General features: G+C 37.9%; 1 protein-coding gene and 1 long non-coding RNA gene across 2 annotated transcripts; one reads left to right on the forward strand and one right to left on the reverse strand.

The window, feature by feature from the left end:
- Positions 1-16,696: 16,696 nt before the first annotated feature.
- Positions 16,697-30,342, reverse strand: LOC141372469 (uncharacterized). Its single transcript, XR_012377730.1, has 3 exons — positions 30,191-30,342; positions 20,903-20,970; positions 16,697-16,796 (listed from the first exon to the last, which is right to left on the reverse strand). It is a non-coding gene; the product is annotated as an uncharacterized lncRNA (long non-coding RNA).
- Positions 30,343-32,820: 2,478 nt separating this feature from the next.
- On the forward strand, positions 32,821-34,963 carry CABS1 (calcium binding protein, spermatid associated 1). Its single transcript, XM_025887422.2, has 2 exons — positions 32,821-34,177; positions 34,816-34,963. Exon 1 carries the CDS (start codon positions 32,855-32,857, stop codon positions 34,055-34,057), a length of 1,203 nt encoding a protein of 400 aa, XP_025743207.1. The 5' UTR covers positions 32,821-32,854; the 3' UTR covers positions 34,058-34,177; positions 34,816-34,963.
- Positions 34,964-72,089: the final 37,126 nt, after the last annotated feature.

The following is a 72,089-nucleotide window of genomic DNA, read 5'->3' on the forward strand; positions in this document are numbered from 1 at the left end:
CCACAACTGCAACACCCCCCACAACCCTAGGGATCGGTGCTACTAGCACTGGTGCCACCTCATCATCAGCCGGTGCTACCACAACTCTTGCTTCTGCTACCACAGAAATACTCAGAACTTCTACCACTGCTTCTAGTTCTGTCACAACGACAGCTACAACTGGTGCCACAACCACAGGTGCACCAAGTTCTACAAACACCAGTGCACCTGATACTGCCACCATAGCTGCCTCAAGTTCTGCCATCCCACCAGTGGCTGGGACTACCACTGAACCAGCTGATGACACAACCACTGAAGCTACTTCCCCAGTGAGCAAGGAAGAAGCCACTGAAACAGCCGATGACACAACCACTGCAGCTGCCACCACAACTTCACCTAATGGGTTAACAACTGGGGCAACGGATTCCACAACCTCAGAAACAGACTTCTCACTCACTGCTATTACAACTGCTGGATCCTCAAACCCAACATCTGTGGGAACAATCACCACCACAACTGCAGGAGCCTCTTCAACCCCAGGGCTGGATGCGACCACCAATGGTCCAGTCATAACCTCAGCCACCAGTGTTACAACTGCTGTTGCCGGCACAACTGTAGCAGGTGCTACCACTTCAACCCCTGTGACTTCAGCCTCCACTGCTGAACCAGCTGTGTTGACCAGTGTGGGTGAAACCACCACTTGGGCTTCTGGAGCTACAAATCCAGAGGAAGAGGCTACCACTGAACCAATAGATGACACAACCACTGAAGCTGACACAACTGCATCTGCTGATGCCACAACCCCCACAGCTAACCCTACATCCCCAGCAGTAGAGTCCACATCTCCAGCTGTGAGTACAACTGATTCAGCTACAACCACAATATCTGGAGGAGCTACCAGCACAACCACAGCAGCCTCCACAGTTTCGGGGGTCGATGCCACCAGAAGTGTCACCACCTCACCTTCAGTCACTGGTACCACATCTCCTTCTGATGCCACCACAACTGTACCAGGTGCTGCCTCTACTACTGAATCTGGTGCACTGACCAACAGTGAAACCACCCCCCAGGCCCCTGATGCTACAACTCCAGGGAAAGAAGCTACCACTGAACCAACAGATGACACAACCACTGCAGCTGCCACCACTCCAGCTGAAGGTGCCACAACCCGTTCAGCTGACTCCACAACCTTAGAAGCAGGCACTACATCTGCTGCTACAACTGCAACAGTTGCATCATCTGCAACCACAATTCCTATAGCAGCTACCACTGCAACAACTGCAGCCTCCACGAGGACCTCAGCCCCAGATGCCACAACTACTGCCAGTAGCAGTGTAGCAGCAACCACCACCCCTGCTGAACCTGCTTCTTTAACCACTGAAGCTGCAACTCCAGGGAAGGAGGACACTACTGAATCTTTAGGGACAGTTGCGACTACAACTCCATCGGGTTCCACCTCCACCACTGTATCTGAAGATTTAGCCACTGAAGACTCTACCAACCCAGAACCTGAAACAACTGCCCCACTGAGGAGGTCACTGCTGCCACAGCAGATGATACCACTCTCTCTGCAGCAAGTACTGATGCTGCCATGACTCCTGCAGAATCCACAGAACCCCCTGAGGCTTCCACACTTGCAGCCTCAGCTGGAACCACCTCTGCTGTTGACAGCAGCACACAACCACCAACTGCTACTATGACCACAGCCAATATAACTACAACAGGGCTTACTACACCTTCCCCATAGTAAAAGCAATGCCGTGGTGCATCTCAAGCATCTTGATAACAGGTAAATCACTGCATGCAAAGATTTAGATGAGGAAATTCAATAGTGCTCTATTTATCTCCAAACACCTTACTTAATGACTAGTACTCTTGATATGCATAAGTTTTGATTTTTTGCAATTCTGTGAAAGAGAGCAGATAGTGTCTCATTTTGCATATAAGAGACAGAGGTATGGAACTGGCTCAAATTCAGAACACACTGTGGCAAAACCAGGACTAGAATCCAAATATCTTAATACTTAAATTAACAGTCAGAAGCTTAGAACTCTAGAATTAATCCCAACAGACCGTTTAGTAGACAGTTGAATCACACTCACTTTGTTTCTTTTTCAAAATAAAGATTACTCAGCTCTAACACTCTAGAAACTATACATTTTTAAATAAAATTCTTGGGGAATGAGAAGGAGTCTGATGAGGTTATAGTGTAAAAACACCCAGATAGTATTTCAGAAAGGGAAACTGACAAGTATACAAGCTCAAACACAAGAATGAGTATCACAATCAATTTATTGTAAATAGTTAACTGGATTATAGCAAAAGTGCCACCTCAGTTAAGTTCAGATGGAAATGAGAGAATATTGCTACTATTAATAAGGAAAATCCATGGAGAAGAAAAAAATTAGAAAAATTTACAAAATAAACTTCTATCAAAATATAACACAATGAAACAACTAGTCTAGATTAGAACCATGATCTAAAACTCTAAAATACAAGGAGCAGATCTAAGACTATTTCAGAGAAAGGATTGCTGGAACACATAGTACAAATTTTTGTATAAAGGGTTTTTTTGTTTGTTTTTTGGGTTTTTTAATTTCTTTAAAGGTGGATGAAAGCATTCTTGGTTGTTATAATGAAGAAGTAGGCCTTAAACATAGCAACTAGCTATGCTTTAAACACAGAATATCTGACTAGATATGTTTTACTTTACAACAGAATCATGAGCTGTCATGAAAATAAGAGAGTGGTGCTGGGGCAGGGAAGGGTATACAGATTAGAATTTATTTCATGTAATTAATGGAAAATAGCAATTTTAAACCAACTAGATAATACAGGACTGTAAAATTAATTTTATATTTCTCAACATTTTTTCTAGGTCTTAATATTTAGGGAAATATTAAACTTCTCACCTTAATTTTTGCCAATATTGCCTCAAGAATTGACTGCAATCACACTTCAGAAATGAAACCATTCTAGAAATTCTGCTCTCACTCTCTCACTTCTTATGTGTGTTCATTTTTACTTCTTCAGCTTTTGTTCAATAAATCATTTTGAAAATCATTTGGTCCATGCACATATTTGTATCACTCTCACATGTTTGGAAATGAATGAAAAGATTAATATGATTGTCCTTCTAAAAAATATTCCAATAATAAGCAATACTTAAATATAAGATTGACCAAGACCTTAATGTTCCCCTCAGCTTGACTAAATTTTAGGCAGGTTTCTTCTAGGCCCCTGGAGTCTTAGAACATTTCTTTAGAAAACCTGCAATTGTAAATTCTTTCTCTGACTCTTTGAGATGTAAATGTTTTTAAAAGCCTCTTTCCAACTTTACAAACCAGAAATATCTTTCTTTTTTTTTAATTTTTTATTGTTATGTTAATCACCATATATTACATAATTTGTTTTGGTGTAGTGTTCCATGATTCATTGTTTGTTCATAACACCCAGTGCTCCATGCAGAATGTGCCCTCTTTAATACCCATCACCAGGCTAACCCATCCCCCTACCCTCCTCCCCTCTAGAAACCTCAGTTTGTTTTTCAGAGTCCATCATCTCTCCTGGTTCGTCTCCCCCTCTGACTTACTCCCCTTCATTCTTCCTCTCCTTTCTTAAGGACTTGGGAGCCAAGGAAGATAGTGCCCCTAGCTCCCAGTCTCTGTGGGAGAGTAGTAGCCTATTTAGATAAGCACCACTAGCAATTACATAGTGTCTAAATCAGAGTAAAACATTTGCAAACTCGAGAATTACATAATTTGCTCTACACATGCCATTTATCAACATCCTCATAACATCCAGTAGCTCATCCCAGCACCAAAAATCCTCTCACCTTTTTTTTTTGTAGAGTTGACTATTTAGATAGTATTGAATGAAGTCTTCCTTTGCCTGTTCGACTTTGTCCTGCAATTTTTGCTTTGACAAGGTAAATGTGTAGAATGCAGAAACTATAAACAAAGTTTGGGTTAAAACTTCCATCAGTCAAGCTCCACAAGACATAAAAGGAATGAAAAACAGGGTCAGGCCCACTAACATAATCTGAAATGTCTTTCACATTATGCCTACTTTTAAGAACATGAAAAAATATATATTTTGGAGAATGAGAAATTCTGAATTTATAAGTATGATAAATGTACTTTTAAATGTATAGCTGACTTTGAAAGCAAGTAATAACAAGGGAAATCCCTAAAATACAAAAATAAAATGAAAATAAAATCCAGGGAGGAGATGTGCTCATGCACATCTGCCCTCAAGGATGTGGCTGGTCTTAGTAATCCAAGGGCTTGAATTTTAAAACTTAGATGAAGACAAAAGAATGGGCATTGAGCCCACTCCAGACGAACAGTTGGAACTAAGTCTCTCCACATAAATCTGGGACTCTCAGAAAGCCACATCCTTTAAATGGATTCAAAACATTTTGATAACTGGTAGAGGGAATCGAGAAACAATGCATTATATCCACTTGAATCTGAAAGATTAAAGAGAATTTAAGAGACATTGGACATAGATTGAAATTGCCTATTTCCCTTCCAATGACATAATAAAGACAAAGGAACAGAGGCAATATTCAAAGATACAAGGGCTGAGAACCAGTCATATCATTCACAGTTTAATTAAAATAACAAACATGTAGACATTTTTATAAAACAAAGAACATGCATAGATCTTGAGCTAATCTTCCCCTTGAGCACCATCTTAGTACAGCTCCTCCTTGACTTATGACAGGGTTATATCCTGATAAAACCATCACAAGATGAAAATATCATAAGTTGAAAAATCACTGAACCTGCCAAACATTGGTGCTTAGCCTAGATGACCTTAAACGTTCGCGGTACACTTACATTAGCCTACAGTTGGGCAAAATCATCTAAACAAAGCCTATCTTATAATAAAGTATTGAATAGCTCATGTAATTTATTGAATAGGAACGTGAAAAACAGATCAGTTGTAAGTGTCGGTTGTTTACCCTTATGATTGCATGGCTGACTTGCATGGCCCACTGCTACTGCCCAGCATCAAGAGAGAGCATTGTGCTGCATATTGCTAGTCCAGGGAAAGATCAAAATTCAAAATTCAAGTACAGATTCTACTGAATATGTATCAGTTTTGCACCACCATGAAATTGAAAAATCATAAGTCAAGCCATCACAAGTTAAAGACCATCTATGTTAATCGCTCTAGTGAATCCATTAGATCAGGCCTGACCCAGGGACACCCTCTTCACAAATAAATCACCATCACAGGAATGGCCATTCTGGAGGCATTAGTATTGCCCAGCTTGTCTGTGTATCTACAGTACTTTTGAGGTTACCATTTACATTTCAAAACAGTAACAACAATAGCTGACAATTACTGAGCACAAATAGGTCCTAAGCGTTTTACATGTTCATCAAATGAGCACTGGGTGTTGTAAGTGATGAACCACTAAATTCTGCACCTGATAATATTACACTATATGTAACTGGAATTTAAATAAAAACTTGAAAAATTAAAAAAAAAATACTTTCAGCAAATCTTAGTAACAATTCTGTGAGGTTGGTTCGTTAGGCCTTTTTTTATATATAGGAAAATTGAGGCTTGGAGAGTTTAAGTGTTTTGCTCAAGGTCAAACAGCTAAGAAGTGTTGGATCTAGCATTTATAAAATTACATCTAGATTTAACATAAAATAAATGAAGATTGGGGTGCCGGGGGGGCTCAGTTGGTTAAGCAGCTGACTCTCGGTTTCAGCTCAGGTCATGATCTCAAGGTCCTGGAATCGAGCCCCGCATCAGGCTTCCTGCTCAGCCAGGAAGTCTGCTTATGGATTCTTTCTCTCTGCCTCTCCCTCTGCCCCTCACCCTGCTCGTGCATGCACCCTCTCTCTCTCTCTCTGTCAAGTAAATAAATAAATCTTAAATAAAATAAATGAAGATTAACACATAACTAATTTAATTGCAGGTAACATCTTTGGCCTAGAAAAGCTGGCTCAAAGCATGTAAAGTTGGATCCCCCCCCCCAAAAGAAATAAGCATATAAACTAAGGTTATTTCTAATACATGATCCATGGCAAGATGGCTCAGAGGATTATACTGGATACTCAATATTTTCATTCCACCAAAGGACCAAAAAAGACAGCTGAATGCAAAAGTACTTCAGAAAAAGAAATGGCATTAGGAAAATACTACTTAGAATTTCCATTTCCTGAAAATCTGACAAACTTAGATGATTATCTTCGGAATATCAATACCCAGGGCACTGAGAGGAACTCATGTGACCCCAGAACCTGTTCAGTAGAACAGAAAGAACTGTTTGTATTAAATTTCATTTAATACACTGAACCCACCAAACATCAGACCTTAGCTGAGATGACCTTAAACATGAGGAGAACACTTAAATTAACTTGAAGGGCACCTGGTTGACTTAGTCAGTTAAGCGTCAGACTCTTGATTTCGGCTCAGGTCATGATCTCAGGGTCACGAGATCGAGCCCCACATCAGGCTCCACACTGGGCATGGAGCCTGCTTAAAATTCCTCTCTCCCTCTGCCCCTCGCCCCTTTAAAAAGACAAATAATAAAAATAAATTTAAAAATAAATAAAATAAAATACACTTGAAAAGAAGTATGTTGCAGCATCCACTTCTAAATCACAGAAATTCGCATCTAGCCTTGTTGGCATGGACACTTAAACAGGGAGGAAGCACAATCACAAGTCACAGTCTAGCTAATATTTCAAAGGGAGCACACCATGTAACCAGCCACTACTCACATAAAGAAACAGAACATGACAGGTACACCAGAACACTCTCACATGCCTCCTTCCAGTCATTGCTCTTGACAAAAAGCAACTGCCCTTCTGACATTCATCATTTCATTCTTTTTTTTTATTTTAAGTATAATAAACATACAATGTTACATTAGGTTCAGGTATACATATAATGATTCAACAGTTCTGTACATTTCTCAGTGCTCATCAAGATAAGTATACTCTTAATCCCCTTTACCATTTCAATCTTGACCTCCAAATCCCCACTTCTGAACTGAAAGTATTTGTCCAGATACCATGGAAGCATCTCAAATACTACATATTGGAAAGGAATGTGTTATCTTTGCCTCCCATAGCCTTCTGTCTTATGGTCTCCGTCTCTACAATGATCTATCATCCACCCAGTTGCCCAAGCTACAAGTCTCAATATTATCCTCAACTCCTCTTAATCCTCACTGTATTCTATTGATTCTCTCCCAATTATTTTGTTGTTTTTTGGTAAGTGATATTTTCTTTTATTGCCCTTCACAGAGACTTATGACCTCGATTCTAGACTGGGATTAATAGTTTGCAAATTAGTCTTCCTGCTTCTAATTACTCTCATTCTTCTTCCTCATTATTAAGGCTAGAATGACTGAAATATTCTAGGTAACACACCAAGGTATCATGGCTGGACAGAGTGAGGTATAGGGAAAGCAGAAAATGAGTTCTGAGAGGTAATGGGGGATAATATTCTGTAGGGCCTTTAAGAGTTTAGCTTTATTTTTAGTAAGATGAATAGTCACCGGAGGCTTTGAACAGAAGAGGAGCATAATCTGACTAAAATTTAAAAGAAACACTATAGCTATTTATAATGATAATAGAAAGTGGAAGCAGAAAACTAGTTAAAATACAAAAGCAGTAATCAAAGTGAGAATTGATTGAAACTTGGACCAGGGTGGCAGTGGTGTTCCTAGTGAAAAGTCATCAGGTTCTAGATATATTCTGAAGGCAGAGCCATCAATATTTGCATAAGAATTGGATGCTGGGTATAAAATAGAATGAATAGTCAAGGAAGACTCTGACATGAACATTGGAATTAATGAATTGCTGTATTAGTTTGCACAGGCTGCCATAACAAAATACTAGAGAGTGGGTAGCTTAAACAATAGAAATTTATGTTCTCACAGTTCTAGAGGCTAGATACCTAAGATCAAGGAGCCAGACAACTCAATTCCTGGTGAGAACTCTGTCTTATAGATGGCCTTCTCATTATGTCCTTATATGGCCTTACTTCTGACCATGCACATGGAGAAAAAAAGATGTTTTTTCCTTCTTATAAGGCCACCAGAAGTATCAGATTAGGGCCTCCCCCTTATGTCCTCACTTAACCTTAGTTATCTCTTAAAGACCCTATCCACAAATATAGTCACATGGGGAATTAGGGTTTTGACATACAAATTTTAGGGACAAAAATTCATTCTCTAACAGTTGTCGACAAAAAAGATGAGGAAAACTATAGGAGTTTTTTTATTAGGTGGCATTTGGAGTATACCAGAAGTTTTGTTTGGACATGGCATCTAATTGGCTCTGTTAAATAAGAAGTTGGATATAATAGCCTAGAATTTAGGCTAGATGTCTGACCTGGAGATATTAATTTGATAATTATTATTTTGATGGTATTTAGAGACATATTAGTCACAAGAGTGAGTATCCATAGAAAAAGGAAGAGATTCAAAAACTGATCCATGGAGTACTCCAAATGGTCAGGAGATAAGGAAGAACCAACAGAAAAAAGCAAGGAGAGACCAGTAAATTAAAAGAAAGCAAGGGCATGTGGTACCATGGAAACCAAGTGAAGAAATGTTTCATGAAGAAAAGCATAATCAACCTTTCAAATGCACTGATAAATCAAGTAAAATGAGGTCCTAAAACAAACAACTTGATTCAACAACATGAAGGCATATGAGAAATTTGAAAGAATGAACTACGAGAGCAATTTATTTAGGTAAAGTAGTGAAGGTAAAAACCTTTGAAGTAGACTGAAAGAATGGGACAAAAGAACTGAAGGCAAGCTTTTAGTGGTTTTGTTATATGAAGAGCAGAGAAATGGGGCAGTACTTGAAGGAGGAAATTAAGCCAAGGGGAAAAAAAAGGTCTGTTCTTATTTTTTGTTTTATGGTGGAAGAAAGCACATCATGTCTGTATGTTGATGATGAGCTAACAAAGAGGGGGGAAATGATAATACAGGAGGGAATGGGTTACTGGAATGAAATCTTTGAATGGGCAGGAGGGGTGAGAAATGGCCTAAAATGGAGGAGGATGCATCTATACCAAAGGACAGAAGAGAGAATGCATGAATTCAAATTATAGAGAACACAGAAATATGGTGGTTGAACTTGGAAATGTTCTCGTTTGATTTCACCTATTTTCTTCATGAAATAAGAAGCAAGGTCATGAACTGAGAGTGAGAATGAACAGGAGGTGTTGGAAATCTGAAGAGGAAGGAGAAGCTATAAGAAGAAGATTGAGAAGGTGAATGAATTCGAATTGATCATTCTGATTACCAATCAGCATTAACAAGCACTTAAACATTGTGATCAAGTATGCTTTTCTCTGGGCATAAGAACAAAGTGGATGGAGAGTTACATTTACTCTGAATTGATGTTTTCCAAACAAGTAAAATAAAGCAAGAACAGGACAAAGGAGTTAATGGTATGTGAAAGGGAAAGATTACAGTAATTGTTTATAAAATGTGAACTGGATAAGGAGAAACAGTGAGGACTCAGGGAGTAAGGAAGGGTTAAAAGTTGTTATGATTCGGGGTGCCTAGGTGGTTCAGACGGTTAAGCGTCTCCCTTCAGCTCAGGTCATGATCCTGGGGTCCTGGGATTGAGCCCCACATCGGGCTCCCTGCTGAACAGGGAGCCTGCTTCTCCCTCTCCCTCTGCCTGCTGCTCCCCTTGCTTGTACTCTCTCTCTCTCTGTCAAATAAAAAATAAAAAATATTTTTAAAAAATGTTGGTATGATTCATGGACTGAAGGAATTCAAGAGATTAAAGAATTGATAGAATCACAGTAGTGGAGAGAGGTAAGAAAGTAAGTGGTTTTTAACAGGGATTATTAGTAATGGTATGGTTTAGTTATAGCCATGAGAATAAGTGGTTAAGACAAAGTAACAATAAGCATATAGGAAAAAAGAGTCAAGGAACTGAGAGGACAAAACATTGAAAGGACCTTCTATGTAGACAATGAAATCACCAAGAATTGAGAAAGCAGTGATATAAAAAAAAGTTACAATGAGCCAAGAGATAGTTAATTTTTTGTGTTAACTTGACTGGGCTAAGGGTGACCAGATTAAATATTATTTCTGATTGTGTCTGTGAGGTTGTTTCTGAATGAGAGTAGCATTTAAATCAGTAACTCAGTAAGGTAGATCACCCTTCCCAATATGAGTATCCATCATCCTATCCTTTGAAGGCCTGAATAGAAGAAAAAGGTGGAAGAGAAGGAATTTTCCCCTTTATGCTTCCTACTGCTGGCTAGAGTTGCCCCTGGACCAGGATATGTACCATTAACTACCCTTGTTTTCGGGCCTTCAGACTTGGACCGGAATTACACCTCCGGCTTTCCTGAATCACTAGCGTGAGATGGCATATCATGAGATTCTCAGCCTACATAATCATTTGAACCAATTCCTCATAATAAATCTCTTCCTGTATATATACAACCTATTGGTTTTCTTTCTCTGGAGAACCATGATGAGTACAAAATCTTACAGGAAGAGGGAGAGTGAGTTCAGCGTCACTAAATGACTAATTGGGTATGTAGTGGGAGGTATATAATGATGCAAGAATCTAAGCTGGTGAAAGTTTGAAAAGAGACACAAAATGGTCTGAAGCACCAATAAGGAGCAAGGGAGATTCCTAATTCACTTCTGAGTTCAAAGGTACAAGGGATATGAAAAAGCAAAGAGGCAAGACTTAAAATAGTGATAGGTAAAACCATGTTTTCAGGTTGGGGAAGCTAGGTTGGATATCACAAAGGATAAAGGGCACAATAAGATTACTCTTCATGATCTCAAGGCAGATGTGTTGAGTTTGGGACTAGAAAGGGGCTGAAGACTTGGAGCCTTGAATTCATTCCTATATATTCAGACTTTAAGGCCCAAAAAGGGCCAGTCTTATGAGACTTTATCTTGAGCCCAATGAGTGTAGTGACATAAGAAAGGGAAGATTTCTTTACTTCAGAGTTCCTAGGCTTCCTCTAAATATCTGCTGATCTTACTCTTTTCCCAGGCCACAGATGCCAAAGAGAAGTATGGAAATCAGACATTCTCTCTTCTTAACCCCAATCACCCCTGAGAATTCTCATTTCTGTGTCATTGTTTATACTTTTCCTACACCAAATAAGTACCCCCAACCCAACTCCAGTCTCAAAACACCCAAACTTCCAAGCCAAGAACCTTTCAAAAATTCATTTCTTCTCTACTGAAACCCCAAAATTATAGTCCTTTGATTATGTAACTCATAGGCCAGATTTTGCCTATCTTGCTTCCCATTATGTCACTCAAGGCCTGGAGCTGAACCTTAAAGTTAACAAGCACACAATTAATACTTGAATGAATAAATAAATGGCACTAACTATTGTTATCATGTACATTCTAGATTATAAATTCTTTGAGAATCAGTGTTATATCTTCTACTTCTGTTTTTCCACCAGTGCCTTTCACAGACACTCAATAATACTTGTTGAATTGATATGTATCCTCATCCATTAAATATATAATGCTGATAAGCTTGGTGATTCAGTAAAATAAAACCAGCATTCTGTGAAAATTAATTAGAACTATGCCTGTAAGCTTCACTTTTGCCATGTAAGAATCATAACTACACATGGACACCAATAACCTATTTTCTAATCTGTAGCTCCTCCTTCAATATAATTATTGTAGTATATGGAAAAGTGCAGGTGTTAGCTTACTTATGCATTACAGAGGACAGCCTCCAGAAATAGTGAGTAGATCATAAATGAACTATTCACCTCAATGAAGGGGAGCAATGGATTAGAACGTCTTAGACTAAAAAAAAAAAAAAAGAATTTCAAAGATGAAGTTTCTTAACAAAGGCTTGATTTTATTGTCCCAGGTTCAATTTTGGAAACCATGAGGCAGAAATCTTAGCCATCTCTGATATTATAAAGATGAATTAGTGCCAGCCAGGAATTCTGAGTCTGAGTCTGGTGGCTTACTTGAAATGAAAAGACCTTCAAATATTATCTCTAATTGGAAGAACATTCCGTCCTTAAGTATGTATTATTGCACTAGTTTTCCAACAATTACTTCAAGAGCCATGAAGAGCAATATTTAATGTCATGGGAATGGTATTTCTAAGCTACCAAAGTGATAACATTATAATTGTTCAACTCATGACACACTGCTTTTTATCTGAAGGTAATCATCACATACATAGAGGTTTTATATATCAATACTCTGCCTGATTAAAAGAAAAATCCAGGGACAGTTTGGGACATAACTTGGGGATTCAGTATTTGTTCCAATGCGTAATAAAAAAATGTCAGCTATAGAAAAGTATTAAGATGAGCCAGAGGATATGGAAAATTGAGGAAGCCTAAAGAAAAAAAAATTACAAAAAGCTTGACTTTGTCTTTCTACTTAGTAACACCCATATATCACAACCACTACTGAATTTTAGGGTTACATGATATGAAAGAAGTATGCAGGGTGAAAGAAAAATTGTAATTGGCAATAAGTAAATCTTGAGGTGTCTTCAAATGAGAAGAAATAGCAAGCCAAATAAGTTCAAACTGAGTCTCTCTTTTGTCTGATAAAAGTACTATTGTACCATGCCTTGCATAGCATAAACTAAAAGTCAAAAATGACTTAAGTTCAGATTTTTAGGGACGTTTTAGAATATATACCAATAAATCACCTCAGCAAGTGCCACAAAAAGGATGATGTATTTTGGTGGGTTCCATGTAAATGGACAATTAGTCTCAGAAACTGTAGTTAACAGCAATATCAGCCAGTGTTGAGTTGATCAAAGGAAGTAGAGGCCTGAGAAATCAGCATGGTTATCTATATAAATGATGTAGAAAGGAAAAAACAAAAGATTATTAGGAGCATGTTATTTTTTTAAATTTCTTCTCCTATATTATAAACATATTTTTCAAACATTTAATCAAACACAATTCTGTCCTTACAAAAACCAAAGCCTTACAGGGTGAATCTCAATGTAAACTAAATAATGGAAATGCATGTTAAATGCTATTATAGTGAATCAAACTTTTGCTATGGAAGCAGAAGGAACAAGGTTAAAAAAAAAAACAGGAAAAAAGGAGGAAATGGCACTAGAAACTAGAGAGTTAATTTTTAAAAGACTTCATAATTAAAATATGAGCCTTGCCCCATTCAATTTGAAGATAAGCGAATAGGTTCACTCTGTGCCTGAGAAACGCATGCACAAAAGCCAAAAGACACTTCCTCTCTTTTCTTTTGTTCTGGGATTAGCTCAGAAGCAATCCTTTATATGAGAAGCTTTTTCTCTCCCCCACTGAAATATAGAAGGAGGAAGAACAAGGAGCTTGCATTTCTTTCTGAGATTTAGACTTTGTCAGCATGGATTTCATCTTCGCGCATTGCTGAACCAGGCTGATTTGGTCAAGAGTTAAAGCTAGAAGGCGGCCGAAAGGAAAGATTCCTTTGCGAGGTAAATGCTTGAATAAATCAGGTTTGGAGCCATTCTTTCTTCAGATGCCTACACTTTCTTATAACCCTTTTGTATAAGGGATCTACTTGGATAAATTTTAACTCTGGCTGAATAAAGATTCAACAAATTAACTTTTGTCTAAATAGTCCTGAAAAAAATGCAACAAATAGATATCAATGTGAGAATAAGAGTGAATTTATACGATGAAGTCCCCACCGAAGAACTCTGTCCAAAATGTACTTGCTAAATACTTACTCCTTGATTCTCTGCAAGTTATAAAAATAGACAAAATTCTTCCTATTCTCAGTGATTGGTTAAATGGACCTTAGCAAACAGTATTCTATCCCACATACTATCATTTCTTTTTTTTTTTTTTAAGATTTTATTTATTTGAGAGAGAGAGTGAGAGTTAGCTAGAGAGAGAACACACAAACAGGGGAGATGGGCAGAGGGAGAGGGACAAGCAGACTTCCTGCTGAGCAGGGAGCCTGATGTGGGGCTCCCTCTCAGGACCCTGGGATCATGAACTGAGCCAAACGTAGATACTTAACCGACTGAGCCATTCAGGCGCCCCTGGCATATTTTCATTTCGAATAATGTACTATAATTGCTTGGGCACTGTCTATCTTATTAGCAAGCCATTATTTTAGTTAATGTTTAGTTAATTAGCTAATAATATTAAAATATAATAGAGATTATTTCTGATGTTTTTTACATTGTCATTTAAATTGTCAGTGAGTTAATGTAACAGACAATCTTGCACTCAGTTGCAGGGAATAGCAAGACAAGATGAAGATTCTAGTCTTAACTATGACCATCTTAAATTTTGTGACTTGCTTCCCAGTAAGTTTCAATATTTTAGATAAAAGTATCCTTATGAAACTAAAAATTAGATGAAGGGAAAACATGGATTTAGATCATTAGCTTATGTTTAATGCAGAAAGAACATTTTGCTAAACAAAACATCATTGTAATAATGAAGTAAAGATAACAGAAGCTATAATGTATGACAGTATAGAATTTAAAGGGCTTCTCTATACTTCTTTTACTGTAAGAGATTCCATACTGAAAGTTTGCTGTGGGACACCTGGATTTATATTTGCAGAAGCTTTACTTAACCCTAATATATTAGCTGTTCCTTCTTACATTGATACTGTGTATTTCTGACTTGATTAACCTAACAACTACTGGATAAAAAAGAAAGCATAGACCTTCAGAATGTTGCTTTATTTGATCAACTTAGCACTGTGACTACTGATTTCAGGTTTTTAGTAAAATATAATCAGCAAGAGGAACCTCACAAAAATGTTGTACTTCTTTCTCTTTAGTATAATGGGAATCAGGAAACACACAGACAAATCATTTGTCTGTCAACCCACCTTTGTCTGCATCAGAAAGCCACAGAGCAAGTCAACTCTCATCCATCCTGAGAACAAAAAATAATTCTGGACCTACAGATGATTCCAATAGTTACTCTGAGTCTACTGATACAGTAACAAGGCACTCTGGATCTCTTCTAAAGAGAAACCACTCAGAGACTCTTCAAGCTAGCATACATAACTTTCCCCCATCTGGGAATGGTGTACCAAGTAACCCTTCAGCTAGCTTTGCTTATGTTGAGGGTATAGAAGGCAAATACACTCAGGCAGAGTCTCCAACAAGCAATGTTTCACCTTCATCTGCTGCTAAGCAGGATACTTCCACTGTGAGCATCAAAATTTCCAGATTTGCACCCAATTCCGCAATAACATAAAGCAGGATGGCTGTTTCTGGGGAAAATAGCATCTCAGCACCCATATCCATAACCACCCACCGGTAGAAGTCTGATTCCATTGCTATTCCCCACTATCAGGGAAACTCCAAAGCAACTCAAAGTCTTGAATCCTTCTTCCCATCCACTGGAAGATCTAAACCATTCTTTGCCTCTAATCCGGCTGCATACATGCAAAACACTAAGAATGAGTTTAGTGCCTCTGCAGATGAGAGCAACATTGCCATATCAAATGCAAACAACCTCTTTGGAACTTAGACTACTACTCGTGAGGAAGAAGCAAGACCAGAGAGTATATCCTTTACTGGTACTACCACCCTTACAAAAGAAGGCAATACAGCCACGATTGATGCCACAGACATTCTAGATTACACAACTCTGGCTGATGTTCCTGACATGGAGGATGAAACTATAATTATAATTGACACTACCTACCTGGAAAGATATGGCAAAACCATGAGCAATGCTCCAGATATTCCACAGAAAGACAATTCTATTGTAATTGATGCCACAGACAAGAAGAATCACCATAGAACTACAGTTAATTCTTGAACACCTAGGATTTCCTTTGCAAAAAATACCAATGACTTTGGATCTTTTCCTATTCTGAGTACTTACAACAAGGCTGATACCAAATCTAGCATGACTGCCACTGATGTTGATGAAGCCACTTCCAGTATCAATTCCACTACAAATTCTTGCCTTAATTACAGAATGTATAAGAAAAGCAATAATGTTATTATTAATTTTAATGATACCAAGGCAATGTTAGATGTGCTAAAAATACGAAGCATACAGGGGACTTAATTATTTCCAAAACAAATGGCATCACTTCTACAAAGCATTATGCTAACCCCAACACCACAGTGCCAACACCTAACACTAACATTAACTTTAAGATAACTTGGCCTTCAAAGAAAGATACAATAGAAGGCAGACATCCTATACAGATGGAAAACACCATGACATCTAACAATAACAATATTGCTGAAGCAACTGGATTTAAACTTGATGATTCAGTAATTGAGTTCCATTCTAATATTCCTGCCAGCGTACATCTTAAACCTGATAGGAATTATTTTAAGTATGGGAGCAATGATGAAATTGAGGAGGTCATTCCTGTGGTCCAACAAATTGCAAATATGGACCAAGATGATGTAGTTATAAAGGAAGTCATCTTTCTTCACCCAGACACTTCCACAACAGAAATTAGAAGAAAAGTTTGCTCTCTTAACCCTGATGCAGATTATGCCCAAACAGCAGAAAACAAAATCATCCTCCTTTCTGAAATCCCTGATATGCTCAATCCCCTATCCAAAAACAAAATAAAGCCCTTTACAATAGATGGCAAAAACCTCATTAAAAACGGAGGTGACCATAGAACCCCCACCACGACTACTGCAAATGATGCCAAAGCCCAAATGGATGTTGAAAGAGCTAGTGTGTCTAAAATGGCCAATTTCCAGAGCAATATCACTCCTTTCATCACTCACCTTGGAACTGCTGGGACTGCCTATTTTAGTGAAGACAGTGTAGCTGACATGACCTCAGTTTCAAAGCTCAGGATGACTCCTTCAGATAAATGGATGGACTCTGTGGATGAAACCATTAGTCTCTCTACTAATAATAACCATGCCAGTAGTGGTACAGGTCCCAAACCTGAAATAGACTTTCCTATGAACAAAGGATACACTCTTCTGTCAGTAGCTCAGTCATCTACCCTAATACCCAAAGCCCAAAACAATCAAGCTCAAAACTCCCTGCTAATTAAAAGTGATTCCTTTTTTAATTTTTTTATTGTTATGTTAATCACCATATATTACATAATTTGTTTTGGTGTACTGTTCCATGATTCATTGTTTGTTCATAACACCCAGTGCTCCATGCAGAATGTGCCCTCCTCAATACCCATCACCAGGCTAACCCATCCCCCCACCCTCCTCCCCTCCAGAACCCTCAGTTTGTTTTTCAGAGTCCATCATCTCTCCTGGTTCATCTCCCCCTCTGACTTACTCCCCTTCATTCTTCCTCTCCTGCTATCTTCTTCTTTTCCTTTTTTCTTAAAATATGTTGCGTTATTTGCTTCAGAGGTACAGATCTGTGATTCAACAGTCTTACACAATTCACAGCGCTCACCGTAGCACATATCTTCCCCAATGTCCATCACCCAGCCACCCCATCCCTCCCACCCCGACCACTCCAGCAACCCTCAGTTTGTTCCTGAGATTAAGAATTCCTCATATTGATGCTTGGATATCAAATCCTGTGGCTAAAAATCCTCATTTCATTAATTATGCCATTATACAAAAATGGAAAATTAATAAAGTATCAGTAAATCCTTCGAACATTCCATTGGAGTCTACTTTCCTTACTCCTGATTTCACCTCTCCCACTGCTGAATACAGTACAGGTAAGGGAACCACTAACATGACTGACAACTCTGAACTGATGATTAATAAGGCCACCATACCAGAAGGAAGGCCCACTATAGCCTTTAACTCCTTGCCTGCAAAAACAGCTGGTATTCCTACACAAAAACAAAGATTTGGAAGTTTGATAGATAAAGAAAGGACTAATGAGGAAGAATCAACTCCCTATATGGAAGTAAAATTTGCAGTGGGAGAAGATGGTATTTTTCAGATAAAAGAAGACCTTCTACCTGCACAACTAAGCAGTGGCTTTGAAAGTAATGGATTTGCATCTGTGGATAGCACAAAATCTGTTTCCAAATTAAGTAGTAGTATACCTACTGCTGAAGTAACAGTAAGGGACAGAGACCTTACCACTCCTGGGGAAGAAAATGATATTCTATATGATGCCACTAAACCCACAAATGGCAAAATACATTTTAAGACTATAGTCACTAAAGCAACAGTTAATGGTCTGGGCAAAAGTGTAGCTGTGAAACAGAATGTGGAAGCAGCAGATGGCACAGAATTCCTTCCACCAAGCAATTCTGACCCCCAAAGTAGAAAGGATCACCCTAAACTCTCTAATTCATACTACCATGTAATCACTGATAATCCACTTACTATCACCAAAGAGAACCCAAATGTTGCTCGGAACACCATGCAACATAAACTGTCATTCTTCACAATGGACAATGCAGACCTTACTGATTATAGAAATGACTATCAAACCCTTGCTGCCATCATGTCAAGCAATGATAAGAGACTGATCAATAAAGGCAAAATGGCTGGGACGGAAAAAATAAATATCCCTCCTGGCAGTCCTGCTATAGTTAATGATATTTCCAAAGAGGATAAAAATACTGATGCTGTAACAGACTTGGCTTCAACAGCTTTCACCTCGCCAATAAGGAAAGGCATTCTGATCATGAATGAAGTTAATACTCTTAATAAGAAACCTAACAAACTAGGAGATGACTTTACCATTTCCAGAGGAGATCCCATTGTGTCTACAGATGATGAAATGCTATTAGTAGCTGATTCCTCTGCTTTAATGCAGTCTGTTGACCCTTTCAATAATCCTCATGCAACAAACCCTATAAAAAAGATCTTTTTGGCAGATATTATAATACCAAAAACTTTTCATAGTAAGTCTATCCCAGCAGCTTTGACAGTAGCTGTCACTGCTGCTTCTCAAGAAGACACTGACACTGTGCTTTATGGAACACAATATGAATCTAAGCACCCTTTCAAGGAAGATATAATAGTGAACTCTGAAGCATATCCCCAAAAAGACACAGGCATTATGGCAAAGGAAGACAGACTTAAAGAAGAAAATGTGAGGATAATATTTATGTTACACCTATTGCAAGTGATAATGTTCCGACAGGCAACAACTTGACAGTTAAACATTATTCTCTTCACTCTGATGTATATAATTCCACCAGATTCAAAGGAACAAGCAAAACCATAGCTGACCAACTTGAATTTGAGAATCCTGCATCATCCTATATGACTGAAGTCTCAAAACCTCTACTTAGAAAATTTACTCCAGAGTTCCAAGGAAAAGTGATAGTGAGAAACAGTAATAGTGATGCTGAACATGACCCATTCTTTGGTGGTGATATTCTTCATCCCATGATGAAAGAAAATGTCCCAAAAGGTTCTATCTTTTCCCCTGAAAGAAGATCTACCTTTATAACACCAAATTTTAGAATTCCAATGAAAGATAATACAAACCCTGCTCCAGAAGGCACTGTGTTATTAGGTAAAGGAACTTCCCACACAAATTATGCATCCTATACTGTTGAGCAAAGTGATCCAGGAACAGAAAAAGATCAAACTGCTACAGATAGCACAACAAATTCTCACATAGGCATTATACCTATGACCTTCTCCATTCCTATCTCCTCTGAAGACACAAATGTGAAAAATTACTCCCATACATCTGAAACAGGTACTCCTCTATCACTAGGATATACAAATACATTAAGAGATGCTTCCTATATTCTTAGGCCTGAGACTACTCTGGCAAAGGAAAATAATCTAGATACTATGAACCTGATCATCACTGAACCTGATAAAAGTGATTCTGAATGTTTCAAATAAGCATTCCTTTGAACTAGAGAAGGAAGAAACCAGTTCTGTTAAAAAAACCTATTCCATTTATTTATGGACCAAATGGACTTGTATCTCATTCAACATCCCCTAAAGGTGGGGTCTCAAAGAGTCTTCTGATAGAATAACTCACCCTGAGTTTAAAACTAAAGAAAAAATCAAGCTATTATTCTCAATGAAGAAAATTCTGACTCTGATATTGTTGCCACTTCTTCCAAAGATTATACCAAAAACTTCAACACTCAACATCTGAAAACCATAGCACCCTCCCTAACAGATGCTACAGAGACTTTTTCCTCTTAATTTCTAGAAAGATCATCTGTGGGGGAGGAAACTCTAAGTGAAGATGAGGCCATCATCATTCTCCCTGAAATTTCTGATTTTGGAAATAAAAAAATCAAGTATTTCTTTGTACCATACACAGAAACAATTGCTACCATGGGAGAGAACACTTTTGGCACTGTGCCCACTGATCATGCTGAAATCACTACACCCATAAAAAGTCAAGGTTATCCCTATAGGAAAGGCATTTCATCCAATGTTGGTAACACAAGTGCCCCAGAGTTGGTAGATACCATCAAATCAGAAAAATCAAAAGTCAATGAAAATAAACTGGACTTAGCTGAAGTGATGCCTACACAGGATCACATGTAGCTCTTGGCTCAGGATATTGCCTCCGAAGCTAAGAATATCTCCTATGTTGGTGAAGTTACTAAAGGTATAATCAAAAAAGCCTCAACAGCTTCTCTTAATCCTGTTAGTGCCACCAAAATGCCAACAAATGTTACCACCATTTCGCCTAATGCACCTGCCCTTGACTCTAAGGAGAGCAATAAAAATGGTGACTCTACCGTACCTAAGATAGATGATGTCCTATCCATAAAATTAAAACCTTTATTAATTCCTAATCAGAAAAAAACCAGAATTGCAGATGCTCTTAGTCAAAATGATGATTCTTTATCTAATAAATTGGTGACCTTAGAGCCACTAGGTGAGCACTCTATTATCATTGACCAAAACTGGGAAATCACCAAGGTGCAAAGTAACCCTCAGCCCCTCTCCGCGGTCTCCTCTGTTCCTCTGGAGGATCCTACTATTTTTTCATATATAAGTGTAGTGTAGTGTATATATATATAGTGTAGCCACTATAAGTGTAGCCACTGACATACCTACCACTAGAAATGGGGGCATTTATGATAAAACTGGCACAATGGCCTTTGCACCTAACACAGTTCTTCAACCTGCAATCCACAAAAAAGAGCAGATAAGTAAAAGTTCCGACTATGCTGTAAATCACCCTACAAATAAAGCAGTTATCAGTCCATCTGCTAAAGAAATCACTACCTCGGGAACTGGGACGAATGCTTTCCTGGGTAAAGGTAAGGCTATTGTGGAGGATGAATCCTATATTTCTGAAGCCAAAACTCCAGTAATCTTAAGAAAGGTAAATTCAGTGAACATTAATCCTTTCATTCTTAATCCTTATGTTGCTTCTGCTGAACAGAAAGCACCTGGAACTTTAAAAGAAACATTTTACCCTGATTCCACAATGAGCATGACAAAGCTGAGAAACGCCAGGGCTGAGGGCTCATTTTCTCTTGGTAATAACTTAAAGAGGTCTATCACAAACTCTTATAATAAATCATATCCACCCGTGAAACCAACTCTTCCTCCTACTGATTTTGTTGGTGATTTTATTAACATCAATAATCCTGAATTTGATCCAGTGCTTGCTGTAGGAGAGGGCAACATAAAAATGACTGATGAGTCTATTATAGCTAGAGATATCATTGTTCTACCTGACAAAGATATCATTTCACCTGACAATATTATCTTTATTGATGACATAAGGAACATTATAAATGAAAAAAGGCATGTAGATTCTACAGGAAATGATAATGCTGCTCATGAAGTAATTCTTTTTACAAAGGACTTTTCAGCAGAGTCAGATGTGGTTTTTCTGGCAGAGGAAAACAATCTAAATGATATGAATCTAATGACCACTGGGCTTGATGACAATACTTTTAAATATGTATCAGAGAAAAAATACCTTTTATGTTGGAGAAAAAGGAAAGAGCCCCACAACAAAAACATCTCCCTCTGTTCAAGGGCTGCATAGACATGGATCTCATGCTCCTTTCCCCACTGCACATGTCACTGAGAGTCTCCTGAATGAAAATCCTGTAGAACCCAAAACTAAACAAAAATACCAAATGTTGATGTCCAGAAAAGGAAACCCTGATTCTGACAAAAATGGCACCTTTCTCAAAGATTATACTGCCAAGTTCAAAAGCAAGTCAACTAGAACCATGACTCACTTACCCACAGATGGAAACAGAAGTCTCCCCTGAGTTTCCAGATGATTTATCTCTAGAAAAGGACACCCTAAATGGACATGACAACATCATCACTCTTTCAGAAGGCAAATGGATTGAGTATATCAATGCTCCAGACCCAGAATCAATGGAACTGATGGGAGACAACAAGATGTTCCCAGATGAAATCACTGATCTCACCATGAGCACAACTCCCATAACAAAGGCCAGCTCTACAGGAAATACATCACATTCGCTGCTCCATACTACCAAAGGGAACCTGAGATGTCACCCAAATCAGAATATAATCAAGATAAACATTTTAAGGCAGAGAGCTATCATTCACAGAATGCCACTTCTCCTTCAACTACATTCAATGTCAGACCTCATAATAATGAACTTCCCTTTGTTGATGAAAATTCTGGGAATTAAAAAAATAGGGCTTCAATGTCTTCTTCACCAATGAGGACAACTCACACTGTTACTGATACCACTGCTCTTTCCCTTGAGAACTGTTATGAAGGGGGAGATTCTCTGCAACCTGATAAAGATAGCGTTAGGTCTAAAGAATTCCCATCTCTACTAACATCTGAAAGGATCGTGCTTATGCCTAAAGTCTTAACCAAGGATTCTGTTCTAATGAGTGATTACTCCTTGACTCACCCCTCAAAGTTATTATCAATAGCATCAGAGACAGGAATGGTATACCTTGACTTCATTCATGGAAATGACATTTCAGATAATCAGGACATTAAAATTCAAACAGATTTTCAGCCCCACCTCTTGGACTCAAATATTCCTTCTAATGAGTCAGTAACTTTTACCAGGAATTCCACATAGGATGAGGCTGATTCAGTACCCACTGCAGAGAGAGAAACTATTAACATTTCTGAAGTTAACATAGATGCTCAACCTCTGGGTACAATGATGAAAGGGCTTTTGACCACAGAAATAAGCCCCTTCTCTTCTGAAATTAAAAAAATGGCTGAACTCTCTGCTGAAGAAGACAAAGCTACTAAATTTGATTTAAATCGCATTACAGATGCAACAGTTCTCATTCCAACTCTGGAAAAAACACTTCCCTCAATCCCTGAGCCCAGTGCTCTCTCCAAGACCAGTAACAAGGAGGAGAAATGCATTTCTGAAGCAGGAAATTTTGTTTCAGGAGATTCAAGGATGTTGGAAGATAATCTTTTCTTTGGTAAATTTAATATTTCTACTAGGCCTCAAGTTCCTCCCAATTTAAAAAGAATCCTTTCAGCTGATTCCACCATGTCTCTGGAAAAGACTTTAAAGCCTAAGTATAAAAACTCTGCTCCTCCTGAAGAAGATGCAGGCACAGCAGGTTTGCTTCATAGTGCTCCCACTGGATCCGAGGTGCTACTACAGAAATCAATTCTTTCTCCTGATTTCACAACATCTGTGAGTTCATCTAAATATTCTGAACTTGATCCAGTTGTCAAAATGAAAAAAGATACCACAACAAACACTTATAATAATATTCCATTTGAGGAAAGAAATACTCTATCACACAAAGCCATCACCTCACCAAGTACCAATACTTCAACAAAAGGCATGGTGAACACTATTTTTAATAAAATATTTGTGCACAGAGATTCTCTAGGGAAAGATATAATCACTGAATATGAAAGAGTTCCTATTACAGAAAATATTTCAGACATTACTTTAGATGGTGAAAATATTTCAAATATTGAAGATGTGATAAGCATTGTACCTAACGACAGAGCTTTTAACTATGCCACAAATGAGTATGTCCTCGAACCACAGAAAGAAAAATACAATACTATTATTAACAAAACTACTCTCATTTATGACCCCAAAATAGTTGGGTCTCATCAATTCTACTCCAGTGCTGCTACCTCTGAACATTTATCTCGAGGAACCCCAGCTGAGATTAAAACTAAAGAAATACTGCAAAATTTGGTATCTAGAAAGGAGCATGCCAGTTCTGACCTTGATGCTATTGTTCTCAAAAGTTCTACTGCCAATTCAAATTCTCAGTCTCCCAGATCTGTGACTCATCCCTTAACTCACACAAGTGAGAGTATTCACAAGTTTCTAGGTAAAACAACCTTGGAAAGGGACACTTTACAAGGAGATGACACCATCAATATTTCCCCTGAAGACAAAATGATAGAACACACCCTTGTTCCAGACCCAGAAATAACAGTAAACATGGCAGAGGGAAGGATTTTCCCAGATGAACCCATGCATCCCATTGTTATCACCTCTCCATTAAAAAATAAGAATCGATTCTTCAAAAAAGTCATTTCATCTGCCATATATAACACTGATACCCAAGGTAAAGCAGAAAATATATTATCCCAAGCAGACAATATTAAAGGTAAAACTAATAGGGCAGAGATGCAACAGTCATGGGATAGCATTATTCTTTTGGCTGAGTTCAATGTCATCCCTAAGGGCAAACTTTCTTTCATCAATGAAGATACTGAAATTTTAAACAAAAGGGCTTCAATCTCTTCTTTACCTAGGAATACAGTTAACCCTCTGGAGAAAACCACTACTCCCTTCACTGAGAGTAGTTATGAAAGAGGTGATTCTGTGCTTCCAGAAGACAATATTAGGTCCAGGGGATTCCTACCTCTACAAATCCCAGAAAAGTCCATGTTCATTCCCAATGTCTCAACTGAAAATCTTGAAATCTCTAACCCAGTGACAAATACCTCCCTGGCTAATTCTTCAATTGCATTGTCAAACACATTTAAGACAATGATTGAATACTCTAATTCTATTAATGATGGTGATAGTCCCATTAAAAATAAAACAGACCTCAAGCCTCACTCCTTGATCTCAACAAAACTTCCCATTGGTTCTACTACTTTTTCAGACAATCCCACAAATAATGAGTTTGAGTCACTGTCCTCAGCAAATAGAGAAACTACTGACAGCTCTAAAACTGAGACAGATAAATTATATTCAGAACCTCAGAGAACAATCATGAAAGCCTTCTCTCCTACAAAAGTCTCTCAACACAGGGTCCCTGAAGAAAGAAAAAGAGCTAATTTTCCTGATCAAGAAGATCCAGCTGCTAAATCTGATTTAAGTCACATTACAAATGCAACCATTCTCAGAAATGCAAACATTCTCAATCCAGCTATGAAGAAAATCCTTCCCTCAGTAACTGAGCTTAATACTCTGTCCACGAGTGACAACAATGTAGAAGGGGAAGTACACATTTCTAAAGCAGGCAATTTTTTTCCAAAAGATGCAAGTACACTGAAATATAATTTCTTCACTGTTAAGTTTGATGCTGCTTCTACTAAACCTCAAGCACCCCCCAATTTAAAAGGAGACTTTTCAGTTGGTTCCACATTAACTCTTCCAGAAGTATCTAGGTCTAATGATCAACGCTCTTCTCCTGAAGTTGCTACTGGAGAAAGGACCATCACAAACACTCCCATTGGGACATATGGCCTGGCACCATGGAAATCAACTCTTCTTCCTTCTGATTTCACAACATTCATGAGTTCATCCAAGTATTCTGAACTTGATCCAGGTATCAAAATGAAAAAAGACACCAAAACAAAGACTAATAATAATATTCCACCTGGAGAAAGAAATACTCCATCTGACAAAATTATTACTTTACCTGCTATCATTCTTTTTAAAAAAGGCATGAAAAACCATATTAATACTATTAATAACAATAAATTTGGAGACGAGACTTTTATAGGAAAAGATATATCCACTGAAGTAGACCCTTTTACAGAAGACATTTCAGAAGAGGTACATGACACCCTTTTGGCAGGGGAAAATAATCCAAATGATGAGGATATAGTAACTATTACACCTGTTGACAGGTCCCTTGACTATGTTGCAGATAACTATGTCTTTGAACTAGTGAGGAAAAGAAATGGCGCCCTTAGGAGAAAGACCACACTCAGTAATGACTCCAATGTATTTAAGTCTCATTCACACCATGCCAGTGCTGCAGTCTCTGAACATGCATCCCAAAGATCTCCAACTGATATCAAAACTACCAAAAAACACCAGAGCTTTATTCCCAAAGACAAAAATCTTAATTCTTATGATGTTCACAAAAGTTCTTCTGACAATTTTAATACGAAGTTTCCCAGATCCATGATTTATTCTCTAACTGATTCCAGTTGGATTTTTTTACCTGAATTTCTAGATGAAACAATTGTGGAAAATAGTTTTCCAGTTGGTGATAACACCATCATCATTCTCCTTAAAGGCAAAAGAATGGAGTCTCCATTTGTTCCAGATCCAGAACTAATGATAAGAAAGGGAGAGAGCAAGATATTCACAAGTGATTCCATCAATCCTGCTGTGATCACCTATCCTAAAGAATATAAAGACCAATTCAGAAGGAAAGACGTTTCATTTGCTTTGTATAATCATGATGCCCCAAATGAAGCAAAAACCACCATATCAGCCAAATTCAATGCAAATAAACATAAACCAAACTTGGCAGACATGCCCCATTCACAGAACAACATTATTCCTTTGGCTGATTATCTTCCCATTATTGGTAAAAAAATACTGAGAAAGCAAACAGAACTCCAATCTTTTCTTCATCTATGAATAAGGCAGCCAGCCCTGTGGCTGATTCCATTGTTCTTTCCGCTGAAGACAGTTATGAAGGAGGTGATTCTATGTTACCTGGAGAAGATGTTAAATCTAGGGGATTCTCATCTCTATAAACATCTGCCATGCTTAGTCCTAATTCCTTGCCTGAAAATCCTGAAACCTCTGGCCTAATAACAGATAAATCCTTATCTGAATCTGTAATAAATAGGTCAGAAATGTTAGAAAGAGCAACTGAATATGCTGATGCCATTAATGGTGGTGATGTTTCAGAGAGACAGGTCATAATAAGTCAAGCTGACATTCCTTCCTATCCATTGGCCCAGAATATTTCCCCAACTGGATCAACTACTTTTTCAGATAGTACCACAGATGATGAAGTTGATTCATTTTTCTCTCTGAAGAGAGATACTCCTGAGAACTATAAAACTAAGACTGACAAAATATATTTCATATCTCAAAGACCAATGATGAAAGCCTCATCCCTTAGAGAAGACTCTCAAGATAGTGTCTATGAAAGAAGGAAAATAGCTGATCTTCTTGATCAAGAAGATCCAGCTGCTAAATTGGAATTACATAATTTTACAAATACAACAGTTTTCATCCCAGCTATGAGGAAAATCCTTCCATCAGGAACTGAACCCAATCCCCTCTCCAAGAGGGACAGCAATATGGAAGACTCTTTCACTGTTAAATTTAATGGTACTTCCTACAAGCCTCAAACACCTCCCAATTTAAAAGGAATCTTTTTAGCTAATTCCACATTAATTCTTCCAGAAGATGTTAGGCCTACCTCTCATGATAAAGTCACTAAGACAGGAGGGTCCATCACAAATCCTCCAACGAGACTAGATAGCCTACAATGGAGGTCAACTTTTTCTCCTTCTGATTTCACAACGTCCATGGGGACTTCCAAATATTCTGAACTTGTTCCAGTTACTAGTATGGGAAAAGATATGACCAAAGAGACTGATTATAACATTCCACATGAGAAAATAATTATTCCATCTGATAAAGCTATCATTTCACCTATTATTACCTCTGAAAAAGACATGGCAAGTAATTTACAAGGCAATATATCTGAGCAGAAAGATTTCATGGAGAGAGGGACATCAGCTGAATATGGAATCACTTATTTTACAGAAGACATTTCAGAAAGAGTGGATGACATTTCTTCTGCAGGCAAAATCACTCCAGCATATATGGACCATACAACTATGACAGCTGATGACAGTGGTTCTGAATATGTCTCAGATATGCATGCCTTTGAATTAGAAGATAGAGCAAATAATTCCCTGATAAAAATGGGTATACTCATATATGGCCCCAAGACACATGTGTCTCATGCACCATATACCACAGTTGCTGCTTCAGACAGTTTATCTAAAACAATATCTCCAGGGCTGAAAGCTAAAGAAAATTACCAACCTATGATTCCTAGACAGGAAAATAGCAATGACACTGACGCCATTGCTCTCAAGAATTCATTCCAATGCCAATGTCAATACCAAAGCTCACAGACCTAAAACTCACTTCCTAATTGATGCAAGTATAAACTTTCCTTCTAGTTTTTCTGACAAAACACCTGCAGGAAAAAGCACCATAAATAGTGATGATGACACCGTAATTCCCTCTGAAGGCTTTGACTTAGAAAATAAAATAACTGAGCATTCCCTTTCTCCAGACATGAAACCTGTAGTTAACAGCAAGACATTCACAACTGATACTACTAATCATGCTTTTAAAAATAGTGATAATTTTCTCAGGAGAAATACTTCACCTACCATTTATAAGACATTTACACTCAGGAAAGCAGACACTACCACATCCAGTATATCTGATTTTACTGAAGATCAAATGGGTATAGCTACAATATCTGATTCAAGGTTTAGTAATTTTCCTTTAGCTCAGCTTTCCAGTGATGACATCTCCAATGTGAAAGAAAACACAGAAGATGCAATCAACACAGCTCTTACATTAGTTTATCCTTTGAAAAATATGTCAGCCAACATTCCATATGCTCCTGCTATTTCTACTAAGAACAAAAATAACATTGGTCATTATAGTCTTCCATCATCAGAGAGTGTCAGGTCTCTAGGACTTGCATCTATGGGACTACCTGAAATTTTCATCCTAACTTCTAAAGATCCTACTAAAGAAACTGCAGCCCTCAAACTTATAAAAGGCACATATATTACCCAATAGTGTTAATATCGGCAGCATCAGAGCCTGTGTCTATAGACTCACCTTACTTCAATAAAGGCATTGCCTCAGAAGGACAAAACACTAGAAGTCAAAGAGTCCCAAAGACTTTCCCTTTGGTTTATACTGTTCTCCAAGCTGATTCCACAGGTTCTTCAGACAATATGGCTAATATCGAAGCGAATACAACTGCTACTACTGTCACCCGAAGCAAAATTTTTGATATTGATGCCTTTGGTGATCAAAATTCAGAACCCAAGAAAACAACCACCAAGTTTTCTACTCTTTCTTCTAATGAATATAGTGAACCAAATTTCTATTACACAAGGGAAATAACTAAAGCTTCTGCAGTGAAAGACACAGCTGAAGTGAATCACCTTACAGATGTAAATAGAACAACAGGAAATGATCCAGTTATTCAGGTGGAAAGAAACTCCCTAAAAGATGCTGACCTAAAGCCTTATCTTGTAAATAAAAATGTCATTGCTGATAATAAATCAGGGAATAAGGATGATGACATTGTCCCTGTAGCAGCTTACTCAAGCTTTCACAAGCCAAAGGATTCCCTCTCAGATGGCTATGTTCCTCAGGAAACTTACTTCATTACTGGGAACTCAAATTTGCTCACAGAAGTGATCGACATTATTCCTACCAATGAAAAATCTTTATCTTACACAGAGATCATTTCCATGGTAGAGGAAAATCCTCAGTTGGAATTTAATTAGCTAATTTCAGAGCAACAAATACTGAATTTCAAACTTCAGAAAGCACAAATGATACCCAAGAAATCACTGTCGAGAAAAAAAAATATTATCTAGGTTTCAAGAAATTTGTATTGTACCATAAGCTAAAGGAAATACTTTCCTTAGGGCTGATATTCTTCAGTCACATACAGAAACAATTATTCTAAAGGACATCCTTGAGAAGCCTACAAACTACAAAGCAGACGTGAGTGTCTTAACTGACCCTGCTATAATATATGCCATTTTCCTTGGAAACAAAAAAATAGTGACACCACAGGCCAATGCATCCTTCAATTACAATTTCCTTACTCATGGACCCAACATTCCAATCACTGGAGGGGAAGAGGACAAACATGTGGATGTTGTCATAATTAAATCTCAAGATGTAATTGCTCCTCTCACCTCCCTCCCTGTATCTGAAGCTGGGAATTCTCTCAGGAATGAAGATACTGAACCTGAAACCTCCTCAGCAAACACATTCCAATAGTGAGTATAATCACTGCACCTAGGATTAACTCTATTTTCTCCAATAAATAAATAAATAAAATTTGAAGATATATAGTCTTTTTCTAAAGTAGGAATTCTAGTGTCCATAGAAGACACCACTTAACCTCAATTGATTCTTTCAAAATCGCACATGACATTTCATCTGATAAACCTCAAGATATTCTCCATACAAAGACAGTCTTAAGGGTGGGCATCACTATGACATCAGCATTTTCGAAGTCTGTATCTGAGGACTCTTCCTAGTCAAGTATCCATGAAAATCATAAATTGCCAAATAACCTTCCTGAGGCCTTATTGAGAAGTCTCCTTTTGTTAACAGCTTCCCCTTTTTCACTTAAAAAAAAACAAACATTTTTTGCATCGTGGATCTGAAGAATTTGCTACTTAAACATAAACTTGATGCTTTCCTGAGAAAAGACAGTTTCCATTAGAGTAATAGACACTACAATAAAGGAAACAACTACTTAGATAAAATGAAACTCACCTATAGAATCTGATCCTCTGTCCTTAAGTCAGCTAATATCTTTGGTTGTAATGATCTATTGGTCAATTAAGAGTTTCCCATGTTCCCTGGAGCAAATGACTCCAGTTCCATCCACAAAATTGCTAAAATTCCAGCAGTCCCACCAGGATTTTCACCATATGCTTCCTGCTCTTTGATGGATGATATACACTCCCAATGTGAGGTGTCCTTTTTGAGGTCAATGGTTCAAAAAAAAAAAGATAATGGTAATAATATCCTCTAAAGGAAAGAAAAGACTTACTATGCTATAATCAATGTGATCCCACCTCACAGCTATTATTACTAGAAACAGAGTTTGGTGTGAGCACAACAGTAATCCCTGAAATTAAAAACTATTTGAGAAATTAGTATCTATGAAGATGATATCATATCACCTGACATTTCTTTTTTTTTTATTTATTCATTTGAGAGAGACAGAGAGAGAGCATCAGCTGGGAGAGGGGCAGAGGGAGAAGCAGATTCCCCGCTGAGCAGGGAGTCCAACATGGGTCTCGATCCCAGGACCTTGGGATCATGACCTGAGCTGAAGGCAGACGTCTCACTGATTTGAGCCCCCCAGGTGCCTCTCACCTAACATTTCTAACCAGAAATTAAATGCTCATAAAAATGAATATTTTGCTCCTTATTCTAATTCTATTCAATATAACATATACCAAGTACTCCAAGCTGACTTCTAGCAATTATACAGCTAACACTTCCACCTTTTTTTTCCCTTTTTGTACACAAAAAAGAATTCCCCCGAAAAGGACACCAAGTCTTCTGTTTATAGCATGCCTTATCCTGAATTAAGTCTCACAAACTCTAGATGATGAGGAAAAAATGTAGGGGTTAAAAAAAACCTCCCGTTGAGTTAGGCAACCAAGAGAATGGATTTACGTCGTGATTTCCTTTACTGCCACTGGAAATGATTTAGAAATAACCTGTGCTTGTCACTAACTTAAGACTTTCCTCCCTGTCCCTGATACTGACAGCATTTCCCATGTCAATAAACATTTTGGGATCCTCATAGTGACATCTCCTTGAAGCAAAAATATTTCTGGAGAAGCTGTCCATATCTTTAAAATGAAAAATGCCCATCTTAAACCTCTCATAATTCTACAGAGAATGGTGATATATCTATACCAGGTCAATCAATTTAAAAAAGACACTGTAAACTTGGAGGTTGAGTCCATATCTAATGAAGAAAAGCATTTGCCCTTGGGATGGAAATCATTGCTCTGGCTGATGCTGCTGCCCTTTTTCAGGTTTAGTTGTGTCTGAGTATGAAAATTCTTTCTTCTAATGACACTGGGCAAACATTAACACCAGGCTACAATCTCCTTTCATCTAAGTAGCTAAACATTAAGAATGATAACAAAATGATGATGGCTGGTATAACTAATATCATTATAGAAAACACTCCCTCTGAAATTGAGGATATAATTCTTAAGGTTAATACAGTTATTCCATACTTCAATTTTGTTTCTGGGTGAATTCTGACATATAATGCCAACTCCCTGGCATTCAGTTGAACTAACACTCTCTACAGAAAAATATTCCTAAAGAAATTAAATCTACAAAACCTGACACTCTCATTGTTGAGCATGTTAATTCAAGAAAAAGTAAGAAGTGCAATGAAGATGCTAACTACAAAAACCCTAAAAGGCCAGTAACTTGTTATCCTTACTGAAAAAGTAAGAATTCACTCTCTGAAGAAGAAAACTAACTGAAATCCTTGCTACCTAATTACCTTCTGTAGCTACCTTCATTGCCAAAGCTGCCATTGTTTTTTATACACTTAAATACCGTAAGTCTCAAGAGAAGACACTTCACCTCAAAAAGACATTTTTAACTTACTTGAAAGACAGACAACTTGAAGCTAATGCTGATAATCTCATGACTCCCGGAGTTTTCCCCACTGACACTAAACCCACAAAGTACCTGGCTGACACTGCTATGTCTGTTTCAAGTGACCCTAGCTCCATAATGGAAGGTAGATCCCTTATAAAGAAAAACACGATAAATCCAGCTGTGAATATTGATTTCATGATCAGAGAGGATCCTATTGTCTTTTCATCTAATATCAATACTCTTGAAACTAGATGCCCAGTCAGAGCACAGAAACAACCTTCAAGGAGAGCCACTGCCATTGGCCCTATGGTTGATGCAACAATCACCATGATGACCAATGCTTCAATCACTATAATGAACATAACTCTCCTGCCTAGGGATACCACTGGGCCCAGGGAAAGACCGGTGAGTGTGCATGGTGCCATTTTGTCCCATGGCTGAAGATGGTTTGCCAAAAATTTGTTCTCATCCTCCAACAGAAAGCAGTAAAACAACTGAAGCAACCATTTTCTTTGGGGCTGACAACACTATTCCTAAATCAGAAACAACCATCACTTCAGAAGGAGAGCACATTACTTCAATAAATGACTATACACTAGAAAGTGATTTTTCAACAACAGCCAACAAGCTTACATCTCCAAAGGAAAAAGTAAAATCAGAAGATGATGTTGAGTCCCATATTATTAAGTCATCAACCCATCTGGAGAAAGAAATTACTACTCTGACAGGCGCAACAAACACCATGGCTAATGACTCTATTACCGAAAATTTAATCCCAGTGAAAATTGGTAATATTTCATCACCAGGTGCTACTGTTTCTTTAATAGATTTTTCCACTAGCATGGCAAAAGAAGATATTCTCTTGGATACCACTGACCCAGGGAACAAAGATGTCTCAATAACTTCTGAAGTCTCTGGCACATTAAAGGAAGGCACCGCCAGCATTGCAGACACTCCCACCCTTCCAGCTAAGAAGGATGAACCTGATGTTAACAATTACAGTTCCTCAGTTAAATCCAATGTCACTGCTGATGAGGCCGTCCAGATCACCAACTCGTCTGTACCTGAGGCTGAAATCTCTCCTGCTACTGAAAAAAACTTCACTATTCCAGACAAAACTGCCCTTACAGAAGAGAAAATAACTGAAACTGACTTAAGTCTTCCAGAGGATGACCCCAAGTCTGTGCCTAAACTAACAGACTCAGATGAGGAAAAGTTCATCACTGTGTTTGAACTCACTACCACTGTCAAAAGAGACAAAGATAATGCAGAAGATATTCTGCTAACCGATGAAAAGTCTATGGATGAAGTCAATGTTTGGATGGAGAAAAATACCACAAATGAAGCAGAGAACGACGTTTTGCTCACTGCTGTTGAATCCAGATATGACTTTGTAGTCCCAACATCAGTAGCTAAGAATCTCACGGAAAATTCATCTACTCTGACAAAAGAAGATCTATCTGAAAACAATACAATGGAATCTGTAATTAAGGACAGTGAGCCACTTTCAGAAACCACCCCCGATCCAGATACCCTAAACAATGAGGAAGATGCTTTTACAACTGAAATGGGTGTCTTTAAGCTACTGAAAGAAGAACCAGATGAGTTCCTGATTTGAAAGCAGCAAAACAGATGCCACAGAGAATTGAGCAACAGCCTAGACAGCTAGTTTTAACATCTAAGAAGTTTGTCCAGCAAGCAAAAAATCTTAATAAAGTAAAGAATGTGAACATTTAAGGCAAGTATTAGACTCAGAAAAATGTGGATGCTTAACAATAGAAGTCATGCAGTAGAATGTATTTATGGAAACTTAAAAAATTCAGTATACAAGAGTTCCTCTAGTATCAGAAAGTTTAATTCAATTATTATCCAACTATTTACCTTAATATAAAATCTTTAATCCCAGCTTTCAGGGATCTGTAGAGAGAGAGAGCAATAAAGAAAGCTCATTTCCTGCTACATTTAATGATGTATGTCATTTTAGTTAACCCTTGATAGCAAATTTTAGTGTGAGTTGAAGAGATGAGAATTGAATTACCATATCTCAAAAAAAATTGTAGTATTAAAAGTTCTGAAATGCTAATTCTAAACAGATTTTTTCATGCAACCAATGATTTTCTTCTATTAAAAAATATAGTTGCAATCCTCCTTTTAATTGCAATAGAATTAAGACTATTCAGTAATTGTTTAGCATCCACATGTAAAAAATGTAAGAAATATTACAGAGTTCCTGGCTTATGTTGGATGCAAACTAGGCAGAGTGATATTTTATAAACATGTAAATCTGTCAAAAACAGTATTGTGTACAAACATATTAATCAATTTAATTTTCTTTCTGTAAAACTTCTTTCCTGAATTTTTGTCAATTTTTTTCAGGTCTTAAGCACTGATATCGCACTCTTCTTATGCTTTTGGTTAGCAATTCAAGGACATGAATCTTCATTCTTTCCTGACACAGACTTTTAAAATGGGTCTGTTTTCATTTTGCTGATTTTTCTTCAATAAATCTTTTGACAGCAACTGATTTACTGTGTGTAAATGTGTTTGATATTCTAGTACAGAATTCTTAAATTAGAAGAAATATAAGTACAGTTGACCCTTGAACAACATGGAGATAAGGAGGGCTGATCCCCTACCAGTCAAAAATCTACCTGTAACTTTGAGTCCCCCAAAACTAAGCCATTAATAACCTACTGTTGACTAGAATCCTTACCAATAATATAAATACTCATATTTAAACTCCAGTGCTAGGGGAATACTGCACATAGAATTCATGGCTTTTCACCATGATTCTTTAGTCTTTCAAAGTTAATTTTTTTAACTGTCTTTTTTTTTTAATTTTTCCTTTTCCCTTTTTCAACCAACATCTTATCAATCCCTTTTTTAAGAAACATTTTTCTTTTTCATTTTTAGAGTCATATTCTATCCCTTCATAGTAGTTACCCTTATTTTTGCCATATATATATATATAAGTTGTTCTCTCTTCAAAATTTTGAGATAGAGTTTCTTCTAACAGATCAAAATACACCCTAAATCTCTAGAGTATGGCTTTGTTCTAGTCTCCTGCCTGATCACATTCTCTCCCTTTTTTTTTTAATCCTCTTCCTTCTTTTTTCAACTTCTGATCTTACCAATTCCTTTTATAAAATCTTTTATAATTTTCATCTTTACAGTGATATTTCATTCCTTCATCATATTAACCCTTATTTTTGTACATATATGTTTTTCTTTCTTTAAAATTTAGGGAAGCACTTTCTTCTAACAGACCAAAATACACCCAAAATCTACTGTTTGGCACTGATCTATGCACCAGCCTGATCATATTTGATCATGCACCCCATGTTTATAGCAGCAATGTCCACAATAGTCAAACTGTTGGAAAGAGCCAAGATGTCCATCGACAGATGAATGGATAAAGAAGATGTGGTATATATATACAATGGAATATTATGCAGCCATCAAAAGGAATGAGATCTTGCCATTTGCAACAATGTGGATGGAACTGGAGGGTGTTATGCTGTGGGAAATAAGTCAATCAGAGAAAGACATGTATCATATGACCTCACTGATATGAGGAATTCTTAATCTCAGGAAACCAAACTGAGGATTGCTGGAGTGGGTGGGGGGTGGGAGGGTTGGGGTGGCTGGGTAATAGACATTGGGGAGGGTATGTGCTATGGTGAGTGCTGTGAATTGTGCAAGACTGTTGAATCACAGATCTGTACCTCTAAAATAAATAATACAATATATGTTAAGAAAAAAAAAGAAGACAGCAGAAGGGGAAGAATGAAGGGGAGGAAATCAGAGGGGGAGACAAACCATGAGAGACAATGGACTCTGAAAAACAAACAGGGTTCTAGAGGGGAAGGAGGATGGGGGATGGGTTAGCCTGGTGTTGGGTATTAAAGAGGGCACGTTCTGCATGGAGCACTGAGTGTTATACACAAACAATGAATCATGGAACACTACATCAAAAACTAATGATGTAACATATGGTGATTAACATAACAATAAAAAATTTTAAAAAAATACTTAGTTTTTAGCCTATTTTGCAACTAAGAATTTTCTTAAGAATTAGAGATCATGAAAGTAGCTAACAATTATTACAGACTTGGTTGTGTTCACATTTAGAATAACATTTGCTTTTCATGACAATCCTGTAAGGAAGAACAATATTATACCCATTTTACAGATAAAGAAACTAAGTCAGGAAATCTATGTAACATGCCCAGGCCTCATAGTTACTATATGTAGTAAAGAAGGCCTCCAACCATGAAGTCTTCCTGCAGAGCTCATGCTCTCCTAATCACTATGCTTCACTGGCTCTCACAGTTTTACAGAAGAGAATAAAAAATGTGTTGCCAAAGGCATTCATGTGATTCTTTTACCTTTGTAAAAGAGCAACACTAAAAGTAATCTACAATCCTAGTGACATGGAATTGGTTACATTTCTGTATACCCATACAAAGCAACAGATGCATTTTTTAAAATGGTCTGTAAAAGAGCATTCATTCATTCATTCATTCATTCATCTCCACACCCAATGTGGGACTTGAACTCACGACCCTGAAATCAAGAGTCACGTGCTCTACCAACTGAGCCAGCCAGGTGCCCCAAAGAGAACTTAATCACATAGGGGAAAAAGAGGAAAATCACACTAAACTCCTAAATGAAATTTACACAGTGATATGTATGACATACACATAAAAAGATAGATACATATGACAATACCTTAGCAGTGATTATTTCTAGGAAGGAAATGCAGGTGACTTTCATTCTCTATGTTTTCATTCATTTGTAAATGCGTAAGATCCAGAATATAAAGTGGACACCAAGGGGCTGAATGATTGTCAACACTATCAGCCAAAAAATTGGAGAGCCAACCTATATCTTTCTACACCTAATAAAAAAAATTACTAGTATTTAATATTTTCCTTTGTGTCAGACACTAAGTATTTTATTCGGTTTTCAGTAATAAAATATTTATTGTCTACCTACTACGTTCCAAGCACCTCAGAAGCCTCTTAAAGATGCTGTAGTGAGAACCAAATGAAGCAGCCCCTGCCATCACAGAAATTAATCCACTGGAAAAGATAAATATTAAACAAATCTCAAATAAATCCACACAAAGCAATGCCAACTACAGATTGTGATGGGTCTTACAAACAAAAATAATAGGAGATTATAGCTGTAGGCATCACACAAATTTAAATCCAGGGAAGTTGTCTCTGAGAAAACTGAGATTTAAGCTAAAGATTGAAAACTGTTAAAAATTGAAGACACATATGCCCAAAGCCTGAGACTAGAAATGGCCCAAGTTTCTCAAGGAAATGAACAGACTGTGTGATGGGGCAAGTCATTGGTTGAAAAATAACTCAAGTTGAAACTGAAAAAGTAGGCAAGAAAAATCACGTGGTGCTTGTTGAAAGCTATTAAAAGGTTTTAATAATTTTGTCCTCCAAACAACCTTAGTACTGGGAGGAGGAGCAAGATGGCAGAGGAGTAGGAGACCTAAATTTCGTCTGGTCCCAGGAATTCAGCTAGACAGGGATCAAACCATTCTGAATACCTACGAACTCAACAGGAGATCCAAAAAAAGAATAGCAGCAACTCTCTGAACAGAAAAGCGACCACTTTCTGGAAGGTAGGATGTGTGGAGAAGTGAATCTGAGGCGATATTTGGGAAGATAGGTGGCCGGGGAGGGGGTCTCCATCAGCCTACCAGCAAGTGACAGAGCAGTGGAGCACAAAATCGGAAATTTTAGAAGTCAGTTCCACTGAGGGATGTTGCTCCAGTCTAACCGGGAGGTGGAACCCTCACTGGGACAGTGTGGTCTCAGGACCTTCGGGGTCACAGAAAGACCAGGAGTGCCTGAGTGCAGCAGAGCTCCCACGTATCAGAGCGGGGAAGCCAGCTGCAGACACAGACCCGAGGAGCAGGCTGTCAGCTTGGGGTTGCCATAAATTGTGATCCACGGCACAGTCGAGCCACTGCTCTTCCAGATCCAGGGAGACGCCCCAGGAGGAGCGGCGCAGGAGTGCACCACAGGGATCTGCTGGGTTTGGAGACTCCACACGGGGTGGGGTGCAGAGATAGACATGCTCGGTCACAGGCCAGGTGAGCACAGAGAGCGGCCAGAGACCAGGGAGACAGGAGGGACTGACTGCTTCTCTCTGGGGGTTCCCTGAGGAGTGGGGTCCCAATTTCTTGGCTCCTCCAGGCAGAGATTGGGAGCCCACCATTTTCACTCTCATCCTCCAAAGCTGTACGGAAAGCTTGCAGGGAACAAAAGCTCCCGAGAGCAAACTCGAGCAGATTACTTAGCCCAGACCGGGCAAGGGTGGGGCAATTCCACCTCCAGCAAAGACATTTGGGAACCACTGCAACAGGCCCCTCTCCCAGAAGACCAGCAAGAACAGCCAGCCAAGACCAAGTTTACCGATCAATGAGAATGGCAGAACACCAGCACTAGGGGAATATAGCACATAGAATTCATGGCTTTTTTTCCCCCCGATTCTTTACTCTTTCAAAGTTAATTTTTTTAATTTGCTTTTTCTTTTTTTTGAATTTTTCTTTTTCCCTTTTTCACCCAATTTTATCAACCCCTCTTTTAATAAAGAATCTTTTTTTATTTTTCATTTTTAGAGTCATATTCTATCCCTTCATTGTAGTTAACCTTATATTTGGTATAGATATAAGTTGTTCTCTCTCTAAAATTTTGGGATACAGTTTCTTCTAACAGACCAAAATCTCTAGTGTATGGCTTTGTTTTAGTCTCCTGCCTGATCACATTCTCTCTCTTTTTTTAAGTTCTCTTCTCTCTTTCTTCAACCAACTTCTTATCTTATCAATTCCTTTTAGGAAATCTTTTATAATTTCCATCTTTACAGTCATATTCTAACCCTTCATTGACTTCAACCTTATTTTTGTACAAATATAAGTTTTTCTTTCTTTAAAATTTTGGTACACAGTTTCTTCTAAAAGACCAAAATACACCGAAAATCTAGTGTGTGGCAAAATCTATTCACCAGCCTGATCATATTTGATCATATTCTTTTTTTCTTTTTCTTTTTCTTTTTTTTCTTTCTTTTTTCTTTCTTTTTTCTTTCTTTCCCTTTCTTTTCCCCTGGTTTCAAGACTCTTCTGATTTCTGTGGTGTATATTTTTCTGGGGTCATTGTTACCCTGTTAGCATTTTGTTCTTTCATTCATCTGTTCTCCTCTGGCAAATGACAAGATGGAAAAATTCACCTAAAAAAAAAAAAAAAGAGGCAGTACCAACTGCCAGGGACCTAATCAATACAGACATTAGTACGATGTTGGAACTAGAGTTCAGGATGACGATTTTAAAGATACCAGCTGGGCTTGAGAAAAGCATGGAAGTTATTAGAGAAACCCTTTCTGGGGAAATAAAAGAACTAAAATCTAACCAAGTTGAAATCAAAAAGGCTATTAATGCGGTGCAATCAAAAATGGAGGCTCTAACTGCTAGGATAAATAAGGCAAAAGAGAAAATTAGTGATATAGAAGACCAGATGATGGAGAATAAAGACGCTGAGAGAAAGAGAGATAAAAAACTACTGGATCACGAGGGCAGAATACGAGAGATAAGTGATATCATAAGATGAAACAATATTAGAATAATAGGGATCCCAGAAGAAGAAGAAAGAGACATGGGCAGAAGGTATATTGAAGCAAATTATAGCAGAGAACTTCCCTAATTTGGGGAAGGGAACGGGCATCAAAATCCAGGAGGCACAGAGAACCCCTCTCAAAATCAATAAAAATAGGTCAACACCCCAACATCTAATAGTAAAACTTATGAGTCTCAGAGTCAAAGAGAAAATCCTGAAAGCAGCTCAGGACAAGAGGTCTGTAACCAACAGTAGTAGAAACGTTAGATTGGCAACAGACCTATCCACAGAGACCTGGCAGGCCAGAAAGGACTGGCATGATCAATTTAGGAGACTAAATGAGAAAGTATGCAGCCAAGAATACTATATCCAGCTAGGCTGTCACTGAAAATAGAAGGAGAGATAAAAAGCTTCCAGGACAAACAAAAACTAAAGGAATTTGCAAACACGAAACCAGCCCTACAAGAAATACTGAAAGGGGTCCTCTAAGCAAAGAGAGAGACTAAAAGTAACATAGACCAGAAAGGAACAGAGACAATATACACTAACAGTCACCTTATAGGCAATACAATGGCAATTCATATTTTTCAATAGTTACCCTGAATGTAAATGGACTAAATACCCCAATCAAAAGACACAGGCTATCGATTGGATAAAAAAACAAGACCCATCGATATGCTGTCTGCAAGAGACTCATTTTAGACCCAAAGACATCTCAAGATTGAAACTGAGGGGGTGGAAAACAATTTACCATGCTAATGGACACCAAAAGAAAGCTGGGGTGGCAATCCTTATATCAGAAAAATTAGATTTTAAACCAAAGACTATAATAAGAGATGCAGAAGGACACTATATCCTACTTAAAGGGTCTATCCAACAAGAAGATCTAACAGTTGTAAATATCTATGCCCCTAACATGGGAGCAGGCACTTATATAAGCCAATTAATAACAAAAGCAAAGAAACACATCAACAACAATACAATAATAGTGGGGGACTTTAACAACCCCCTGACTGAAATGGACAGATCATCTAAGCAAAAGATCAACAAGGAAATAAAGACTTTAAATGACACACTGGACCAAATGGACTTCACAGATATATGCAGAACATTCCATCCCAAAACAACAGAATACACATTCTTCTCTAGTGCCCATGGAACATTCTCCAAAATAGATCACATCCTGGGTCACAACTCAGGTCTCAACCAATACCAAAAGATTGGGATCATTCCCTGCATATTTTTGGACCACAATGCTTTGAAACTAGAACTCAATCACAAGAGGAAAGTCGGAAAGAACTCAAATACATGGAGGCTAAAGAGCATCCTACTAAAGACTGATTGGGTCAACCAGGAAATTAAAGAAGAATTTAAAAAATTCATGGAAACCAATGAAAATGAAAACACAACTGTTCAAAATCTTTGGGATGCAGCAAAGGCAGTCCTGAGAGGAAAGTATATAGCAATACAAGCTTTTCTCAAGAAACAAGAAAGGTCTCAAATGCACAACCTAACCCTACACCTAAAGGAGCTGGAGAAAGAACAGCAAATAAAGCCTAAACCCAGCAGGAGAAGAGAAATAATCAAGATCAGAGCAGAAATCAATGAAATAGAAACCAAAAGAACAGTAGAACAGATCAACGAAATTAGGAGTTGGTTCTTTGAAAGAATTAAGATTGATAAAACCCTGGCCAGACTTATCAAAAAGAAAAGAGAAATGACCCAAATCAACAAAATCATGAATGAAAGAGGAAAGATCACATCCAACACCAAAGAAATACAAACAATTCTAAGAACATATTAGGAGAACTATATGCCAGCAAATTAGATAACCTGGAAGAAATGGATGCATTCCTAGAGATGTATCAACTACCAAAACTGAACCAGGAAGAAATAGAAAACCTGAACAGACCTATAACCACTAAGGAAATTGAAGCAGTCATCAAAAATCTCCCAACAAACAAGAGCCCAGGGCCAGATGGCTTCCCAGGGGAATTTTACCAAACATTTAGAGAAGATTTAATACCTATTCTTCTGAAACTGTTCCAAAAAATAGAAATGGAAGGAAAACTTCCAAGCTCATTTTATGAGGCCCGCATTACCTTGATCCCAAAATCAGACAAAGACCCCATCAAAAAAGAGAATTACAGACCAATATCCTTGATTAACATGGATGCAAAATTCCTCACCAAAATACTAGCCAATAGGATCCAACAGTACAATAAAAGGATTATTCACCATGACCAAGTGGGATTTATTCCTGGGCTGCAAGGTTGGTTCAACATCCACAAATCAATGTGATACAATGCATTAATAAAAGAAAGAACAAGAACCATGTGATCCTCTCAATAGATGCAGAAAAACATTTGACAAAATACAGCATCCTTTCTTTATTAAAACTCTTCAGAGTGTAAGGATAGAGGGTACATACCTCAATATCATAAAAGCCATCTATAAAAAACCCACAGCGAATATCATTCTCAGTGGGGAAAAACTGAGAGCTTTCCCCTAAGGTCAGGAACACAGCAGGGATGTCCACTATCAGTACTGCTATTCAGCATCGTATTAGAAGTCCTAGCCACAGCAATCAGACAAGATAAAGAAATAAAAGGCATCCAAATTGGCAAAAAAGTCAAACTCTCACTCTTTGCAGATGATATGATACTTTGTGTGAAAAACCCAAAAGACTCCACCCCAAAACTGCTAGAACTCATACAGGAATTCAGTAAAGTGGCAGGATAAAAAAAATCAATGCACAGAAATCATTTGCATTTATATACACCAACAACAAGACAGAAGAGAGAGAAATTAAGGAGTCGATCCCATTTACAATTGCACCCAAAGCCATAAGATACCTAGGAATAAATCTAACCAAAGAGGCAAAGAATCTGTGCTCAGAAAACTATAAAATACTCATGAAAGAAATTGAGGAAGACAAAGAAATGGAAAAATGTTCCATACTCATGGATTGGAAGAAGAAATATTGTGAAGATGTCAATGCTACCTAGAGCAATCTACACATTCAATGCAATCCCCATCAAAATACCATCCACTTTTTTCAAAGAAATGGAACAAATAATCCTAAAATTTGTATGGAAACAGAAAAGACCCCGAATAGCCAGAGAAATGTTGAAAAAAAGCAAAGCTGGTGGCATCACAATTCTGGACTTCAAGCTCTATTACAAAGCTGTCATTATCAAGACAGTATGCTACTGGCACAAAAACAGACACATAGATCAATAGAACAGAATAGAGAGCCCAGAAATGGACCCTCAACTCTATGGCCAACTAATCTTCGACAAAGCAGGAAAGAATGTCCAATGGAAAAAAGACAGTCTCTTCAACAAGTGGTGTTGGGAAAATTGGACAGCCACATGCAGAAGAATGAAACTGGACCATTTCCTTACACCACACACAAAAAAAGACTCAAAATGGATGAAAGACCTAAATGTGAGACAGGAGTCCATCAACATCCTAAAGGAGAACACTGGCAGCAACCTCTTGGACCTCAGCCACAGCAACTTCTTCTTAGAAACATCACCAAAGGCAAGGAAGCAAGGGCAAAAATGAACTATTGGGACTTCATCAAGATATAAAGCTTTTGCACAGCAAAGGAAACAGTCCACAAAACCAAAGACAACCAAGAGAATGGGAGAAGATATTTGCAAATGACATATCAGATAAAGGGCTAGTATCCAAAATCTATAAAGAACTTCTTAAACTCAACACCCAAATGATCCAATCAAGAAATGGGCAGAAGACATGAACAGACATTTTTCCAAAGAAGACATCCAAATGGCCAACAGACACATGAAAAAGTGCTCAACATCGCTCAGCTTTAAGGAAATCCAAATCAAAACCTCAATGAGATACCACCTCACACCAGTCAGAATGGCTAAAATTGACAAGTCAGGAAAGGACAGATGTTGGCGGGGATGTGGAGAAAGGGGAACCCTCCTACACTGTTGGTGGGAATGCAAGCTGGTACAGTCACTCTGGAAAACAGTATGGAGATTCCTCAAAAAGTTGAAAATAGAGCTACCCTATGACCCAGCAATTGCACTACTGGGTATGTACCCCAAAGATACAAATGTAGTGATCTGAACGGGCACGTGCACCCCAGTGTTTATAGCAGCAATGTCCACAATAGCCAAACTGTGGAAAGAGTCAAGATGTCCATCGACAGATGAATGGATAAAGAAGATGTGGGCATATATATACAATGGAATATTATGCAGCCATCAAAAGGAATGAAATCTTGCCATTTGCAACGACATGGATGGAACTACTGGGTACCATGCTAAGGGAAATAAGTCAATCAGAGAAAGACATGTATCATATGACCTCACTCATATGAGGAATTCTCAATCTCAGGAAACAAACTGAGGGTTGCTCGAGTGGTGGGGTGTGGGACGGATGGAGTGACTGTGTGATAGACATTGGGGAGGGTATGTACTATGGTGAGTGCTGTGAATTGTGTAAGACTGATGAATCACAGACCTGTACCTCTGAAACAAGTAATACATTATATTTATTAAAAAAAAAAAGATAGTAGGAAGGGAAAAATGAAGGGGGGAATCAGAGGGAGAGATGAACCATGAGAGACTATGGACTCTGAGAAACAAACTGAGGGTTCTAGAGGGGAGGGGGTGGGGGGATGGGTTAGCCTGGTGATGGGTATTAAAGAGGGCACTTATTGAATGGAGTACTGGGTGTTATATGGAAACAATGAATCATGGAACACTACATCAAAAACTAATGATTGTAATGTATGGTGATTAACATAACATAATAAAATAAAATTTAAAAAAAAACCTTAGTACTGAGATAGGTGGCAGGCTGAATAGCATTATTATTTTATAAACTGTAACCATAGTTCTTTTCAGGGACTTTGTTTAGAAAATAGTGTGATAGTCCCCTATGAGAGATAAGAGGCCCTGAGGCATAAACTGGACTAGAACAATGAAAGCAATTAAAATATAATGTGCTTGGGGCTCCTGGGTGGCTCAGTTGGTTAAGCATCACCTTTTGCTCAGGTCATGATCCCAGGGTCCTGGGATTGAGCCCCACAATGGGCTCCCTGCTCAGCGGGGAGTCAGCTTCTCCCTCTCCCTCTGCCTTTCCCCCACTTGTGCTCTCTTGCTTGCTCTCTCTCTCTCAAGTAAGTAAATAAAATCTTAATTAAAACAGATAATGTGCTTTATTAACACAAGATAATGGGAAATTTACAGATAAGGCTGGACAAAGATAGGAGAAACACAACACCTGGGCAACTGGCTAGAGTCCAGAAAGAAGAGTGCCCAGCATGGTATGTCAACTATACTTCAATTAAAAAACAAAAAATAAAATAAAAACAGGGCCAGTGAGATTGTGGCCAGTGGACATAAGACTTTTCAAAGAATGGATGCCTAATAATCAATTTTAAATTGTGCAACTTCATAGTAAAGTATCTCCTTACCTTGAAATTTCACCAAACATATCAAAGAAACAAGGTCTTTAATATGTGATTCCTGAGTAAAGGAATGAGTGGACCTGAGGAGAAACAGCTAAGATATTGAATTAAGGAATGGATATGAAACAGTCTATATTCCCAAATGTACTAAATAGTGATGACCCTAGAAAGGAGTGTGGGGCATACAGTGGGTGGATATTTGGGATAGTCTCATTTTACTGATGACCAAAGTAAAAACTGAGAAAAGCCACTGGACCAAGATAACCAAGCCAGTATGTGGCAAAGCTTAGCTCTCCAGCTCTGTATGACTCTAAAGCCCAAGTTCAACGTCACACAGCTTTGTGTGAATTGTTCAACAATGGATCATTCTCAACTTATAACCCTCCTCCTTTCTCTATTTCCACTGCCACTCCATTCTTTAAGCCTGTCTGCAATCCTGTAACTTGCAATCCACCTCTGGTCCTCTTTCCCACCAATTAATTAGGCCGCTAAGTCCTTATCTTTCTTCTCAAGCCCTTTACTTGCTCCTTACTGTCTTGTGATAAAGCCCAAACTCTGCAGCAAGGCACACAAGCCTCTCCATGCTTTTTCCTCTGCCCACATTTTTCCTCAACCCACCTTTACTTCTGCCCTCCTTTCACACACTACACTCTATCTATACAAAGTACTAAATGTACATTCCCCTGAGAGCTGGGATCCATGACTACTGAGCTAGAGTATCTAGTAGATAGGAGATCTCAGCAAATGTTTATAAATGAAGAAATGAGAGGAATTAATGTGAGTGACATCTGTTTTTTACCTAGCTTTTAACCTCTGCCTGCCATAAAATTTTCTTTGTAATACCTGCTGATTTTGTTTTACAACTCTTTCCCTTTCACGCATGTTTAAATGAGACAGACCCCACCCCCAACTCCAGCAATGAGCTAGTTACTCCGTGTCCCATACACCTTGCCACAATCATTCAAGGATAAGCACATAAACCAATCAGAGCAAAGAGGACATATTTGTGGAAAATAAGTTTCTGGAAGAAACATCAGTCTGGAAGCATGTAGTGCAAGGAGCTTCTGGAGCCATCTAGGGATCACAAAGAGACACACTGCTGAATATAAAGCCAACGCTGAAGAAATAAGAGCCAAGAAATATAAAGAACGGAGTTCTAGTCTCATCATATATCAAGCCTTCACAGAATAAGTTTGGTCTGCTTATTTACCTGAGACAATACATTTTCCATTCTAGTTAAATGAGTTGGGGTTGAGATTTCTGTTGGTTAAAACTGAAGCATCCTAATAACTACGAACCCAAGCAATTTCAAGTCCCTGTGTCTTTCTTCATCATACTCTCTGTCCCTAGAATTCTCTGCAGTTTCACATGCATCTTTTAACCATCTTTCAAGACCCACCTCAAGTGTTAGCTTCTCTAACCACCCCTAGATATGATAATTTGTTGTGTACCCCACTCACCATACATATTCCTCAATAATATCACTTATAATACTTTATTATATTTGATAAAAGATACTCCTGAGTCACAAGATAATCCTATCCATAGTTTCCTCTGACACAAGACATTTCTGTCCAAAGTTCCTCTGTCCTTATGTAACCCCTGTTCACAACGCACACTGTAACTCTTACCCACAGCTATCCCTACCCTGTGACATAAACCTCTTTTCCATGTCTTAAGGAATTCTTGATCCAATATGAGAGAAAGAGAGAACCAGTTATAAAACAAAAGGACCCCTGACCACAAAGAAAGACCATTCTCCTAAAGAGATGCTGTCCTTAAGGATGCATTAAAGAACATTAGTAACTACAAGGTACCAAGAAGACTGGGGAATGGGCCAGTATGTGTGTAATATGTGTGTGTTACCCAATTCTACCTGTTGCAGATTAGAAGCAAATAAATGATACATGAATTAAATTTTGAGTCTGCAGTCTATTTCCACAGCAATATTGGTACGTTCTTTTGCATTTTTCACATACACTTCAAAGATAACAGAAATCTAAATTGAAATTGGCATTTCCCCTTCTCTCAAATTTCTCTTCTAATATTCTCTATCTCAAGCAAAAGACACCATCTGCACAGCTGTCCAAGCCAGAAACTGGGCCTCTTCTTTCACACCCTCTCTCTTTCCCCACATGCAACAAAAACAGTTTTCACCTCTGGGCCCTCAGGAATCCACTTGCCTCCATTCTTACCACTCTTCTTTTTCCCAAGATTTATCAAGCAAAATAACATTCTATAGCACAAATTGATCATGCCACCTCTAGCTCTATACCCAAAATGCTCCAGTGACTTTCCACCAACTTTAGCACAAAGTCTAAAATCACTTTGCTATTTGTCAGGTTCTCCACAACCAGGACACTGCTTATCTATGCAGCCTTATGCTATGCTACTGTCAACTTTTGCTCTTAAATCTCAACCATGTAGATCCTCTGTTGGTTTTAGAGCATCAAACTATGTCTTGTCTCAGGATCACTGAAAATGCTATACTCTTCCTGAGACAGTCTTAAAATCCCATAAATGTTATTTCCTCCAACATGTAGCTTCTATATTCTCCTCGTAATGCCTCATTGTACAAAATATCTTGCTTTATGTAACACACATAATTTTTCACGTTGCCTATTGTATTGATTTCTTCACAAACTAGATGCTTCAAAAAAAATTTATTCTCTCACAGTTCTGAAGAAGTCTGAAATCAATGTGTCAGCAAGGCCATTGCTCTCTGAAAGTTCAAGGGAAGGATCTTTTCTTGCTTCTTCTAGCTTCTGGTGGTTGCTAGTAATCCTTGACACTCTTGGCTTATAGACACATCACTACAATTTCTGCCTCCCTTATCACATGATATTCTCTTATGTGTCTTCATGTTCAAATTTCTCCCCACTTATAAAGACACCAGTCACCGGATTAGGACCCTTAATCCAATATGACCTCCTTTTAACTTGGTTAAAGACTCATATCTGAATAAGTCATGTTCTTGGGTTCTGGGAGTTAGGAGGTCAACATATTTGGGGGTGGAGAAAAGACACAATTCAACCTACAACACCTGCTTAAAGTTTGTCTTCCTTCCTACAGTGTATCTTTGATAAGTAAGAAGATCACATAATTTATCATCAAAACCAAAACACTTTTGAGACAGAAAGAAGGCAGCATTAATAATTACCCCACAACAACAGGTATAAACTAGAGTGTCTTGAGTAAACAGAGCTGATCACCCCATCCTAAGAGAAGAGATCATATCTCTCATCCAATGCTCACCTCTGAGAGCTTTGAACGCAGTAGATGCTCAATAAACATCCTTTAAATCACTCAAATAATGAAAGAGTGAAAGGTGATTTCACTTATTAGGCTATGAATGCTCCCAGAGGAAAGATGATATGAATTGGATACTTAGAGATAAATGAGTTTACCTGGACAAGAAGGGATCACTGGTTTCAAGCTGAGGGAAGGAAGGGCAAGGGCAAAAATCCAGAAGCATAAAAATAGAGTTGACCCTTAAACAACACAGGTTTGAACTGCATAGGTCCACTTACATGTGTGGGTTTTTTTTGTAAATACAGTACAGTATTGTAAATGTATTTTCTCTTCCTTATGATTTCCTTAATATTTTCTTTGCTCTAGCTTACTTTAAGAATACACTATATAATACATACAACATAAAAAATATGTTAATCGACTGTTTATGTTATCAGTAAGACTTCAGCAGTAGGCTATTAGCAGTTAAGTTTTGAGGGAGTCAAAAGTTATACATGGATTTTTGACTATGCAGGGTGCTGGCACCCCTAACCCCCACATTGTTTAAGGGTCAACTGTACTTGGTGTGCCCAATAATACTGAAATAAGTTTACAGCAAAGAGAATCTGAGAGAGAATGGTAACAGATATACCAAGTTGTGATTGATATTATAGCCTCACAAAAGCAAAAATAATCAAAATGTGTCAGACTATGTGTATTAGAGTTCTTCAGAGAAACAGAACCAATGATGGATGGATGGATGGATGGATGGATGGATGGATGGATGGATGGATGGATAGATGGATAGAGATGATAGATAGATAGATAGATAGATAGATAGATAGATAGATAGATAAAATTTTAAGAAACTGGCTCATGTAATTGTGGATACTGGCAAGTTCAAAACCCATAGCACAGATTGGTAGGTTAGAAATTCAGGTTAAGAACTGATGTTGTGATCTTGAGTCCAAAATCCACAAGGCAAGACTTCAGGCTGGAAACTCAGATAGGATTCTCTATTTCAGTCTCGAGGCAGAATTCTTTCTTTTTTAGGAAACTTCAGTCTTTGCTCTTCAGCTGACTAAATGAATCTCATCCACATTATGAAAGGTAATCTGCTTTACTTTAAAATCAACTGATCATAAATACTAATCACATTTATAAAATACCTTTACAGCAACATATAGACTAGTATTTGACAAGGAACTAGGCATCATAACCAAGGCAAGTTAACATAAAATTAACCATCACATCATGTGTTACCAACTTAGAGTTAAAATTTCACATAACAGGGGCACCTGGGTAGCTCAGTCAGTTAAGCTTCCAACTCTTAGTTTCAGCTCAGGTCATGATCTCATGGTCCTGGGACTGAGCCCCATTTGGGACTCTGCTCCCTGCAGAGTCTGCTCTCAGTGTGGAGTCTGCTTCAGATTCTTTCTCCCTCTCCCTCTGCCCCTCCCCACTCATGCTTGCTCTCTCTCTCTCTCTCTCTCCCAAGTAAATAAAATATTTAAAAAATTTTTCACATAACAGCTCCTATTTCCTAAGCTAGTTTCACAGGAATTTGTGGCTTTTTTTTAATTTTATTTATTTGAGAAAGAGAGAGAGAATGAGAGACAGTGAGAGCACAAACAGGGGGAGCAACAGAGGGAGAGGGAGAAGCAACTCCCCCCGCTGAGCAGGGAATGCGGGGCTTAATCCCAGGACTCTGAGATCATGACCTGAGCCGAAGGCAAACACTTAACGAACTGAAGCCATGCAGGTGCCCCGAATTCATGGCTTTTAGGAGAGGAGGAGAGGAGCTGAAAAGAGTTTCAGGGTAAAATGCATTGCTGAAATTTTGGGGTGAATATGAGAATATGTATATGAAGTGTTCATGGAGCTGTACTTTCATGGAGCTCCAGTAAATATCTCTAGGAACTAATGCCCTACATAACACAGTTTGGGAAATGCTATTGTATAAAATGGGAGGTACCAAAAGTTTTAAGCAAGGGGCTAATACATTAACTGTGTATTAGAAAGATTATTTTGGTGTCAAAGTTAAAGTTGGACTGGGGATATAGAGGAAGCAAGAAGCAGAGAGACAAGAAACTAGAGCAGGAATCAGTAAGAATAATTATCAATATCAATTAGCAATATAAGTGTATTCCATTTGTACTATTAACCAGAATGATAATCAAATGAGCACAGCCTTAACTACATAGACTTTTCAACATGAAAATTTTATGTAAAAATCTGAAAGCTGTAGTAACAGTCCCAATTGGTAGTTGTCCCTAACCAAGTTGGCTACCTTTCTTTAATGAGAACAAGCATCTTAAGAGTTGAAATCCTTATATTTTCTCTCATTCTATAGAATTTTGGATTAGATATAATTTACAACAAAGAAAAGTAAAGGAAGTTCATAAATATTAACTTGGTCAAAATATTATTTATCACCTAAATTTATGCCAGGAAATCTACCACAAAAATGCCTAAGATAGTTCTCTGTCTACAGCCTATTCACTATAATAATTAATCAAAAATTTTCTTAACAAAAGTCACACATACTTAAAAATATCTTACTGCAGATAAAAGAAAAGGCTGTGAAGATAAATAAATCTGGATTAAAATACTGGTTCTTAAAACTATGAGCTAGCTATTTTCTCAAGTCTCAGTCTCTTCATGTACAAAATTATAATCTATGTAAAAGCACACAGATCTAGGTCTTCATCTTGATTTGGATTTTAGTTACCCTAAAAAAACAAAACAATATGTGAACAAACTGAAAAACCATAACCAAGGAGACACTGTGTACAGTGCCCTGAAATTCACCTTTAAGAGAAAAAGTCTAGAGGTTCTTGTTTGAACTTCATCACAGGGTGAATTAATGCCAAGAAGACATACCATTGTTAACTGCTACCTTGAGAGAAAAGTGTTACAAATCCATTACCCACCAGTAGACCTTCCATGTGTAAGTACATGATGTTTACCTATCCTTCTAGTGATGGAAGGACATTTTCGGGGAAGTAAAACTTACATCAAAGCAAACATCAAATTACTACAATGCTCACATTTTGTATTATTCAATAACTGGTAAGTTTCTTCTGAGCAAAAGAATTGCTGTGGTGCATAATATATCTTATTTGACAATTTAATTAAAGATTAGTCTTAATGTTAACATATTAAGTAGTGTCAAAATGGTCCACTAGCTACCTTTTTCTCTTTTTATGTCCAGAAAGACAAAAAAAAGAATGTAATGTTTGCAGCCGCCCTCCAACTACTAATATTTAAAGTTGAGCTCATTTTATAATCTCCAAAAATTAACTTTCAGGAATGAAGTATTTTATCTTAAAAAGCTAAAGATGAACACCAAAGAAGCTACTATCTTCAAATATTTCTGCCAGCTCAGAATCCACAACACTATCAAACAGCAGTAAGGCAAATAAATATGAACAGCAGTCTTAATTATGAAAGCGTTCACAGACCTAGGGCTTCTAGTCAAGTTTCAATAATTACTGCTTTGATACTAAAAGGTCAAGTTATGTAAGAAAACATCCGAAAAAACGGAAAGAAATTGACTCAGAGTATTATCTTTAAATTATAAAGAACAAGCCTTCAGTTCTTCTGATGCACAGTTAATTAGCCATAATGTTTCTGAGAGAAATGAAAAGGGAAAATGTCAACTTCTGAAGATTATAACACTCCATTTTTTGCTTCAGGAAACAGTCTGGATTAGCCCAGAAGCAAATGCTAAAATAATAATAATAATAATAATAATAATTTTGCTTAGCAATAGGAACAAAATAGAAAGGATAATGGAGAGGGGAGAAAAATTCCTTTATAAGGCATGGGTCACCTGTACTCTTTCTCCAAGCTTCCAGACTTCAGAACCGGAGGTAAGGCTGACATTGCTGGACAAGCAGAAAGAGGATCCCTTGTTATGGTATCGTTTCTAAATTTTCAAAGACTTAAATCAATTTTCCTTAGACTTTGATTATATCTATTAATTTCTAACTAGTATAATCATCATTGGAGATCCAGTTTTTTGTTTTTAAGATTTTACTTATTTATTTGACAGAGAGAGACCCAGTGAGAGAGGGAACACAAGCAGGGGGAGTGGGAGAGGCAGGGAGCCCAATGCGGGGCTCGATCCCAGGACCCTGGGATCATGACCTGAGCCGAAGGCAGACGCTTAACGACTGAGCCACCCAGGCATCCTGGACGTCCAGTTTCTAATTAGTGTAATTATCATGAGATCTCAAACTGCTTTCCACACAATTCCAACAGACAATGCATTTGAAAGAATATACCATAAATAGAAAATAAATGGAAATGCTTTAATAAATTCATCAACCTATAAATTCTATCCACTTATATATCAGTAAAATGTTAGCAATTTCAGTAAATATAATAATAATAAAAATAGCTTGTCCTCTGGGATCCCAGTTTTAAAGTGGTCCCCTTTAAGACATGAATCCATATTGTAGTTTTGTACATATAAAAATGAAAGTGTTTTCAGTGGGAAGAACATATATTTAACTAAGTTATGCAAGAAATCATTGGGCCCGATTTTTTTTTAATTTTTATTACTTGAATGTTTCCATTCTACTTATCTCTTTTATTACAAAAGGAAGGGCATATTTTGCTTGAGATTGTGACTATTTGACATATGGAGAAACATTTATTAATCTGGTTTTCTATTCCTCTTCTTGGGAGTATTGGGATGTGACAGTTTTATCAAATAAATTAATCATTCCGTTTTAAAGGTGGAACCTGGGCCTCAGATAGGCTAAATAATGTGACCAGGGTTTGGCAACTGAAGCTCAACTCCAGTGACTATTAATCCAGTGATCTTTCCTTTCAAATCAAAAGAAGATGCCCTATTAAATAAAGTCATTGTTAAAAGACAATAATTCTCCATCAATCATGTTGTGGCTATCATGTTTTTAAAGATTAGAAAAACAGTCACATTTGAACCTGAGATTTTGTAAGTAGAAATAATTAGCCATTAATCCCTCTACTTAGCTACTTTCCTTCTTTGGGAGAGGAATTAGATAAACGGATAGTGACCAAAAAATGATTCGTTACTGAAGTATGATATATGAATGCAAAGTTATGAAGAAAGGATAATTTTACAATAGCCCTCAAAGAACTGCAGTTGGAGAGGTTTGGGTTTGGTTTGTTATTTTGCATTTCCTTTAAATAGGAGAATTTAGCAATAATGATCATACCAAAAGAAAATAAAAAGTTTAACAGAAATGTAAAATTTCTAAGTTACTCAAATAATAAAAATAATACTTATGACAATATTAATATAAATATCTTATATTTCTATCACATTTTTAAGTTAACATCTAAAATCTTTTGTCTGAATTCTTAAGTGTGTAAGATCAAAATCAGAGCCAGAAGACTATTTTAATGGCAATTTCTTGATTTCTTTTCTGTGTTTAAATTATAGTCAACAAAACACCAACAAATTTTAATAACAGAAAATCCACATGTAAAATAAACCATCCTATCACATTTATTTTATCTTTCACTTACATTTTCCTGTCTTGTCTATTTGGATAATTTATATAAGTATAGTATTTAAACTTTTCACTTGTCTTATTTCGATAATTTACATTACAGTATGGTAGTTAAACTTTTCACTTATCATTATAACAAGCATTTTTTTATTTCTATCAAGTCTTCATGATTATCAGTATCTATATTTTTTTAACCTATAAATAACACTAAAATGATTTAAAGTTTTTTTCTACTGGTTAATTTACCAAAGATAATTCTCAAGACAGATTTTTTTTGGTTAAAGGTATAAACATTTTCATCTTTTGCATGTTGTCATACTGTTTTTCAAAAAAATATATATCTCAATTAATAGAACCATTGGTTGTGTGTGAGGATATTAACCTCACCATCTTGACCATAATTTGGTTTTACCTTCTCTCAAATAACTCTTCAATAATTATAAAATAGCAGCTCAAAAAAGAAGTTCTATATGTTTTCTTGACAATGAGACAAGGTTTCTGCCTACATTTTTGTCTACTACAGGTATTACCATTGGAGTTCATTATTTATAACCTTTGCACATATTAATTGGGCTATTTTTACAGGTTTGATAATTTTTTATTATATCATAGATACAATATATGCCATATATGTGCCTTAACATGCATAAATGTTTTTCCTTTGGTTAAAATTTAGCAAAAACAAAATATTTCTTTTAGTCTCCCACCAACAACAAATGTCATCTTTTGCTGCCTACTTCTAGAAGACACTAAGACATTAAAAAGAAGGCTCTCGTTTTGATTGTTGTCATCTTGACTTTCACTGCTTGCTTCTCGGTAAATATCGAGTATCTTCACCTATGTTTCTTATTTAGTTCTTAATCATAAAGTATACATTCAGTTTATTGTTTTTATATCAACACAGCTTTTTACCACACAAACCTTGTTTAATTTTATTTTTGCCTAAGACCTTAACTTAGAAAAACAGTCACATTTGAACCTGAGATTTTATAAGTAGAAATAATTAGCCATTCTTTATGATCTTTTGTTGACCTTAGGATATACTCAACATTTTAATTTTTTCCACATGTTTGTAATCTTTGGAATTCCCACATGTGTAAGTAGGATATTGTAGTGTTATGATTTTAAATTGTGTATTCTAATTCCACCCCTGCAATAACATTCCTGAATAGCATTTAGTCTTTGGTGAGCTCCTCAAAAAGAAAGATGTGTGAAGATGAAAACTGATTATAGGAAACACTATAAAATAGTGTTTTTAGTATAGAAAACACTATAAAATAGATTTTTAATCATATAAGGGATTTTATATGGATCAAAAAAATTAAGAAATTCTAGACATAATATAGAACTTTCCAATCAGGAGCATGTGCTTGCTATTCTCTCAACATTTTTAGATTTGTTTACCTAAAGCTCACACCTAAGTTACATTATCTAAACCATAGGTTATATTGTCTAACACCTATTGCTATAAACCTAATCCAGTATCAGTATAAACCAATCCAGTAACAACCAATGTGTTATGAACACTGCTAACACAAGTGCCTCTTCCCTGTTGTTTCATGCTAAAATGTGGCAAGGAGAAATTTCCATCCAGTGAAAAACCCTATGCCAGAGCTCTTTGGATTACTCATTTTTCTCTCCCCAAATCACAGGCTGGTTTTTCCTTGTATCAAGTTCATAACAATATTGGTTCCACAGTGGTCCCCAGGCTTGGCACCTGAGTAAATCATAGTTATTATGATAAAAGGAGCCAAGTCTTGCACTACCTATGAACTGCTTAGCAACACACCCATAAGAATGTAAACGGACAGGAGCACTTCTGCCTAAAGACCTCCAGAAAAACTGATCATCTTTATCCTATGAACTGTGTGCTTAAAATGTTACAAGGTCCCTCACATTTAATGATGACACCCAAAATTCTAAAACTGTATTCCATTCTACCACCTAACCCAACCACATATTACCCTCAAACAACTTACAATCAGTATTCTTAAAATGCCATATATGCTCTGGGCCTAATTTGTTATATATATTTTTATTCTCCATTTCCATTTTAGGCAGCTGGTGCATGTAAGCAAAAAAGCTCCAGGGTAAGTTTTATTTATATTTCTAGTTATCTTCTTATATCTTCATTCATAATCAAAAGTTAGTTATGATTGAAGAGATGATAAGGTACAGTTTCTTTTATTCCCAACCTAATAAAATGTTGAGTCCCTCAGTGGCAATAGTTCTGTGAACACCAAAACCTTGCTTCAACTGCCTACCTCTTTGATACATACGAATCTGCAATGGGAGTAGGGCAGCTTAGCATATAAAAAGCAAAGTTTACCTAGCCTTCAGTACCAAAAACTATCTATATTTGTTTGTTCAGTGTAAATGTCTTTTTCTTTATAAATATTAATAACTTTTTAATAAGGAACATTTCCTATGATCCTACAAAGGGCAAGAAAAAGTAGTTTCTTTTCTCAGAATCAATGGTTTTCAGTGAAAAAAAAAGAAAATTCAGAATCATCTGGACTTTTCAAAATCAAAAATCCCTATTTCCACTCTCTGCCATTTTTAATTCTCATAATCCCCACTCCATGCCACAATGGAGGCAGGCTGCACAGCAGGGGGTGATAACTAAAAATGCTGTCACATCATCCTGTTATATCCCCCACTCTCTCTTTTGTCCATACCAAGTACTCTCAATGAATCCTTAAAAACAAAAACATTCTCCTGCTTCTAAAGCTGTATAGACAGTAGAATACACAATGTCTGGGTTTAGTGACCCAAACGGTGCTGATACCTAGAAAAAAAAAAATTCTAAACCTACCTTGAAAGTTTATGGCAATTTTGACAACTTATTTCTTCTTCATCATAAAGTCAGGTGTATGACTATTAGAATTTATTCACTTTGAGAACTAATGTTTCATGAAGAGGCAGGAGTGTCATATTTAGAATCCCAAGAATTAGCTTCTGCCAGTGAAGACAAAATGAGAAGCAAGGGCCTAAATGAAAATCCTAAGGGAATGTCATGTTAAAAGTTCATATAACTAAACACAATTAAAATTGTCCATGGCTTTGCTGTAATGAGGCTTTCAGAGTAAGTATGCACTGACTAATCTAAGATACTTCTAGTCTTTAATGTCTACGATTAGATGCAAATGAGTCAACCATGTAGGTTCATGAAATGATCTATCAATCTCATATTTTGGGTCTACAAAAACAGAACAATGCAAAGCTTCTATAGTTTCCTTTTATTCTCTCTTCAGAATAGTAAAATTCTGAAATTTTAGTAACATAGCATTATGCTTTTTTCCAAGATGTAAATTAGAACAGCATGTCCCAACAGGCTCTCCACGAAACACTAAAACACTAGTATGAATAAATGTTACACACACACACACACACACACACACACACACATGCATACACACACTTCCATGGTGAAGTAAGTTTGGGAAATACTGCATATCCCTTGGATTTGCTAAATATTCATAGCATATTATATTAATAACTCTAATAAATCCTGTAGTAAGGAAACATGTTTACCCAAATCTTTTCCAATTATTTGACCACCAAAATCTTTTACTATTTTGCCTACAATGGATCACATTTTGGGAAAATCTGTAATAAAATTATTAGGCTTTAAGAATAGCACAGATAACAACTTATATTTCGCCAAAGGTCATAATTCAAAACCCTCTACTTGGTAGGAACACCCATCAAATTACTTATGGAATGAAGTTAGAATATTTACACAAATTTAAGTGATAAAATAGATATATTTTTAAAGCCTGAGTTCAGGCTAGTTTATGCATCCCACCTCTATAAAACAACTGTGTTTTATATTTTCTTTTAAGTCTGGTGAAAGTTCTGAAGAGCATTTTAAACTACCTAAACAATTAAGTTCTAAGCTGTTGAGAGGATATTCTGCAAAATTTGGATGAGCTCCTGGAAGACCATACGCTCACTCTGGTCATCATGAACCCTCCAGAGGCCACCATCCCCGCCCCCACCCCCACTGTCCCCAGTTCCCACACGGACCATCACCCAGACCTACATTGCCACCTGAGAACATCGTCCCTCCTACTTCTCAAGCATCATCAGCCCCTTCTAGTGCTCCTCCAACCGTAATTTACACCACCGCCACTAATGCCGCCACCACCCCCGCCGCTGCTGCCACCACCCCCGCCGATGCTGTCACCACCACCGCTTCCCCTGCCTCTGCCCAAAACACTGCTAGCGTGGCGTCCAGCACTACGGCTCCCAGTGCCCTCCAACCCGAAAACATCACCAGTGCCCCTGCGGCCGGCACTACCGCTACCCCAGTAGCCGACAGTACGGCTGTCAACCAGTAGCAAGAGCTTCAGTAAATTCCACAACTGTCCAAGATTACAAATATACCAAACACAAGAAGAGAAAGGCAGACCAAGGTAAACAATACTTTCCAAAATATTTTCTAAGGAAATGAGTAACTATAAGACATGTTGAAATAAAAACAGGTGGTTTTACCCACATCAAAAAAAAAAAAAAGAAAGAAAGAAAGAAAGAAGTTTCTAACTCACCATATGAATTAGAAACTCTTAATCCTTTTTTATTTTAAAACTAAATTTGGGGGTGCCTGGGTGGTTCAGTTGGTTAAGTGACCAACTCTTTTTTCTAAAGATTTTATTATTTGACAGAGAGACAGAGAGAGCCAGAGAGCACAAGCAGGGGTTGGGGGGAACAGCAGAGACAGTAGGAGAAGCAGGGAGCTGAGGGAGCTGAGGGACCTTAACAGGGAGCCCAACTCGGGGCTTGATCCCAGGACCCTGGGATCATGATCTGAGTGGAAGGCGGATGCTTAACCAACTGAGCCACCAGGCGCCCCAGGACAACTCCTGATGCCTGCCCAGGTCATGATCTCAGGGTCCTGAGACCCACATGGGGCTCAGCGCTGGGCATGGAGCCTGCTTAAGATTCTCTTTCTCCCTCTCCCTCTGCCTCTGCCCCTCTCCACCTCCCTCTCTCTCTCTCTCTCCCCCTCCCTCTCCCTCTCTAAAAAACAAAAACAAAAGCAAAAAACTAAATTTGGTCTTCTTCAGCTGATAGGTTCTATCTATAAACCCAATGCTAGTAGATTCCTACAAAAAAAGAAATAGTTAAAAATTTCACTAATGTGTATGTATTTTGACCTTCTGTTCCCAATGCTAAAATGTGTTTTATTTTCCTGAAATAATCACTTAATAATTAGGGCCTCAGTAAATAAAAGTTAGTTTATACTTCAAAGTTTATTAAATCCCACAAAGTGTGCATTTGACATAGAGGAATGCTCCCCTCCTTCTTTCAAGACCTACAAAATCTATAAGGCAAAAAAGGATAAAACATCTGAGCAAACGCAACTAATGAATCATTGAACATTACATCAAAAACTAATGATGTACTATGTGTTGGCTAACTGAACATAAAAAAAAATTTTAGCAAATACAGAGAATAAAAATTAAGAATAAAAATATAAACTAAATCACAACCCATAGAACTCTCTTGCTATAATGACTGAAACATACACATCATGATATAACATGATCCCTAAAAAGTATTGAAGAAATTGGAGAGTATCACATATTGCTCCTATTTCTGAATACAGGTGCTCCTAATTACAAAGATAAATGAGAATTATCCCAATTATATAACATAAAAAGATACCAATTGCCGAAGACTTAGAATAGTTACAACGCTGTTATTGCACTGAATAGCCCTTGTACTGATTCCCACTTAGTACTCATAGCACTCCTGTAAAGCTAGTATCATTGTCTTCCTTTTAAAGATGAGGAAACTGAAGCTATGAGAATTTATGAGACTTTCCAAAGACTACAAAGTATAAATGGCAGACTAGTCTTCAAACTCAGATGCATTTAACTCAGAAGTCCTAACGTCTCATGTTTTTCCCAGCATTCAGACATTTAAAACAACTGGATGGAGCTAGAGTGTATTATGCTAAGTGAAATAAGTCAGTCAGAGAAAGAAAAATACCGTATGATTTCACTCATATGTGGACAAAAGAACAAAGGGGGAAAAAAAAGGAGGCAAACCAAGAAACAGACTCTTCAGTATAGAGAACTGATGGTCACCAGAGGGGGACGTGGGTGGGAGGATGGGTTAAACCAGTGATGGGAATTAAGCAGTGCACTTGTGCTAAGCATTGGGTGATGTGTGGAAGTGCGGAATCACTGTATTGTACACCTGAAACTAATATTACACTGTGTGTTAACTAACGAATTTAAATAAAAAATTTTTCAAAAATTGAAGAAAGAGCTTATATATTTTTAATTAATGGCTCATGGTATTTTGTTTTGTTTTTACAGATCCTGAAAAACTGAATATTGATATATTGTGATCACCTCTCACCATTTCAATTTTAACAAAAATACATGAGAAGATACAAAAATAAAGGGATATGGGTTCTTATTACTTCTTCTTTAGTTTTACTATATTGTACAAACTTCCAAAGATAACTTGATTTATGCATCTGATCACATGTGTGTTGGTATCCTCTTCATTTCTTGGTAGAGTGACAGGAGTATTATTGGCACCTTCATTTTTTTCAGATTGTTCTATAACACACAAAGTATGTGTCCAGAGAAAAAAGGTAAATATTTCATGGGCAAAAAAAAAAAAAAATATTTGAAGTCACTCCATACAATATCATGTTAAAATATTACAAAGTTTAGAAATGGCTTTTCTTTGTGACATAAAATATCAGTGCATTTAGTCATAACAAAATAACTACAAAAGTAATTTGTATAAACTATAATTTATATATATACATATGTATATATAAAGTTACAACTATGATAAAAGTTACAAGGTGGTACAAATGCAATCCTACCCTCAAAGAGATCATAGTCTTATAGGACATATTTTCAAGAAGCAGAGAAAGAATAAGTTAAATTTCTAAAAAAACTACAGAGAGATCTACAGATACTCGTTTTCTGAATATTTCAAACACGATTCCTTCATCTAAAGAGGTGTTTTCTCCAGAGATTGTTTAACTGACACTCTGTACCATTCCATGAATTACTTTACCCAATAATATATTATATCAGTTTCTAGTTGATAAGTTAATTCATCCAACTGATTTAGTAAAATTTACCTAGATCTAGGTCAGGGAACAGAAGAATATAAATGTAAGCAACTCAATCACTTATTCCTCAAATGTTCAAGGGGCAAAGACAGATACAAAGCAATTAACTCTAAACTGCATAAGGAATTTATAGAAATATTATATCCAAAAGCACAAAAAATAATAAGCAAACAGGGGCGGAGATATTTACTCCCCTTTTAGGAAGAGCAAATACTTACGGAAAAGCTATAATGGATAAGCTATTATAGAGACAGATAATCACAAAATCTTGGTATTGAAGGGTTGAAAATGACTTCAGTAGCTAAGGACACACAGCCCAGTCCTGAAGGAGTAGGAAGTAAAGGTTAAGATGGTATATAACTATGATGAAGGCCATAAAGAAATGATCCCCAAGACATAAAAATAAATTTCACGGAGGAGGCTTTTTTTTAATGTTTCATGGAAGACATGAAAAGGGAAGGAATGATTTCAACAGGCAGGAAAAAGGAAGAAGCCCCCCTGCTGGATAAAAACACGGCAAATGCATGAAGGCAAGAGAGCAAATAGCATTCATATCCAAACCCCCAAAATTTACTAAGTGAACACAATATGCCAGCCTTGCGATTCTGGGAATTCAAAAATGGATAAAATACATACCACGTTGTCAGGTTGTTCCTAATCCCACCAGAGAGACATTGTCCACGGACTATAGGACATATCTAGAAAAACTGATATCAGAATGGGAAGTTATCATATTATCAAGAAGCAAGATTAGGAGTTTGGATTAATTCTAAAGAAAAGCGAGAATTAGGAGTGCCTGGCAGCTCAGTAGGTTAGGTGGTTAACTCCTGGTTTCTTGGCTTGGGCTCATGGTCTCAGGGCCCTCTCTCCCTCTCTCTCTCTCTCTCTAATAAAGAACTAAATATTTTTTAAAAATTAAAAAAAGAATTAATAAAGGTTTTGCCACAGAATACTACTACAGGAAATATATCTTATAAATAATAAACATTTGATTTCTTACATGTGCCAAACTCTGTTCTAAAAGCTTGACATACAACTAATAACATAACCCTATAAAATAATAATGTTGATACTCCAGAGATAGGGAAACTGAGACATGGAGAGGTTAATCAACTACCAGAAGACACATAGTAGGTAAATGATGAGCAGGCATTCAAACCTAACTAGCCTAGGCCACGCTTATCACTTCTCCTGCCAAAAATGTCTAGGACATCTGAAATGAAGAAACAAATTAGGGATCGATTGTGATGAGCCAGTCAGCTTTGTGTTCTCCTTATCCTGGAGTCTTATAAGGAAGACTGTCATTCAACTAGGGTTGCACAAACTCCACACTAATGGCATTCATAGTCTTTATCATCAGCAATAGTTGAGAGCACATACCTTTTTAATCACAAGTTCTCCTATGTGCTTATTATTTTTTATTATTATGTTATGTTTATCACCATACATCATTAGGTTTTGATGTAGTGTTCCATGATTCATTGTTTGTATATACCACCCAGGGCTCCACGCAGAACGTGCCCTCTTTAATACCCATCACCAGGCTAACCCATCCTCCCACCCCCCTCCCCTCTAGAACCCTCAGTTTGTTTTTCAGAGTCCATTGTCTCTCATGGTTCATCTCCCTCTCCGATTTCCCCCCTTCATTCTTCTCTTCCTGCTATCTTCTCTTTTTTTTTAACATATAATGTATTATTTGCTTCAGAGGTACAGATCTGAGATTCAACAGACTTGCACAATTCACAGCGCTCACCATAGCACATACCTTCCCCAATGTCTATCACCCAGCCACCCCATCCCTCCCACCCCCCACCACTCCAACAACCCTCAGTTTGTTTCCTGAGATTAAGAATGCCTTATATCAGTGAGGTCATATGATACATCTCGTTCTCTGATTATTTCGCTCACCATAACACTCTCCAGTTCTATCTACGTCGCTGCAAATGACAAGATTTCATTCTTTCTGATGGCTGCACAATATTCCATTGTATATATATATACCACATCTTCTTTATCCATTCATCTGTTGAAGGATATCTTGGCTCTTTCCACAGTTTGGCTATCGTGGACATTGCTGCTATAAACATTCGGGTGCATGTACCCCTTCGGATCCCTACATTTGTATCTTTGGGGTAAATATCCAGTAGTGTAACTGCTGGATCGTATGGTAGCTCTATTTTCAACTTTTTGAAGAACTTTCCTACTGTTTTCCAAAGTAGCTGCACCAGATTGCATTCCCACCAACAGTATAGGAGGGTTCCCCTTTCTCCGCATCCCCGCCAACATGTCATTTCCTGACTTGTTAATTTTAGCCATTCTGACTGGTGTGAAGCGATATCTCATTGAGGTTTGGATTTGGATTTCCCTGATGATGACCGATGTTGAGCACTTTTTCATGTGTCTGTTGGCCATTTGGATGTCTTCTTTGGAATAATGTCTGTTCATGTCTTCTGCCCATTTCTTGATTGGATTATTTGTTCTTTGGGTGTTGAGTTTAAGAAGTTCTTTATAGATTTTGGATACTAGCCCTTTATCTGATATGTCATTTGCAAATATCTTCTCCCATTGGGAGAAGATTGTCTTTTGGGAGAAGTCAGTTGTCTTTTGGTTTTATTGACTGTTTCTTTTGCTGTGCAAAAGCTTTTTATCTTGATGAGGTCCCAATAGTTCATTTTTGCCCTTGCTTCCCTAGCCTTTGGTCATCTTTCTAGGAGGAAGTTGCTGTGGCTGAGGTTGAAGAGGTTGTTGCCAGTGTTCTCCTTTAGGATATTGATGGACTCCTGTCTCACATTTAGGGACTTTCATCCATTTTGAGTCTATTTTTGTGTGTGGTGTAAAGATGGAAATTCCTTCCATGTATTTGAGTTCTTTCCGACTTTCCTCTTGTGATTGAGTTGTAGTTTCAAAGCATTGTGGTCTGAAAATATGCAGGGAATGATCCCAATCTTTTGGTACCGGTTGAGACCTGATTTGTGACCTAAGATGTGATCTATTCTGGAGAATGTTCCATGGGCACTAGAGAAGAACGTGTATTCTGTTGCTTTGGGATGGAATGTTCTGAATATATCTGTGAAGTCCAGATGGTCTAGTGTGTCATTTAAAGCCTTTATTTCCTTGTTGATTTTTTGCGTATATGATCTGTCCATTTCAGTGAGGGGGTGTTAAAGTCCCCCACTATTATTGTATTGTTGTCGATGTGTTTCTTTGCTTTTGTTATTAATTGCCTTATATAATGGGCTGCTCCCATGTTAGGGACATAGATATTTACAATTGTTAGATCTTCTTGTTGGATAGACCCTTTAAATAAGATATAGTGTTCCTCCTCATCTCTTATTACAGTCTTTGGTTTAAAATCTAATTTGTCTGATATAAGGATTGCCACCCCAGCTTTCTTTTGGTGTCCATTAGCATGGTAAACGGTTCTCCACCCCTTCACTTTCAGTCTTGGGGGTGTCTTTGGGTCTAAAATGAGTCTCTTGCAGACAGCATATCGATGGGTCTTGTTTTTTTATCCAGTCTGATACCCTGTGTCTTTTGATTGGGGCATTTAGACCATTTACATTCAGTGTAACTATTGAAAGATATGAATTTAGTGCCACTGTATTGCCTGTAGGGTGACTGTTACCGTATATTGTCTCTGTTCCTTTCTGGTCTATGTTACTTTTAGGCTCTCTCCTTGCTTAGAGGAGCCCTTTCAATATTTCTTATAGGGCTGGTTCCGTGTTTGCAAAGTCCTTTAGTTTTTTTTTGTCCTGGAAGCTTTTTATCTCGCCTTCTATTTTCAATGACAGCCTAGCTGGATATAGTATTCTCGGCTGCATATTTTTCTCATTTAGTGCTCTGAAGATATCATGCCAGTCCTTTCTGGCCTGCCAGGTCTCTGTGGATAGGTCTGTTGCCAATCTAATGTTTCTACCATTGTAGGTTACAGATGTCTTCCCCAGAGCTGCTTTCAGGATTTTCTCTTTGTCTCTGAGACTCGTAAGTTTTACTATTAGATGTTGGGGTATTGACCTATTTTTATTGATTTTGAGAGGAGTTCTCTGTGCCTCCTGGATTTTGATGCCTGTTTCCTTCCCCAAATTAGGGAAGTTCTCTGCTATAATTTGCTACAATATACCTTCTGCCCCTCTCTCTCTTTCTTCTTCTTCTGGGATCCCAATTATTCTAATGTTGTTTCATCTTATGGTATCACTTATCTCTCGAATTCTGCCCTCATGATCCAGTAGTTGTTTATCTCTCTTTTTCTCAGCTTCTTTATTTTCCATCATTTGGTCTTCTATATCATTAATTCTCTCTTCTGCCTCATTTATCCTAGCAGTTAGAGCCTCCATTTTTGATTGCACCTCATTAATAGCCTTTTTGATTTCGACTTGGTTAGATTTTAGTTCTTTTATTTCTCCAGAAAGGGTTTCTCTAATAAACTTCCATGCTTTTTTCAAGCCCAGCTAGTATCTTTAAAATCATCATTCTGAACTCTAGTTCCAACATCGTACTAATGTCCATATTGATTAGGTCCCTGGCAGTCGGTACTGCCTCTTGTTCTTTTTGTTGAGGTGACTTTTTCCATCTTGTTATTTTGTGTAGAGGAAAATAGATGAATGAGAGAACAAAATGCTAACAGGATAACAACGTCCCCAGAAAATATACTGTAAACAAACCAGAAAAGACCCGAAACCGGGGAAAAGAAAGGGAAAGAAAGAAAAAAGAAAAAGAAAAAACAAAGAAAATGATAAAAACAAAACAAAACAAAAAAACAGAATATGATCAAATATGATCAGGCTGGTGCAGAGATCAGTGCCACACACTAGATTTAGGGCGTATTTTGGGGGCGCCTGGGTGGCTCAGTTGGTTAAGCGACTGCCTTCAGCTCAGGTCATGATCCTGGAGTCCCAGGATCGAGTCCCACATCGGGCTCCCTGCTCAGCAGGGAGTCTGCTTCTCCCTCTGACCCTCTTCCTTCTCGTGCTCTCTATCTCTCATTCTCTCTCTCTCAAATAAATAAATAAAATCTTTAAAAAAAAATAGATTTAGGGCGTATTTTGGTCTGTTAGAAGAAAGTGCCTCCCAAAATTTTAAAGAAAGAAAAACTTATATATGTAGAAAAATAAGAGTTAATACAATGAAGGGATGGAATATGACTGTAAAGATGAAAATTATAAAAGATTCTATAAAAGGAATTGATAAGATAAAAAGTTGGTTTGAAAAAAGAAAGATGATTTTTTTTAAAAAGGAGGGGCGAGAATGTGATCAGGCAGGAGACTAGAACAAAGGCATACACTAGAGACTTAAGGTATATTTTGATCTGTAAGAAGAAACTGTATCTCAAAATCTTAAAGAGAGAACAACTTATATATATATACCAAAAATAAGGGTAACTACTATGAGGGGATAGAATATGACTCTAAAAATGAAAAATAAAAAATATTTTTTTTAAAAAAGGGATTGATAAGATGTTGGTTGAAGAAGGGAAAAAGAAAAATTCAAAAAAAAAGGACAGTTAAAAAAATTAACTTTGAAAAACTAATGAATCATGGTAAAAAAAAAAAAAAAAGCCATGAATTCTATGTGCAGTATTCCCCTAGCGCTGGAGTTCTGCCGTTTTCATTGATCGGTAAATTTGGTCTTGGCTGGCTGTTCTTGCTGATCTTCTGGGGGAGGGGCCTGTTGCCATGGTTCCCAAATGTCTTTGCTGGAGGCGGAATTGCCCCGCCCTTGCTGGGTCTGGGCTAAGTAATCTGCTCGGGTTTGCTCTCGGGAGCTTTTGTTCCCTGCAAGCTTTTGGTATAGCTTTGGAGGACAAGAAAAATGGCAGCCTCCCAATCTCTGCCCAAGAGGAGCCGAGAACTCGGGGCCCCACTCCTCAGTGAAACCCCAGAGAAAGGCAGTCACTCCTGTCTTCCCGGTCTCCGGCCGCACTCCGTGCTCACCCGGCCTGTGACTGAGCGTCTCTATCTCTGGCACACGACCCTGTGTGGAGTCTCCAAACCCAGCAGATCCCTGCGGTGCGCTCCCAGGCCACTCCTCCCGGGGGAGGAAGGGGAATCTCCCCGGATCTGCTGCTTGTTGGGTCCCTGGTGGAGGAGCAGTGGCCTGACTGTGCCGCGGATCACGGTTTACGGCAACCCCGAGCTGAGAGCCCGCTCCTCGGCTCCGTTTCTGCAGGCGACTTCCCTGCTCTGATACCTGGGAGCTCTTCCGCACTCAGGCACTCCCCGGTCTTTCTGTGACCCTAAGGGTCCTGAGACCACACTGTCCCTCGAGGGTTCCACCCCCCGCTTAGCCACTGGAGTGACATCCCTCAGCGGAGCCGACTTCTAAAAGTTCTGATTTTGTGCTCCGCAGCTCTATCACTTGGCAGAAGCGGCCGACAGAGGCCCCCTCCCCCGCTGTCTATCCTCCCGAATATTGCCTCGGATTCACTTCTCCGCACGTCCTACCTTCCAGAAAGTGGTCGCTTTTCTGTTCAGAGAGTTGTTGCCATTCATTTCTTCGATCTTCTGTTGAGTTCGTAGGTGTTCAGAATGGTTTGATCCCTATCCAGCTGAATTCCTGGGACCAGACGAAATCCAGGTCTCCTACTCCTCCGCCATCTTGCTCCGCCCCCTCTATGCATTTATTATTGTACAATGAAAACAAGAGAGAGAGCAGGAGGAGGAGAAGGGGGGTTGCAGAACTGGAGGGAGAAAAGTAGAAGGAAGAAGAGGAGCCATAGAGGTAGAATCATAAGAAAAACCCATACTTAAATCAGAAGAAAGCAAGCAAGAACAGTAGATAGAAAAGGAGCAATTAGAGGTAAGAGAAACTAAAAGACTTTTCATAAAAGCCAAGAGTAGAAAAAGGTTTCCGAAAGCTTAAACACTTTTTTAAATAGAAAAAAAAAAAAAAACGAGAAGTACAAGAAGCGCATGAACAACAAAATGTTTAGAAATGAGTTTCAATGTCCAAATTATAAAAATGTTAAGAGGTGAAAATTGTGTGGAGTTATTCTTAGAAAATGTATTGTAAACCTTAAGGAGTGACTATGGAAGCAGCTGAAACATCAGCAGAGTTCCTGTTCTCCGGCTGTTGAATGTAATGGCCCGGTAGGAACAGAATCCCATCATCTCTGGGGGCAGGGTATAGATTAGGAGCTATGAAAGATAGTAACCCTCAACTCCACTTCCTGCCTCAGGCGATTGCTAGCACAAACATCGCCCTCCTCCCTTATCCCTTACCCCATGACTGCCTCCCTGCGTGCCCCACACGGGTGCATAGGGGAGGGTGCAGGCCAGTTTTCCGGCTTCAAGATGATTGTCATCTCTTTGTATTCCTTCCCCATGCTCTGATACATCTGTCCTTGCTTTTCTGATAAAAAATAATAATAATAAATTTAAAAAATAAATAAATAAAAGCTATGTCCAGAATTCAGCTGCTGCTACTCTCCCTTGTAGAGGCAGCCCTGCATGACCCCTCAGATTGGTGTCTGAGAGCTTTGTTTCAGTGCCTGAGGACAAAGTAAGTAAGCAACAAAAGAGGCTTTGCATTAAAGACCAAAACAGACAGGCAGATGGCTTGAACAGGTAATCTAATCAAGAGCATAATTCTGTAATACAAAAGATGAATTAGGAATTATATCCAGTTGAAAATGAGAAATTGAATGTTTAATTTTTAGAAGGTGATAATAAAACCATCCCAGAGAAAGCAGAAGGAATCAGGCTTTCTAAGAAGAAAACTGCTTCTTTACAATAAACAAATGGGATTCTCTCATTTGTGGTAGTGATTTTTCCTCCACCCTCAATCACAGGGAAATGGGGTGGATTTATCATTGTCTTGGCTGCAACATACCAACTGTGGTAGATGGTACTAATGTCCCTCATAATTTATTTCCACCTCCCTTATAAAAAGAGGATTTTACATTTCCACTCATTGCCATAAGGCTTGCACGGCATACCCCCGCCCCCACCCCATGCAGATTATACCTCCCTATCTCATCGCCAGGCTTGGCACTATGACCTGCACTGGCTGCTGAAATGTGAACTCAAGTCATGGTAGGCAAATTAAAACAAGAATTCTATCACACCTGCTCTCTTGCTGTTTTCCTTTTTACTATAATTGCTGCATGTCCTAAATAGAGACTGCTTCTTCAACCTGGTCCAGAAATGAGAAGATACACATAGTGGAGCTGCAAAAGCATCCAGCCAACAGTTGCCAACATGTGACATGAAGGAAATATTTGTTTTTGTTAGACATTAAGATTTGGTGGTTGATGTTACTGCAGTAAAGTCAACTTGCACAAAGACCATTACTCTCTCAATCTTCTAAAAACTATTCCCAATTAAATGAAGCCTGTGCCATCTAGCTGGTCCTCCTTTGCTTCTTCATTGCTGTATCAATCAAGCTCTCAGTCACTATTCTCACTCTGCAGAAATTAGGATTGACAATGTTTATCCCCAGTGCCACCATAATTCTGGGAAATGTCACAGTCCACACTGACCATCCATTAAAATCCAGACACTCCATTCTTTGATTGAATTAATTTTGCCATCTATGAACCTTGGAAAAGTTCAGGGGTTTATTTTTTTCCTTTGTAAAATGATAAAAGTAAATTGTCTCCATTACAGGCAGATGTAGATTTTGAGGGGCTTATAGCTTATATAATTTTAAGAGCTGACTATATGAAAAATAATACAAAATTATAATTACAAAACACCTGCAGCTACTCCAAGATCATCTTATAGGAGGAAATGTGGATGCACAATAGTATGAGCCATCCAAAGTCCGCCTGTTATGAGGGAAGGTGTGCCCAAAGACAATTGGGAATAGTAAGAGAAGGCAGTGTTAACCAGTGGTAATTTAAGTGTTTTACTCTTGCAAATTTGATAAAAACAATGACCTCTGAACACATTGTGTTAGCTCTTTGAGGGCTGGTTTCAGTAGCTTTCCCATTAATCTCCTTCAGGATGTCTTCAAGGTCTCACACATTTGTTCTAAATCTTGATGTGCATAATAAGCACCTGGGAGGTGGTGATAACTAAAAATACAGGATGCCCCCCAAAACATAAAGGGATCCAGCGGCTGAGGTTCTGCTATATTAGGTTTGGGGTGGGTCCTAGGAAACTGCAATGTTAGTAGATAACCATAGATAATTCCAACACAGATGTTTCATAAAGTATACTGTGAGCAATATTACTCCAATAGAATCCCAACTAAAGGCTGGAAGTAGACAATTCCATTTTAACTGGAAGCTGTTATTGGGAGCAGCTAATACTTTGGGAAAAAGATAAGGAAAGGCGATTAATGATTAGACGTCAAGGCCAGAAAACCCCCCCACCACTGTGTAAAGATACTTCAATCTCCTCCAGTTAGAAAGGAAGAAATATTTGAGGACCACACAGGACTCAATTATTAGACTAACAGAGGTCCAGAGAAGATTGAACTCTTAATCTAGGCAGTATCTAGCTTAGGGCCTTGATGAGGGAAGAATGGGCCCCAGAGATATAGATTGATTTTTCAGGCTCTTGGTATATCAGTTAGCTATTTCTGTGTAACAAACCACTTCGAAACTTGATGGCTTAACACAGCAACTTTAATATTCTTGTAAGTTTATAAGTTTAATATATATAAGTTTAGTATTTCTTATAAGTCTACATGTTTGCTTGGAAGTTTCCCTGGTCTGGGTAGGGTTGGTTGCTCTTGTCTGGGCTTGCTTATATGTCTGTGTTCAGCTTGTGAGTTGGATGGGGCTGGCTGGTCTAGGATGGCTCTGACTAGGACAGCTCAGCTATATTCCACATGTCTCTCTTATCCCTCAAGTAGTCCGCATATGTTCTCATAGTGATGTGAGGAATTCAGAAGAAAAAACAGAAATGTGTAAGTTTTTTCAGATTTTTACTTTTTTCAAGTTTGACTGATACAGTATTGTCCTAATGCCCAAAATATGCTAATGGTGAAGCCTGGAGACAGTGCAAGAGGGTACAACCATTGGGCTTGTATAAAGGAGTTGTGAAAAATTGGAGCTGTTAATTCAATAAAGACTTTTTTTTCAAGATTTTATTTATTTGACACAGAGAGAGAGCGAACAAGCAGGCAGAGCAGCAGGCAGAGGGAGAAGCAGGTTCCTGGCTGAGCAAGGAGCCCAAAGTGGGACTCATCCCAGGACCCTGGGATCATGACCTGAGCCAAAGGCAGATGCTTAACTGACTGAGCCACCCAGGTACCCCTCAATAAACACTCCTGATGTCCCCAACTTTCGTCCTCAATTTCTAATTTTAAAGAATCTAATATTGGGTGTAGTTTACAATAGAGTTTGTCAATCTAGACACTTTACATTTTGGGCCAGATAATTCTTTCTTATAGAGGACTGTATTGTCCATCCCTGGGTTGTACCCTGTAGATGCCAGTAGTATTCTCCCAGCTGTAATGACTAAATATGTTCTAGACATTGCCAAATGTCCTCTCAGGGCCCAAATCACTCCCAGTAGCGAAACACTAGTCTAGATGAAGAATAACTCCTGATTTCAGCAGGTTTAGTTCTTTAACAGGTCATTCTAGTTTTGCCTACTCTAGGCATTAGAGCTATATGGAGAGTGGATAGTGGGATGTCAAACTGGAGAAAGAAAGACCTTTTAAAAAGCTGTTATAGTTGTCCAGATGGCCTAAGGATGTGGCAGTGAGACTTCAGAGAAATGGACAGAATCAGAGATTTTTAAGGGATATAAACAACAAGTCTTTTTGAT

Source organism: Callorhinus ursinus, unplaced genomic scaffold (assembly GCF_003265705.2).
Source record: "Callorhinus ursinus isolate GAN/ISIS: 27379988/994484 unplaced genomic scaffold, GSC_fseal_2.0 scaffold4, whole genome shotgun sequence".
In the NCBI taxonomy this organism is placed as follows: Eukaryota; Metazoa; Chordata; class Mammalia; order Carnivora; family Otariidae; genus Callorhinus; species Callorhinus ursinus.

Bases quoted from the DNA above. Each gene is read 5' to 3' on its own strand.
- CABS1 (XM_025887422.2), top strand. From the start codon at position 32,855: ATGGTGCCATTTTGTCCCATGGCTGAAGATGGTTTGCCAAAAATTTGT.